The sequence below is a fragment of the Mixophyes fleayi genome, chromosome 6 (genome assembly GCF_038048845.1).
Source record: "Mixophyes fleayi isolate aMixFle1 chromosome 6, aMixFle1.hap1, whole genome shotgun sequence".
NCBI classification, from domain to species: domain Eukaryota; kingdom Metazoa; phylum Chordata; class Amphibia; order Anura; family Limnodynastidae; genus Mixophyes; species Mixophyes fleayi.
Genome location: NC_134407.1, coordinates 402,680 through 474,768, shown reverse-complemented (window position 1 = coordinate 474,768; position 72,089 = coordinate 402,680). Strand labels below are relative to the sequence as shown.

The 72,089-nt window shown below is 44.4% G+C and overlaps 2 protein-coding genes across 3 annotated transcripts in view; one reads left to right on the top strand and one right to left on the bottom strand.

The window, feature by feature from the left end:
* GRK5 (G protein-coupled receptor kinase 5) overlaps positions 1 to 6,952 on the top strand; it is a 120,974-nt gene extending 114,022 nt beyond the window's left edge. Inside the window, 1 exon segment of the mRNA XM_075215548.1 lies at positions 4,173 to 6,952. Coding sequence (XP_075071649.1) covers positions 4,173 to 4,271 — 99 coding nt within the window. The 3' untranslated portion in view covers positions 4,272 to 6,952.
* Positions 6,953 to 12,683: 5,731 nt separating this feature from the next.
* RGS10 (regulator of G protein signaling 10) lies at positions 12,684 to 54,791 on the bottom strand. Of its 2 annotated transcripts, XM_075215547.1 has the most exons (5): positions 53,544 to 54,779; positions 41,585 to 41,700; positions 35,472 to 35,558; positions 19,348 to 19,491; positions 12,684 to 14,908 (listed from the first exon to the last, which is right to left on the bottom strand). In XM_075215547.1, the coding sequence occupies exons 1-5, from the start codon at positions 53,590 to 53,592 to the stop codon at positions 14,759 to 14,761; spliced, it is 546 nt and encodes a 181-aa protein (XP_075071648.1). In that variant the 5' UTR covers positions 53,593 to 54,779; the 3' UTR covers positions 12,684 to 14,758. The 2 variants fall into 2 exon arrangements, with proteins under 2 accessions (XP_075071648.1, XP_075071647.1); XM_075215546.1 differs by lacking the exons at positions 12,684 to 14,908; positions 19,348 to 19,491 and adding an exon at positions 32,119 to 32,563 and having other exon boundaries at positions 53,544 to 54,791.
* Positions 54,792 to 72,089: the final 17,298 nt, after the last annotated feature.

Below are 72,089 nucleotides of genomic sequence, written 5' to 3'. Positions count from 1 at the left end.
ACGTTTTGCATTTTGGCCCAGTCAGACTGCAAAGGTATTAGTGACTAATTGATCCTGTCACACAACAATGTTGGTCAGGGGGTAGTTGTCTTGTGTAAAATTGTGTAACGGATGATAATAGGGTAATGTAGTGAGGGTAAGAGGTGGTTGAGGAATATTATAAGCTTGTCTGAAGAGGTGGGTTTTCAGAGAACGCTTGAAAGTTTGTAGACCAGAGGAGAGTCTTATTGTGTGAAGGAGAGAATTCCATAGAGTGGGTGCAGCCCAAAAAAAGTCCTGTAACCGGGAATGGGAGGATGTAATGAGGGTGGATGAGAGATGCAGATCTTGTGCAGAGCGGAGTTGCCGAGTTGGGAGATATTTTGAGACAAGAGAGAAGATGTATGTTGGTGCAGCTTTGTCGATGGCCTTGTAGGTTAGTAAAAGTATTTTATATTGGATTCGGTAGAAAACAGGCAACCAATGTAGAGACAGACAGAGTGATTCAGCAGAGGAATAACGATTTGCAAGGAAAATCAATCTTGCCACTGCGTGTAAAATAGATTGTAGGTGTTTGAGTCTGTTTTGGGGAAAACCAGTAAGGAGGGAATTGCAATAGACAATGCAGGAGATGATAAGTGCATGAATTAAGATTTTTGCAGTGTCTTGTGTGAGATATGTGCGAATTCTGGAAATGTTTTTTTAGATGTATGTAACATGATTTAGATATAGAGTCAATGTGGGGAAAAAAGGATAGGTGTGAGTCAAGGATTACACCTAGGCAGCAAGATTGTGGGGTGGGATTTATGGTCATGTTATCAACAGAAATAGAAATGTCAGGTGTGCTCTTGTTGGTGGGTGGGTATATAATTAACTTTGTTTTAGAAAGATTAAGTTTGAGTAGGTGAGAGGACATCCAAGATGAAATGGCAGAAAGACAGTCAGTTACACGGGACTACACGGGACAACACAGACGTCGAGAGATCATGAGAGGATAGATACGTTTGGGTATCATCCACATAGAGATGATACTGAAATCCAAAGGAACTTATTAGATTTCCAAGAGAAGTGGTGTAGATAGAGAACAGCAAAGGACCTAGGACTGAGCCTTGTGGTCTCCAACTGATAGGGGAAGCGGAGCAGAGGTGGCCCCAGAGAAATTAACAGTGAAAGAGCGATTAGAAAGGTAGGATGAGAACCAGGATAGAACAGTGTCTTGAAGACCTAGGGATTGCAGCGTTTGTATGAGAAGAGAGTGGTCAACTGTGTCAAATGCAGCCGAGAGATCCAGGAGAATTAGGAAAGAGTAATGGCATTTAGTTTTTGCAGTGATCAGATCATTGACAACCTTAGTCAACGCAGTCTCTGTGCAGAATGAAAGCCAGACTGAAGAGGATCCAACAGGTTGTTTACGAAAAGGAAGCATGTGAGGCGGGTGTAGGCAATTCTCTCTAGAAGCTTGGAGGGGCACGGGACCTGAGAGATGGGACGGTAATTTGAGAGAGAGTTTAGGTCGAATCTTGTTTTTTTAGAATAGGAGTAATCACTGCATGCTTGTATATCAATGGAAAGATACCAGTAGAGAGCAAGAGATTACATATTTTTGTTAGAGGGGAAATGAGCACAGAAGACAGGGATCTACCAATTTGCAAGGGAATAGGATCAAGAGGACAGGAGGTAGAGTAGGAAGATAAGAAGAGAGTAGAAATTTCCTCTTCATTTGTGGGGTCAAATGAAGAGAGGGTGTCAGAGGGTGGTGGGAAGGAATTGAGCTGATTGCTTGTCAAGGAAGAGGATACCATTTCTAGTCTGATCTTATCAATCTTGTCCTTGAAGTAGGAAGCAAGATCCTGAGCACTGATAGTGGACAGAGGGTTCGGGGGATTGAGAAAAGAATTAAATGTGTTAAAAAGGCATTTGGGGTTGGAAGCCTGAGCATAGATATGATATTGGAAGTATGTTTGTTTTGCAGTGTCCAGAGCATTTCGATAGGAGCGGTAAATAGAAGTATTTGTGAAGAAGTCATTAGAGGTGCGAGATTTACGCCAGTGACGTTCTGCTTTACGGGAATGTTTTTGAAGATTTTGCGTTGCTGTAGTGTGCCACGGCTGACATCAAAGTAGACGTGTAGTATGTAGAGTCGCTGGAGCCACTTGATCAAGGGCCGTTGCTAAGGTTTGGTGAAAATGAGGTACTGCCATCTAAGGGGAGGAGAAGGTAGAGATAGGGGATTTGGGGGTTCATCATTTCTCAGCTTATTCTTGTGTTTGGTGATTTACTGTTTCTTAGCCTCTTCTGGTGATTGGTGAATTCCTGATTCTCAGCCTCCTCCTGGATTTGAGGGTTCACCATTTCTCAGCCTTCTGATTTTTAAACATTTTTAATGTTGTATTTTGTGAAAAATTGAAGGTTAAACAAATGAGGGGTTTGGTCCTAAACAGGTAGGAGGTTGAAGTGATGTTTCCAGCATGTGCATTTTCCAGAGTATTCACCAATGTGTATACAAGGACCAAGAACTGTTGGTGCATCTCCAAATCTACTTAATGGATTGTTAGGGTCATGTGTGCAATATAGAAGCATTGTGTGTCAACAGATTTCCCCGATTAATGTGTCCCAGGATCTCAATGGTGTATGATCATCATCACCATTTATTTATATAGCGCCACTAATTCCGCAGCGCTGTACAGAGAACTCACATCAGTCCCTGCCCCATTGGAGCTTACAGTCTAAATTCCCTAACACACACACACAGACAAACACACAAAGACTAGGGTGAATTTGATAGCAGCCAATTAACCTACCAGTATGTTTTTGGAGGGTGGGAGGAAACCGGAGCACCCAGAGGAAACCCACGCAAACACGGGGAGAACATACAAACTCCACACAGATAAGGCCATGGTCGGGAATTGAACTCACGACCCCAAGGCAGAAGTGCTAACCACTTAGCCACCGTGCTGCCCAATTGGGAACAAACATTTATAAGACAATACTGGGTAATACATACAGACAGAGAGGTAAGAGAGCCCTGCTCACAAGCTTACAATCTATGGGACAATGGTTTGATACACAAGGGCACATGCTACATCATATTGTACATTTGACCAGCTAGTATGCAAAGGTTAAAAGTATTGTGTTGGCTGTGTGATCAGTCACACAGCAATGATAGTGAGAGGGTTGTTGTCTTGTGTTAGCTGTGTAGAGGGTGGTAATAAGGTAACCTAGGGAGATTAAGATGCTGGTTGAGGAATATTATAAGTTTGTCTGAAGAAGTGGGTGTAAAGCAACGGGCATGGTGTATGGTGTTACAACCCCTTTATCTAATCCATACCTGAACTGCACTTTTTAGCCATGTTGTTACCAGGAAGTATCAGTGATGTGACTATAACATCGCCTTAGAAAAGTACTTCAGGGGTTAAATTCCACCTCCACAGGGAACACTCAGAAGTTAAGTGAATTAAGTTACCATTGTTATTTCTGTTTGCTCCCTATTGTCCACTAGTGAGCTCTACAGACATTCAGGAGCCAGACCCAGCAGGGGTCATCTGAGGGAAGACAACCTGGGGAGGTATGGGAAGGGGCTGGATAGTGTAAGCAGCCCACCAACCAAGACCTTTTGCAACTCCCCTGGACAGGCAGATCCCAAGGTGGGATTAGGAGGTGATAAAAGAGGCAACCCTGGGAGCTGGACGTGTGTGACTAACTGTTGGCCAAGAGGTGATGCTCTGCCAAAGATTCTCTTTGGAACATATCTCACTGGGTTTATTTGAACTGATTTCCTCACTTGTTGGACCTGCTATCATTACGGGGCCGTGTTGTATTTAATCCTGTTCTGCAGAATAAATCATCCTTCTATTTTTCCCCTATTACCGTGTCTGAGTTATTTGGGAACCACAAATCTTCACAGTGGGGTTTCAAAGTTGCTTGAAGCAATATACACAACAAGAAAAATAAGAGGAATGAATCAGGGAGCACTATACAGATTGTAGAGCAAAAACCCCAATCATGGGGTGAGTTGGAATCGTTGTTATAATTAAATGTATTTATCTGATAGACTATGTAGAGAACTATGTGTTATCTATTGTTTTGCGTACAGGAAAATTAAGATACTATTAACCTGTATTTCTATACATGATGTGAATGGAGCCTATCTGACAAATATGTGTAATTGATTCATTTGTTTTTCTCTTCCCCAGCACCAAAACAACTCTAATAGCTCACTGGGCACCAAGTCCACCTTAAACCATCACATGAATGCCAACCACATTAGTTCCAACTCAACGGGGAGCAGTTAGTGAAGCCACATACCAGCGAGGGAAAGACGGTCAGCTGTGGCAACCCTGCTCCGCGACTATCAGCAAGAGAGGGCGGCCTCAGACCTCACACCGGCCCCCACCAGGGGAGCTCTGTGTATGTGTGTTAGGTGGGATTGAGGGAAGGGAACTTATTTTCTCTTCTCGCAGTGAAGCCTCACGAATAAAAAGCCTAAAATGTTCGCTCAGGTGAGGGGGTTATGTGACCCCTCTTTTACGACTGGTGTGAAATGAGAATAATGATACCTCCCATGTTCACATGACTTTGCAATAGGACATTGCTACTTGCATGTAACAGGTAATACAATAGCTTCATACACAGGAGGAGGACCGAGCGTACGTCACAAGCAGCCCCCGGGACTGGCGGATTGCCCCGGCCTCTGCGTTCACACCTCTACGCTATACCCTTTTTTCAGCAACAAAAGAAAAAAATGTTTATTTTTTTTGTAAATGATTTGTCTGTGATTCTATTTTTTAACATTTGTACCTACATTTTCCTGACTGGCGGGGAGCAGAAGAATTAAACTCTCATTTGATAGGGAAGTGCATGCCCTACTTTCTCCCTTCCTCACACCCTGATATTTCAGTGATAGACGATGGGGTAAATTTATCAAGCTGCGGGTTTGAAAAAGTGGAGATGTTGCCTATAGCAACCAATCAGATTCTAGCTGTCATTTTGTAGAATGTACTAAATAAATGATACCTAGAATCTGATTGGTTGCTATAGGCAACATCTCCACTTTTTCAAACCTGCAGCTTAATAAATTCCCCCCCTGTGTTGGCATATACATTGTATGGGTATATTTCTTGTGCATTACAAGATATCCATGTAAATGTCACCTTGGCCCTGTCACTGAGCTGGCAGAAAAAATGAGCAGAACGGTAAAATATTGACAGAAATTGTACAAATCTATCAGCGAGAAAGTGTTTATTCCACCTGGAACTCAGCTGTCAGTTACTTGTCCGCTCTACATGACAAACTTCTACCACTCGAAATATCTGACATGGAGAGTACGACAGAGATAAGATGACCTGGCCACAAGAGCTTGGTTTAATAGGTGACTTAGTCCATGCAGGATTTATACTGAAGCCTGGAAACCTCTGTTTTATGTATCCCTAATTAAATCTGTTTTTAAAGAAATAATCCATCAAAATGTTCCAACAATAATGTCTACACCAAGACAATTATTTCTCAACTTAACTTTTTATTATTTATTTATATAGCACCAACATATTCTGCAGTACTTTCCAATTGGAAAGATTATATTATACAAATACAGCTAAATACACCCCATTGACCGTCACCTTGGTGATCTGGGAGGACAGATGTTGGACCTGAGAGAGGAATGCAGGGAGGCTCCCTCTGCGTCTATGTCTTAGCGATTAGACATCTGGCCAAGGTACGGGATGCTAGTTTTGTGGAGTGTCTGTTGGCACCCAGCAGCGGGCAGCAAAGGAGGACTTTGTGGACAGAGCATGGGAGATGCAAAGACAGGAGATCCTTAACATTGTCCCAAAAGGAGGAGATCTTGGGGCTTGACCACTAGATGTGTAGAAAGTACCCGATTGTCCGCATCACAACAACAATCAGAGATAGACAGCTGATAGATAATAGCTGTTGGTCAGGGGAAATGTACCATCTAGTCAATTCTATAGAGCTGGAGCTGGTGGCCACATTTTCTCTGATTATCTCCTGGCAGTCCTTGTTGGGGTTGAGAACATGGACAAACCCCACCTTATTGTAGTGGACTATGGATGGGAGTACAACATTCAATCTATTGCCAAGGCTTTTGGTCTTTGTGGGGCTGTCAGTTTGTGCATGGTTTCCATGAGCGGTATAATTTTAGTTGAGGCCAGAGCAATGAGGTGGCCTCTTCTGGGATTTCAGTGATGCTGCCTCATAAAGGTCCTTCTCCTACTGACAGCAACAGACAGTTAATTTTGTGAAGTGCAAATAAATGAGATCTCATGACCTTCTCATAGAGTCACTGGGAGATGTCAAGGGTGTCATTTTTTTTGAAGTAATCATGATTTTGGGATCATGTAACAAGGACTTGTTAATTTTCTGGGTTGCTTTAGGCTGTTTAAGTGCCAAGTTGGAAAGATCTCCCGAAACAGGGGATTAGTCTGACCAGATTACAGAGTAAATTTGTTAGTTGGTTGATTATAATGTGAGGTTATGGCTGAGCAGGATCATCTTGAGTCTGGAATAGGTTTTATGCAGTATGGTATAATCCTTGGACCAAGGTTCAGCCACTAGTTCTATAAATTATGAAGCTATAGAAACTCCTGGAGAGCTCTAGAACTTTGAGTAACCCCTCTGAGGTCAGGTGCCTGGGGTCCGACCTATCCAGATTACATGTGAGGATGGCGCTGAAGTCGTTGCCTAAAAGTAATTCCCCTGACTGAAGATGGGCCAGTAGGGAACCTAATTTCTTGTTGGTCAGTATTTGGTACTTAGATATTGACGAGAGTATCAAGTATTTATTCCAATGGAGCTCAAGTGGGTGGAAGGTGACGGGTGAATAGTATTGCTGCCCGTATGTCTTCTGATTAACAATGTTATATATTTTTAATACACAAATCTCTTCTCTTGTCTTACATTCCTAGATATTAATAAACAATATGAAATAAACAAGCTCTGTTACCTACTCGTCACCTCAGGAGATTCTCTGAGCGCAAGTTAGTATTTTCTCCATCTCCTGTTCTGTAATGGGCACAGGAATACGGGCGGATGAGCAAGATATCTGACAGTATACAATGAAAGCTTCTAGAACAGCATAAAACCCAGTAATATTGTCAGAGTGTAGTGCACCGGCCTCGGGATCCTGTAGTATAAGAGAATATTATGGTATAACAATATAAACTGGGGCAAATTGTGTAGTATTTCCATATACTAGTTCTATATTGTTACATGCGATACAGTACACACACTCACACACACACACACACACACACACACTCACACACACTCACACACACACACACACTCACACACACACACACGGAACATGGTAGGAATCAAACTCATGACCTCAATGTTGTGACCGAGCAATTCTGATTACTGTGCTGCCATACTTGAGTATAGTGTAGAGAAAATAAGACAACTCAAACCTCAGGACAGACTACGCTATCATAGAACAGTAGACAATGTTATAAAGTGGAGAGGAGCAGATTGTGGCATTTGCTACAGGACATAATATTATTTCTCACACTGGGTGTATATAGAGGATATCCTCTCGCCCAGCTGTCCAACGTGAGGGTGACTACTGCACTGATGCCGATTCAGATTCTTGTTATATTCATTAATTATTACCGTTCTTTATTATGTCCGGTTCACTTAGAGGCCACTGAGGCAATTTATATGAAAAAAATGACACTTTGTTTTACTGAGTGTAGAATAAAACCTAAGTGGAATTTTACATTAGAAATGTGGACGTACATGGAGCCTTGAACCCACATAGTATGTTCTAATGACATATAGAGGATCTGTGTTTTTGACAATGAACGATAGGAAGAAATGAGTCCATGGATCCTATGCCACCATCGATATTACCTGATACAACAATGGGCTTTCTTTACGGATTCTCCTCTCAGCTGAGCCCCAGATTTATGTGGGTCCACTTATTACACAGTAATTAAACATTAACATATTTGTATCACAGTGCTAAAACACTGATTGTTTCTAAATGTATGTAAAGCACATAAACTGCAATGGAAATTGAGCATTAATTTATGAGAAAATGTGTAACAAAGCCTATATTGGTTACTTTAAAATGAAAACCATACGTGTAAAGATGAATATGTGCAGCGGGGTTTGAGATCTTCCTGTCTTGCAGCCACATTATCACTCAGAGACCGATACCGTCATCTCCTCACCCGCAGACTCCAACCAATGCATCTTCTGTCTGCTGCAAGAGTCACTTGTGCATTTATCACGTATTCTGCAGAGCAGCTGCAGAAATCCAGATTTCAGATTAGGGTTGGAAACAAAACATTTCATGAAATTATAAATAGAATAAAGTTAATTTCTTCACATTTCTACTAAGCAGGAAACGTTTGCCTGAGAAACAAGTGAATATAAAATGACATAACAGAGGGGTTAATAATCTGATAATTGTTTCCGCAGTTTATTTCCTTTACTCATTCACACTACACAGATGAGAAACTAATACAACATCCGCAGATGGGAAAAGATGGAGAAACAAATTGTTTTACTGACATAATGATAATATCATGTTTGATTACAATTTATTATAATGATTTTTATTTAAGTTAAGTTTTCTTAATTTCTGACAATAGATAAAAATCTGATGGATGTCAAATTCTATTTAAATGACAATAAGATGATTTACATTTAAAAATTACATAGAAACATCTTTTTAAAATATTGAGCAAAGTGTGATCCTGTTAAGAAAGTGTCCGTGTTGGTGATGATCTCTTAGATGGATCAGCCTGATGCACAGTTCTTCTAACGGTACCTGGATGTGGAAGATCTTCTCTCTTCAAACGGATGCTGACAGTGTGCAGTCCCTACCTTACTAACAGTCCCTACCTTACTAACAGTCCCTAACTTACTAACAGTCCTAACTTACTAACAGTCCCTAACTTACTAACAGTCCCTACCTTACTAACAGTCCTAACTTACTAACAGTCCCTAACTTACTAACAGTCCCTACCTTACTAACAGTCCTAACTTACTAACAGTCCCTAACTTACTAACAGTCCCTACCTTACTAACAGTCCTAACTTACTAACAGTCCCTACCTTACTAACAGTCCCTACCTTACTAACAGTCCTAACTTACTAACAGTCCCTACCTTACTAACAGTCCCTACCTTACTAACAGTCCTAACTTACTAACAGTCCCTACCTTACTAACAGTCCTAACTTACTAACAGTCCCTACCTTACTAACAGTCCCAACCTTACTAACAGTCCTAACTTACTAACAGTCCCTACCTTACTAACAGTCCTAACTTACTAACAGTCCCTACCTTACTAACAGTCCCTACCTTACTAACAGTCCTAACTTACTAACAGTCCCTACCTTACTAACAGTCCTAACTTACTAACAGTCCCTACCTTACTAACAGTCCCTAACTTACTAACAGTCCCTACCTTACTAACAGTCCCTAACTTACTAACAGTCCCTACCTTACTAACAGTTCCTAACTTACTAACAGTCCCTACCTTACTAACAGTCCTAACTTACTAACAGTCCCTACCTTACTAACAGTCCCTACCTTACTAACAGTCCTAACTTACTAACAGTCCCTACCTTACTAACAGTCCCTACCTTACTAACAGTCCCTACCTTACTAACAGTCCCTAACTTACTAACAGTCCTAACTTACTAACAGTCCCTAACTTACTAACAGTCCCTACCTTACTAACAGTCCTAACTTACTAACAGTCCCTAACTTACTAACAGTCCCTACCTTACTAACAGTCCTAACTTACTAACAGTCCCTAACTTACTAACAGTCCCTACCTTACTAACAGTCCTAACTTACTAACAGTCCCTACCTTACTAACAGTCCCTACCTTACTAACAGTCCTAACTTACTAACAGTCCCTACCTTACTAACAGTCCCTACCTTACTAACAGTCCTAACTTACTAACAGTCCCTACCTTACTAACAGTCCTAACTTACTAACAGTCCCTACCTTACTAACAGTCCCAACCTTACTAACAGTCCTAACTTACTAACAGTCCCTACCTTACTAACAGTCCTAACTTACTAACAGTCCCTACCTTACTAACAGTCCCTACCTTACTAACAGTCCTAACTTACTAACAGTCCCTACCTTACTAACAGTCCTAACTTACTAACAGTCCCTACCTTACTAACAGTCCCTAACTTACTAACAGTCCCTACCTTACTAACAGTCCCTAACTTACTAACAGTCCCTACCTTACTAACAGTTCCTAACTTACTAACAGTCCCTACCTTACTAACAGTCCTAACTTACTAACAGTCCCTACCTTACTAACAGTCCCTACCTTACTAACAGTCCTAACTTACTAACAGTCCCTACCTTACTAACAGTCCCTAACTTACTAACAGTCCCTACCTTACTAACAGTCCCTACTTTCAGGGGAGGGCTGGCAGATTTTAGTCCAGGGGGTAAAACTCCACTTAGCAGCCTATTAGGAACATTTTAAAGGAAAAAATACAGGTGGCCCAGTGACCCAGCCCAAAGTAGCCGACTATGGGACCGGCCTGGGGGGCAGATGCCCCCCTACCCACCAGCCCAACCTGCCCCTGCGACCTATTGTCTGTTACCAGCAGTTTTGCAATCCGCTACGTGAAAAACTATTTCTGTTAATTCAATTTCAAGTGTTAGGAGCCAAACGTGGACTCAGAATAGGTGTGGATGGGCTTGTTCTGCCAGGATGGGTTTATATTACCAGAATTGGATTACTCTCCCTCCCTTTACAGAAGTGGAAGTTGCTCAATCAATTTATAGGTTCATAGCAGGTGCTTGAAAGGGTGGGGTTATCCATAAAAGAACAGAGAAACATCCCCCAGCACACTGCTATAACCTGCAATGAAGCTGCTATTTCTACTTGTACATAAAAATACCGAATTCTCAGTTACACGCATTTGCAAATGTATGATCCGCCACCCGCCACTTCATGGGGCTTCTGCTAATAGGGTGGTCCTAACTCTAAACAATGAGTCCCTATTTTTTGGGCCATACATATATGTGTTTTTAAATTGAGAGCCGACTAACCAAGAGGTACCCCAAAAGCCTCCAAATGGCAACACAGCGCCAGCACCCCCCATCAGCTACTGACACCAAACATGTCTCTCAAACATACAATACAGAAGTGGAAGTTGCCCAATCAATTTATAGGTTCATAGCAGGCGCTCTCCCTCCCTGTCAGTTACTAATTAGTGGAGAGTTTCCCTGTCAGCCAGCAACCAGAACAGCCGACTCCCCCTGATGCCACTTGGCCACTCAGCGTGAGGGTCAACTGCACATCAACTGGTGACCCTACTGGACTCCTTATCCAGCAGCAGGAACTGCTTACACATCTGGGTAGTGGGCACAGCTGCTACAGCACCTCTTTGCTGGTTAGTTACTCTGAATGCTGAGATAAGATGCTGGGCTGGAGGCCAGGAGGTGCATTGTTAGGTCACAGAACAAAGCAGGATCTTAGCAGTGAAGATGTTACACACTGTCCGTGGGCTTCAGACTTCCATTGATACAGATTCAGAACTAGGCATGAGGGGATTAACCCAACCCCGGCACCATTAACCACCATTAACACTTATCTGACATGAGGATCAACCTGGATCATGCATCATTTATATCAGTGACTGAGGTGTGTGCTGACCCTCTCTCCATGTGCAACCAGAGCAAAAGGGTCCAGGGCTCAGCCCCCTCTATGCTTTGGTTCTACTAAGATTAGGCTGGAACCCTTTGAGGCTGATATAAAGCTGGACGTACATCTGTTTTCTGTACTGCAAATGTGCGACAAAGCTGCATACTTTGCGTATGATTGAATTTCATCTCCTTATATCCGGCAAAGTAGCACTGGGGGAGCACATAGAGGCCAAGTACATAATAGAGGAACATCTCTTTTGGGTGCTGGGTGCAATGATACGAAATGATGATCATGACTATTAATAGGAGAATCTGCTGCTTCTGATTGGCTGATTGTGTAATGACCTCTTCATGTGATAGTGCTTAATTAATTAACATAGTTGATATAGTAATAAAGTTGCAGCAGTCTATATGCATTACTTAGTGGACGTTTCCATTTGGAATACGGCATGAAGGGAAAATAACAGATGTTTACATTTGTGTTTGTATTTACTAATAACTGTTACATTATGTTATTGTGTTATGTATAAATAGTGTAATGTGACTTTAACATTTACTAACTGATAGATAATAGTCAGTGATATTAAAATGAAAGTATATTCAGAATTGTAACAAGTCCTAATTTTAATATTAAATATATGCTATGTATAAGTTGTAATATATTCTATATATCTTCAGGGCGATATACCAGGTGCACAGTAAGCTTAACCAAGCTGAATGGACACAAATTCCAGTTAATAACTGACCACATTTGTAAGAGGATAGATGGTTTATTGTGATGTCCAACTATTAGGGGTATATTTACTAAACTGCGGGTTTGAAAAAGTGGAGATGTTGCCTATAGCAACCAATCAGATTCTAGCTGTCATTTTGTATGATGTACTAAATAAATGATAACTAGAATCTGATTGGTTGCTATAGGCAACAGATCCACTTTTTCCGTTTAGTAAATCTCTCTTTAGTCTCCTTATTAGATTTCAAGACACTCTGTAATATCTATAAAAATTATGTGAAGGAGAAAATAATTGACAATGTTTTAAGAATTATGTAGATTGAATGTATTTGCAGAATTTGTCCTTTTATTAAGCTATATGTCATGTACATTCATGTTACCCCCCTAGGGTAGCTGAATCAGCATTCTGTGTAAGGGTCAATAATATTGGAAGGGTACAAATATAGTAAGAGAGACAAGAATAGAACAGACCAGCTTTATATTCCACTTTAAGCTTGTATTACACGTTTCTGTCACCTGTCTGGGAAGAAAAACAGGGATATCTTTGTGCTGTCCAGTCACCATGTTTGAGTGGATAAATAAGGTCCAGGTTTCCAACACTAACGCCCTCTGACCAAATCTCTCTTACAGTGGAGCGGATACTTGTTACCTCTGACACAAATGCAGATTTTTTGGCCGGAGCTGTTCTTGTTTTGCATCCGACTGAACCTGTGCATTGCGTTCTGAGCACCGATGCGTCTACGTCTAAATGAGCCCCTTTGATCTTTAAATCTACCGCCCAGAAGGACCCCCAGCTGGTGGAATTTTGGGTGTACTCACAACCCGTAACGTTAGACTCAGGTTGACTTTCCGGGACAGTTGCAGGGACCACGAAGGAGGCGCGTACCTTGAAAGACCTGACTATTTGTACACACAGGGGTCATGTTGGGTTGGATTTATTTACATCCTAAACTTATGTAGTAAAAGACGCACACAAGGAAAAGCAGATCTACGTACGTCAGACGCTGTCAAGCTGCAAAACACTAACAATTGTGCCAGATGTATGTCAGACCTACAAGTATATACTTACGCCTCACAATAGTGTAGATATGTGTCTTTACGGTTAATAATAAACATGAAAGTCACATTATCAATATAAAACATCGTAAAATACAAATCTACACATCTGGATTTGCCTTGAAAAATAAAATGAGAATATTCTTTCCTGTTCCAGTCCAAATGGAAATGTCTATTAAGTAATGTGACTGCCTATAATATAGCTGATAATGATTAATCAATACACAAGTGGCCAATCAGAAGTTCATCATCATCATCAGCACCATTTATTATTATAGTGCCACTAATTCTGCTGTACAGAGAACTCATTCACATCAGTCCCTGCCCCATTGGGTCTTACAGTCTAAATTTCCCAACACACAGATAGAGAGGGGTTGACCAGGGTCAATTTGATAGCAGCCAATTAACCTACTAGTATGTTTTTTTGGAATGTGGGAGGAAACCGGAGCACCCAGAGGAAACCCACGCAAACACGGGGAGAACATACAAACTCCACACAGATAAGGCCATGGTTGGGAATTGAACTCATGACCCCAGTGCTGTGAGGCAGAAGTGCTAACCACTGTGCCACCGTGCTGCCCAAGTTGCAGCTTATAGTCATCATATACTGCAGCAGCCTCCTGACAGGTGTCCATACCACACCTACATGACCACGCCCCTTTACACTTGTCCCGCCCCCTTCCTCCCTCTTTACACCTCCTCTGTCCTGTCTCACTACCTATTCGCTCCTCCAAGCTATGTTTGGAACTATTGAAGTACTGGTAATTTTGTTTATTGTCCTGTACTGTTTAGCCCTGTATGGGCCACTGTCTGTTTTCTGTACGGCGCTGCAGAAATCTTGTGGCGCTCTATAAATAAAGATTAATAATAAAGATTAATAATAATATTTTACAAAACACAATATTTTCTCTTTAATTTATGCGTTTGTTTACTATATAAACTATATAATAGGAGGAAATGTTTACAGCATGCAATGTCAATAGGAAAAGGCATAGGAAAACTGGTGGTTAGAAGGCCTTCTGTGCCGATGATATAAGAACAGCTCTAACCCTTCAGGTGCTGGAAGATTACTAATATTTTACAGAACAACAGCAGTAAAATTCTACTAATCACCACTATTTGTAATATGAAAAAAATTTATGAATTTCAAGTTCCTGGTTTATGAATAATGTTCTGAACGGCCGATAATACATAAAAAGCAGTAATCACTAGTGGCCATCGGCTTGTGCTTGGAGTCATAGAGCAATAGTAACAATAGCAGCCACGGAAACACATCGCGGCCCTCAGCATCCATCTCAGACACAAAGAGTCCTCTCGGGTCCACCCTTCATCTTGTGGTGCTCTCACGTGTTGTACACTATAGAAGCTCTTTTTGCCGCTGATTCACCAACGCTGCTGGAAGAGCTTTCATCCTCCTCAGAAGATCTGAGCTGGCGAAATTTCTCTGACTTTAGAAATCGACCGTAGCTGTCATATTTCATGAGGTTAAAAATCTATAAAGTGAAACAAGTAAAATGTCAGCTGACTGTAAGCAGCATTCCCAGCATAGTATTCCAGGGTTATGGAGAAATTTCAGGATCATTAATTCCACAGGGGAGGAGGCTCTCTCACACTGGGTGTAAGAACCGGGAAGAGGATGGAATGTGGGGAAGGGGCTCTCTCACACTGGGTGTAAGAACCGGGAAGAGGATGGAATGTGGGGAAGGGGCTCTCTCACACTGGGTGTAAGAACCAGGAAGAGGATGGAATGTGGGGAAGGGGCTCTCTCACACTGGGTGTAAGTACCTGGAAGAGGATGGAATGTGGGGAAGGGGCTCTCTCACACTGGGTGTAAGTACCGGGAAGAGGATGGAATGTGGGGAAGGGGCTCTCTCACACTGGGTGTAAGTACCTGGAAGAGGATGGAATGTGGGGAAGGGGCTCTCTCACACTGGGTGTAAGTACCTGGAAGAGGATGGAATGTGGGGAAGGGGATCTCTCACACTGGGTGTAAGTACCGGGAAGAGGATGGAATGTGGGGAAGGGGCTCTCTCACACTGGGTGTAAGAACCAGGAAGAGGATGGAATGTGGGGAAGGGGCTCTCTCACACTGGGTGTAAGTACCTGGAAGAGGATGGAATGTGGGGAAGGGGCTCTCTCACACTGGGTGTAAGAACCAGGAAGAGGATGGAATGTGGGGAAGGGGCTCTCTCACACTGGGTGTAAGTACCTGGAAGAGGATGGAATGTGGGGAAGGGGCTCTCTCACACTGGGTGTAAGTACCTGGAAGAGGATGGAATGTGGGGAAGGGGCTCTCTCACACTGGGTGTAAGTACCGGGAAGAGGATGGAATGTGGGGAAGGGGCTCTCTCACACTGGGTGTAAGTACCTGGAAGAGGATGGAATGTGGGGAAGGGGCTCTCTCACACTGGGTGTAAGTACCGGGAAGAGGATGGAATGTGGGGAAGGGACTCTCTCACACTGGGTGTAAGTACCTGGAAGAGGATGGAATGTGGGGAAGGGGCTCTCTCACACTGGGTGTAAGTACCTGGAAGAGGATGGAATGTGGGGAAGGGGCTCTCTCACACTGGGTGTAAGTACCGGGAAGAGGATGGAATGTGGGGAAGGGGCTCTCTCACACTGGGTCACTATGTAAGTACCGGGAAGAGGATGGAATGTGGGGAAGGGGCACTCATACAGTGGGTCACTATGTAAGTGCCTGAAAGAGGATGGAATGTTGGGAAGGGGCTCTCACACACTGGGTCTCCATGTTAGTACCAGGAATAGGATGGAATGTAGGGAAGGGGCTCTCTCACACTGGCTCATCCTGAAAGTACCGGGAAGAGGATGGAATGTGGGGAAGGGGCTCTCTCACACTGGTCTCCATGTAAGTACCAGGAATAGGATGGAATGTGGGGAAGGGGCTCTCTCACACTGGGTCTCCATGTAAGTACCGGGAATAGGATGGAATGTGGGGAAGGGGCTCTTTCACACTGGGTCTCCATGTAAGCAACAGGAAGAGGATGGAATGTGGGGAAGGGGCTCTCTCACACTGGGTCTTCTTGTAAGTACCGGGAAGAGGATGGAATGTGGGGAACGGGCTCTCTCACACTGGGTCTTCTTGTATGTACCGGGCAGAGGATGGAATGTGGGGAAGGGGTTCTCTCATACTGGGTCTCTAAGTAAGTACCAGGAATAGGATGGAATGTGGGGAAGGGGCACTCACACAGTGGGTCACTATGTAAGTACCGGGAAGAGGATGGAATGTGGGGAAGGGGCTCTCTCACACAGGATCTTCCTGTAAGTACCGGGAAGAGGATGGAATGTGGGGAAGGGGCTCTCTCACACTGAGTCTTCCTGTAAGTACCGGGAATAGGATGGAATGTGGGGAAGGGGCTCTTTCACACTGGGTCTCCATGTAAGCAACGGGAAGAGGATGGAATGTGGGGAAGGGGCTCTCTCACACTGGCTCATCCTGTAAGTACCGGGAAGAGGATGGAATGTGGGGAAGGGGCTCTCTCACACTGGGTCTTCCTGTATGTACCGGGAAGAGGATGGAATGTGGGGAAGGGGCTCTCTCATACTGGGTCACTATGTAAGTACCTGGAAGAGGATGGAATGTGGGGAAGGGGCTCTCTCACACTGGGTCTCCATGTAAGTACCGGGAAGAGGATGGAATGTGGGGAAGGGGCTCTCTCACACTGGGTCACTATGTAAGTACCGGGAAGAGGATCGAATGTGGGGAAGGGGCTCTCTCACATTGGGTCTCCATGTAAGTACCAGGAAGAGGATGGAATGTGGGGAAGGGGCTCTCTCACACTGGGTCACTATGTAAGTACCGGGAAGAGGATGGAATGTGGGGAAGGGGCTCTCTCACACTGGGTCTCCATGTAAGTACCAGGAAGAGGATGGAATGTGGGGAAGGGGCTCTCTCACACTGGGTCTCTATGTAAGTACCGGGAAGAGGATGGAATGTGTGGAAGGGGCTCTCTCACACTGGCTCATCCTGTAAGTACCGGGAAGATGATGGAATGTGGGGAAGGGGCTCTCTCACACTGGGTCTCCATGTAAGCAACGGGAAGAGGATGGAATGTGGGGAAGGGTCTCTCTCACACTGGCTCATCCTGTAAGTACCGGGAAGATGATGGAATGTGGGGAAGGGGCTCTCTCACACTGGGTCTTCTTGTAAGTAACGGGAAGAGGATGGAATGTGGGGAAGGGGCTCTCTCACACTGGGTCTTCCTGTAAGTACCGGGAAGAGGATGGAATGTGGGGAAGGGGCTCTCTCACACTGGCTCATCCTGTAAGTACCGGGAAGATGATGGAATGTGGGGAAGGGGCTCTCTCACACTGGGTCTTCTTGTAAGTAACGGGAAGAGGATGGAATGTGGGGAAGGGGCTCTCTCACACTGGGTCTTCCTGTAAGTACCGGGAAGAGGATGGAATGTGGGGAAGGGGCTCTCTCACAGTGGGTCTCTATGTAAGTACCAGGAAGAGGATGGAATGTGGGGAAGGGGCACTAACACAGTGGGTCACTATGTAAGTACCTGGAAGAGGATGGAATGTTGGGAAGGGGCTCTCTAACATTGGGTCTTCCTATAAGTACCGGGCAGAGGATGGAATGTGGGGAAGGGGCTCTCTCACACTGGCTCATCTTGTAAGTACCAGGAAGAGGATGGAATGTGGGGAAGGGGCACTAACACACTGGGTCTCCATGTAAGTACCGGGAAGAGGATGGAATGTGGGGAAGGGGCTCTCTCACACAGGGTCTTCCTGTAAGTACCGGGAAGAGGATGGAATGTGGGGAAGGGGCTCTCTCACACTGGGTCTCCATGTAAGTACCGGGAATAGGATGGAATGTGGGGAAGGGGCTCTTTCACACTGGGTCTCCATGTAAGCAATGGGAAGAGGATGGAATGTGGGGAAGGGGCTCTCTCACACTGCGTCTTCTTGTAAGTACCGGGAAGAGGATGGAATGTGGGGAAGGGGCTCTCGCACACTGGGTCTTCTTGTATGTACCGGGAAGAGGATGGAATGTGGGGAAGGGGCTCTCTCATACTGGGTCTCTAAGTAAGTACCAGGAATAGGATGGAATGTGGGGAAGGGGCACTCACACAGTGGGTCACTATGTAAGTACCTGGAAGAGGATGGAATGTTGGGAAGGGGTTCTCTAACATTGGGTCTTCCTATAAGTTCCGGGCAGAGGATGGAATGTGGGGAAAGGGCTATCTCACACTGGCTCATCCTGTAAGTACCGGGAAGAGAATGGAATGTGGGGAAGGGGCTCTCTCACACTGGGTCTCCATGTAAGTACCGGGAAGAGGATGGAATGTGGGGAAGGGGCTCTCTCACACAGGATCTTCCTGTAAGTACCGGGAAGAGGATGGAATGTGGGGAAGGGGCTTTCTCACACTGGGTCTCCATGTAAGTACCGGGAATAGGATGGAATGTGGGGAAGGGGCTCTCTCACACTGAGTCTTCCTGTAAGTACCGGGAATAGGATGGAATGTGGGGAAGGGGCTCTTTCACACTGGGTCTCCATGTAAGCAACGGGAAGAGGATGGAATGTGGGGAAGGGGCTCTCTCACACTGGCTCATCCTGTAAGTACCGGGAAGAGGATGGAATGTGGGGAAGGGGCTCTCTCACACTGGGTCTTCTTGTAAGTACCGGGAAGAGGATGGAATGTGGGGAAGGGGCTCTCTCACACAGGGTCTTCCTGTAAGTACCGGGAAGAGGATGGAATGTGGGGAAGGGGCTCTCTCACACTGGGTCTCCATGTAAGTACCGGGAATAGGATGGAATGTGGGGAAGGGGCTCTCTCACACTGAGTCTTCCTGTAAGTACCGGGAAGAGAATATAATGTGGGGAAGGGGCTCTCTCACACTACGTCTTGGTAAGTACCAGGACAAAGTGGGAGTAGGTATGAGAGACCTACCCAGGATGGAGTCTTACCTGTTCCTGCAATTTCTGAAACATCAGAGGATGAAACTGTTTCAGCATCTGCTCCCCAATTCTGGACTGACCCTCAACATTCACCTGAGATGTTGCTTTGCTAGAAAGGAACGTTGTATAGATGTTTTTGGCCTTTTTCCGCATCTAAACAGGAGAAAACCAGAGACCATTTACTCGTTATTATTATATGTTTGTGTTATTATTCTTAATAAAGCAGCTCACATAGCTGTGTGGACCTCTGCCTGAATGGATCAATACATTATCTGTAATTTACGACTTAAAGTCTTCTACAAGGCTTTAGGAATAGGGGAGGGGGCTGGGCTTCATCAGCAAGACAGAGACTGAGTTAAGGTAGGAAGCAGCTGCTGTAACTTTGCAGCCAAACATGGTTCCTGGAATCAAACTTTACTCTTATGAATTAAAAGTTTTGCAGGTGAATAAAAACAACACTTTTCATTGTTACGTAATCAAAATGTTGACAGATATGAAGACACAGCAATGTTTGTTTGTGTTGTCTCACAAAGGGGTTGCCACATATATTTGTGGATCTGGTGCAGTGCAGAGCCTAAAATTGACAATGCTTGTTTCTCGCAGTAAAGCAAAGGAATTGTTGGTCAGATCGAACCATAGGTTCAGGATCTTCATGAAAATGTTTGTCCTGAAAATCCCTATGTCATCTTCAAAGTGTAAAAAGTAGGCAAAGGGGAGCTGAGAATAGGTTGACACATTTCATCCTTATGAAAAACAAGTAAGATATTGACACAGAAGAGCCAGAAGAAGTGCGGGATGGGGAAACGGGAAGAAATACACATTTCGTTAGGAGTCCCTGAGGGCACTGCTGGAGGCCTGAGCACTTACAAGGTTATAAGATCATGAATGAATCCAACTAATATGGCAGAGTGTTGTCCACGAACAAAATTATGTATATGGGATTGAGCACAGAAGATGTCAGGGTACCCATCAGAGGGCAGTAAGAACTGGGTCTTACTTTTAGTGTATGCCATCCAAGATCTGAATTTTCAGCTTTGATTAGATATAAAACATACAAAAAAGGGGAAAGAAATGTACACCTCAGGTGTAAAGTAAAACAATTTTAATAATAATTACACAACTATTGGAATAAAAACCACTGCTGTCAATTGAAGGTGCGAGTCTTCTAAAACCAAAGGGAAAAACGGAAAGTAACTTGGCTGTGCACATAAGCAACTGAATACGAATACAAATATTTAAATAATTAATTATATTGCAGAAACCAGTATATATATATGTTCTTGGTCCTCTACTCTTCTCACTTTATACTACCTCCCTAAGTGCTCTCATTACTTAATTCAGTCTTCAGTATCACCTACACACCGATGATATTCAACTTTACATCTCTTCTCCTGATCTCACCCCTCCATTCCTCTCTCGTGTATCTGACTGCCTCTCTGCCATCTCCTCTTGAATGTCCCCACACTTTCTCAAAATCAACATTGCAAAAACCTAACTTATTGTTTTCCCTCTGTCTAAGTCCTCATCCCACCTGGATCTCTCCATCACTGTTAACATTTCCACCATCTCTTTTGTCCCCCAACTCCGCTGCGGAGGCGTCACCCTCAACTCCTCCCTCTCTTGTCACCCACATTCAATCCTTGCCCAATCCAGTCACCTCCAACTAAGCAACATCGCCCGCATCCTGCCCTTCCTACCTCTGGAAGCAACCAAAACTATTATCCATGCTTATCATTTCCCGGCTTGACTACTGTAACCTTCTCCTCACAGGCCTCCACGCTCTCAACTTGCCCCCCTTCTTTCTATACTCAATGTGGCTGCAAGGCTTATCTTCCTTTCTCGCTGTTCCTCTTCTGCCTCCCATTTCTGCCTTGCCCTACACTGGCTTCCCTTCCCCTACAGAATCCTTTTTAAACTTCTTACCCTCATCTACAAGGCTCACTGCCACTTTACTGCCCCTTATATCTCCAATCTCCTCTTCATCCACACTGCCACTCGGTCCCAGCGACCGGCCAATAACCGTCGCCTCTCCTCCACTCTGATCACCTCATCCCACTCCAGAATTCAAGACTTTTCCCGAGCTGCCCCCCTCCACTGGAATGACCTCCCACGCTCCATCCGTTTGTCCCCTAACTTGTGCTCCTTCAAACGGGCACTCAAAGCTCATCTCTTCCTCAAAGCCTACCAACCTTCCACCTAACCCTCTCTCCATGCTTGCTTTGTACATTGTATACATTGTATACTTACCTCTTATGTATGGAAGGGCAAACCACATAAACTCGCTCACTCGACTATGTCCCATTCATAAAAGACAGGAGGTCTAGCCTTACCAGATCTAGTGAAATACAAGGAAGCAGCCATTTTAGCACTGCTATGAGATAGGTCTCTTCCAAGTTCCCATAAACCTTGGGTTGACCTGGAGAGAGGCCTTAACTATACATTCCCATTGGAATTCCACTAATTCCGCAGCCCTGTACAGAGAACTCATTCACATCAGTCCCTGCCCCATTGGAGCTTACAGTCTAAATTCCCTACTATAGACACACACTCACACACAGACAGAGAGGAAGGGAGACAGACAGAGAGAGAGAGACTAGGGTCAATTTTGATTGCAGCTAATTAACCTACCGGTATGTTTTTGGAGTGTGGGAGGAAACCGGAGCACCCGGAGGAAACCCACGCAAACACAGGGAGAACATACAAACTCCACACAGATAAGGCCATGGTCGGGAATCGAACTCATGACCCTAGTGCTGTGAGGCAGAAGTGCTAACCACTAGGCCACTGTGCTACATCTAATGTGGTCACTCTTCCCACTTCTAATCTCTCCCTCCTCGCCTTAGATAAATTTATATCTAATCTAAGCCTGTCCTTGTGGTACTCTAGGGGTATTAACAATATTAAAACACTCCATTCTGACTTATCTTTATTACCCTTCTCACATTTGAGAGGAAAATTCCAAATCACTAACCAAGATTGCTATAAGTACCTATATTTCTCCAAAACTCAGACTCGGCCAGACCCTTTGAGTCTCCCTTTAAATTTAAATTTGTCACAGCAAGTTCTAGAGATTGTTCCCCATGGTATGAGCCGAATGAGTTGCAATATGTTAAGGTGTTAAGATTTGCACTTTCTGATTGTATTGATATGTACTGCCTCCTCTTTTCTTCTTCCCTCTTCCCTCTCCTCTCCCCCATATCCCTTATATTTTATTGTGTATTTTTTTGTACCCTGTAATTAAAAGCTTTAATAGAAATCAGTATTAGATAAAAAAGGTCTCCAGTCACATTCTACTGTGCTCACCCAGAAATAGGAGAGGTGGCAGTGTTTAGTGCTGAAACAGAAATTGTAAAAATAGGTCTGTCAGTGTTCTTAAAAGTGTCTAGTGACATTCTACTGTGCATAGCTCCAGAGCGAAAAGGGGGTGGGTGATAGTGCCCTCGTCACTCTCCAGTCTCCAATCACATTGTTCTTGTCACACTCCAGTCTCAGTCATGATGATACTAATCCCTCTACGTCATATGCTAAAGCCTATGTTAAAGTGCACAGTGGTTTTAAGTCAGGAAACAAAAATGTAAAAAAAGCCTTCTACCTTTACAGAGAAAAAAACACCTCTCTTATAAAGATGAAAGTTTACTGTAGAGAAACATAAAATTGCCAACATGCCTTTCCACCCAAAAAATTAACAAGTATACCAGCCTCAGCTAGCTCCCTTCTCTCAGCTAGAACTCAGCACCTGCAATCTACACTGTCATTATTCTCACCCTCATCAGTGTGTACATCATCCTCACACAATACTAATACATCCCCGCTGGAATCCACCATTACAGAAGTCTCTGTACTTTGATGTAATTGCCGGTAAAGGACTTCCCTGTGGAATTTGTAGTTCATTTTACGACAGAGCTGTTACGATTTTTTGGCAATCCTTTTAGACCAGACCAAATGTCAAAATGTTGTGCTGACTCATCTGCATAATCACTGGGTGTCTTGGGAAAGCAAAGTTTTTTCCTAGCAGCAGTTGCCAAAGAAACTGAGGGAGGATGAGTCATCGTGTTATGTACAACTTGAGCAGTTAGCTTGCTGACCAGAAGCTCGTTGCATCTCTTGAGATCTGGGTCAGCTGGAAAGAAAGAGAAGACATAGCTCTTAAACCTAGGATCATGCACAGTTGCCAAAATGTAGTGATCCGATTTCAAGATGTTCATAACGCTCAAATCCTGGTGAAGCGAATAAATTTGCTTAGTTTCATCTCCTTCAATTTTTCTAGCTGTTTTTCCAAAAGTCAAATTAGGGGAATCACTTGACTCAAGCTAACAGTGTCTGAACTCACTTCACAGGTGACTAGTTAGAGTGGTTTCAGCACCTTGTACAACACGGAAAGAATTCTCCACTGCGCTGGACTAAAGTACATTCCCCCTTAAATTCGATTCTTCTTGCAGCAGCTGCAATCTCCTACATGCTGTTGCAGAATGCCGAAAATGACCCAAATTATTTCAGGACACAAAAAGCATCTCCTGCATGTTACTGTCGTTTTATAAAAAGCTTGGTACCACCAAGTTTATTGTGTGAGCAAAACAGGGAATGTGATGGAATTCTCCCCGTTGTAATGCTCTCACAATATTGGTGGCATTATCACAAATGTCATATCCTCAGGAGAGTCCAAATGGGATAAGCCATGTTTCAAAGACATCCCTTAGGTTTTCAAACAGGTTATCAGCAGTATGCCTCTTAGTGTACCCGGTGATACACAAATGTAGGATACCATTTTATATTTGCAACAGGATGAGGGGGATATTTGTGTAGCTGACGACAGCGCTAATGAGGATGTTAATGGGATTATGTTGTTTGTGTAAATCCTGCACCAGTGGAAGCAGTTCTCGCCAGTGATAAGAAGAAGGCCATTGTCATGTCTGGGCATAAGACCAAAAAAATCCACCTCTTATGTGTGGAATTATTTTTACCCAATCCTGACAACAGTTGTCTAGCCATTTGTAGCGTTTGTAAAGCCACACTGACAACACCTTTCTCATTAATATCCTCACTAGTGATCTGAGTTAGTTCTGCATCCAAGTTACCAAGGCTAGATGACTTCTCCCTTATCCAGGATTACTCTGAAGAATTCTTGAGCGTTAGTCCCGCTGCTGCTGCTGCTGATGATGATGATGATGATGATGGGGTGATCTTCAACCCAGAAGTAGACTACTAGTAGTTTACAACAATTGACTGTTAAACAATCCATTGCAAGAGGAAGCAAGTATGAAAGCTGTCACTCAATTGCAAAGTGGATCTCAGACGTCATGGCGACTAAGCGACTATTAGATCTGCTTCCAATATCCACAATTAATGCAGCTGGTTTTAGACAGTAAATTGAGGTCTTGTGTCCTCGTTACCAAATTCCATCACAACACCATTTTACTAGAAACTGTTACAAGCCGTAGCGGCTCAGGCACCGCCGCAACTCGTTCTGGCTCCACAGACACGTCCCGGCCTTCGTCATGATGACCGGGGCGTCACTTCCGGTTTTCGCCCCGCGGTTGCCATGGCGATGGTCGAGGCGCTCCTCTCATCACCGCCGTGACCCGGCCAGCTGACCAGCCGGGCACACGCGTCAGGCTGCTAGTTACTCATTCCCAGGGTGGGGAATGATTATCATCCTTTTCCCTCCAATTTCATTGGCCCTTCCTGGTATATTAGCTTAGCCTCCCTGCCGGTTATAATTCCTGTTTCAGTGTACTTACCTGCTCCTTTCTCTGCTCCTCTGCTCTTGTTATTCTGCTGTGTATGACCCTTGGCTCGCTTACTGGACTCTGCTGGATTGCTCGTGACCCTGACCTCTGCTTGTTACCTGGATACGCTGTTTGCCCCAAGCCCTGACTTCTGCCTGGACCTCACTACCACTGCTTGCTGTACCCTTTGACCTCGGCCCATTTTTGGACTTCACTGTTTCTACCACCTGGCCCTCGTCTGCACTACGGTAAGGTTATAAACTTGTACTACTCTGAGCTGAAGACCTGGGGGCATCCGACAACCTGTGAGCACGTTCAGCTCTACGGGAAAGGCGGCTGCGATAGGTGAAGACCTCTGTTACCTGTTCTACAAGTTTATGATAGTTGCCGTCAGCCCTAACAGAAACACATTTCCTCACCTCTACCAGCAGGTTCCATAAAATGTAATTATTGGGCTACAAAATGCCATTCTACCCTCTGTACACTTTACCACAGATATGTGGACGAGCAGAACTGGGCAAAGTAAAGATTATATGACTGTGACAGCCCACTGGGTTGGTGAATTGCCTTCAACAATGCCAGATTATTTCCGAGGCAGGCTACTCTGTATCAGCGGCTCCACTAGGAGGCATACCGATGATAATCTGTTTGAAAAACTAAGGGATGTCTTTGCAACATGACTTATCCTGTTTGGACTCCTAAGGATATGTCATTTATGATAACGCTGCTAATATTGTCAGAGCATTACAGCTAGATGAAATTCCCTGTTTTGTTTACACAATCTACTTGGTGGTAAAAAGTTTGTTTTTAAAATGACAGGGACATGCAGGAGATGCTGTCTGTGGCTCGAAAAAATTTCTGCACTTTCGGCCCTCTGCAATAGCATGTTTGAAATTGCAGCAGCTGCAAGAACAATTATTTTGCGCTGCCAACAACTGAAGCAAGAGGTGGTAATAAGGTGGAATTACACACTTTTTATGCTTGTGAAGATGGCGGAACAGCGAAAAAAGCCATCCATGCTTACTCCACAAGTCATGACATTGGGAAAGAAGTGGGAATGTATTTTAGTCGCAGTGGAGAATACTTTCTGTGTTGGGCAAGATGCTGAAAAGATTCAAATTAGTCACCTGTGAACCGAGTTCAGACACTGCTAGCTTGAGCAAAGTGATTCCCTAAATTAGACTTTTGAAAAAGCACCTTGAAAAATTGAAGGAGATGAAACAAAGAAATTACGCTAAGTATGTCGGACTTAAATCGCTTCGCCAGGATCGAAGAGCTATCAACTTCTGAAAATCGTATCACTACATTTTGGCAACTATGCTTGCTCCTAGGTTTAAGAGCTATGTTTTCTCTTTGTTTCCCACTGTCCCAGATCACAATTAGATGCAATGAGCTCCTGGTGAGCAAGCTGACAGCTGAAGCGGTACCTGACACGACGGCATCCCCTCCTTCAGTTTTTCAGGCTACTGCTGCTAGAAAAAAACTAAGCTTTTCTAAGAGACCCAAGGAAATTAATTCAGATAATTCAGCAGAACATTTTGAAAAATTGCCCAAAAATCGTAACAGCTCTCTTGTAAAATGAACTACAATTTCCACAAGGAAGGCCTTTACTGGCAATAGGTCAAAGTACATAGACTTCTGTAATGGTGGATTCCAGCCAGGATTAATTAGTATTGAGTGATGATGATGTATACACTGATGAGGGTTATAATGATGACAGTGTAGATTGTAGGTGTTGGGATCTAGCTGGGAGAAGGAAGCTAGCTGATGCTGGAATGCTTATTAATATTTGGGTAAAATGATATGTTGGCAATTTTAAGTTTTTCTACAGTAAAGTTTCACCTTTATTAAAGATGTGTTTTTTTCTTTAAAAAGGTAATGTTTTTGACATTGATATTACAGAGACTTCTGTAATGGTGATTTCCTGCGGGGATGAATTAATATTGTGTTAGGATGAAGTATACACTGATGAGGGTGAGGATGAGGCTGAAGATGATGACAACGTCTTGCCACTGTAGAGTTCATTGACAGCACTGTTACCTTAGCTGCCTTAAGCCCATTGTTACCTTGTTTTGTGGGGGGCCCAAACAAACCAAGCACTTCAACCACAAAAGTGGCTCCTTGTGCTGAAGTGCTTGTTCTGTTAAAGTGTGCATGTCCTTTTTAAGATCCATTATAATGGTGGGTGGGAGGGTCCCAAGGACAATTCCATCTTGCACCACTTTTCCTTTCAGCTACCGCTGTGTGCCAGAGTTACCTACATGTGCTATATACCGCTGTGTGCCAGAGTTACCTACATGTGCTATATACCACTGTGTGCCGGTGTTACCTACATGTGCTATATACCGCTGTGTGCCCGAGTTACCTACATGTGCTATATACCGCTGTGTGCCAGAGTTACCTACATGTGCTATATACCGCTGTGTGCCGGTGTTACCTACATGTGTTATATACCGCTGTGTGCCAGAGTTACCTACATGTGTTATATACCGCTGTGTGCCAGAGTTACCTACATGTGTTATATACCGCTGTGTGCCAGAGTTACCTACATGTGTTATATACCACTGTGTGCCAGAGTTACCTACATGTGTTATATACCACTGTGTGCCGGTGTTACCTACATGTGTTATATACCACTGTGTGCCGGTGTTACCTACATGTATTATATACCACTGTGTGCCGGTGTTACCTACATGTGTTATATACCGCTGTGTGCCGGTGTTACCTACATGTGTTATATACCGCTGTGTGCCAGAGTTACCTACATGTGTTATATACCGCTGTGTGCCAGAGTTACCTACATGTGCTATATACCGCTGTGTGCCAGAGTTACCTACATGTGTTATATACCGCTGTGTGCCAGAGTTACCTACATGTGTTATATACCGCTGTGTGCCAGAGTTACCTACATGTGCTATATACCGCTGTGTGCCAGAGTTACCTACATGTGTTATATACCGCTGTGTGCCGGTGTTACCTACATGTGCTATATACCACTGTGTGCCGGTGTTACCTACATGTGTTATATACCGCTGTGTGCCAGAGTTACCTACATGTGCTATATACCGCTGTGTGCCAGAGTTACCTACATGTGTTATATACCGCTGTGTGCCAGAGTTACCTACATGTGCTATATACCACTGTGTGCCAGAGTTACCTACATGTGTTATATACCGCTGTGTGCCGGTGTTACCTACATGTGCTATATAGCACTGTGTGCCGGTGTTACCTACATGTGCTATAAATGCTGAAGTTTGTTTTCAATCATCCTTTCAGTTGCTTCTCTCTCATACCTGTGACCACATACTTTGCTTTTCACTGGGTTCACATCTCCAACTGTGTTATAGGAGTGCTCTGGGTGAGGGAGATCTCCTCGTCTTCATCTTCCAAATCTTTGTCTGCAGGGGCCGGTGAACACCCATGTGTTATCTTAGGTCTCTTAGCTGTTGTTTAAACTGGACATATTTATCAGGCCTCATAAACAGTTTATACATATATATATATATATATATATATACATACATATATACTAACCACTGTATCACCATATAACCACTGTGTCACTATATATATATATATATATATATATATATATATATATATTCTGATGAGCCACAATGTTGAAACCACTGAAAAAGTGAAGTGATTAACACCAAATATCTCATTACAATGGCACCGGCCAGGGAGGTAGGAATATATGAGGCAGCAAGTGAACAGTCAGTTCAGTTCTTATAGCTGATGTGTTGGAAGCAGGAAAAATGGGCCAGCATAAGCATTTGAGTGACTTTGTCAAGGGCCAAATTGTGATGGCTAGATGACTGGGTCAGAGAGTCTCCAAAGTGACAGGTCTTGTGGGGTGTTCCCAGTATGCAGCAGTTAGTAAAAGTGCCAAAAGTGGTCCAAGGAATGATAACGGTTAAACCAGCGACAGGGTCATGGGCACCCAAGGCTCATCAATGTGAATGGGGATCGAAGGTGCCTGTCAGGTCCAATCCCACAGCAGAGCTACTGTAGCACAAACTGCTGAAAAAGGTAATGCTGGTTATGATAGAAAGGTATCAGAACACATAGTACACTGCAGATGGCTGCGTATGGGGCTGTGCAGCCACAGACCGGTCAGAGTGCCCATGCTAACCACTGATGAAAGCACCTACAATGGGCACATGAGTGCCAGAACTAGACCATGGTGCAATGGAAGAAGGTGGCCTGGTCTTATGAATCTCATTTTCTTTTACATCATGTGGACGGCCGGGAGCATGAGCTTCATTTACCTGGTGAAGAGGTGGCACCAGGATGTACTATGGGAAGAAGGCAGCCGGCGGAGACAGTGTGATGGTCTTGGCAAAGTTATGCTTGGAAACTTTAGATCCTGACATTCATGTGGATGTTACTCTGACACGTACCACCGACCTAAACATTGTTACAGACCAAGTACAGCCCTTCATGGCAGCGGTATTCCCTGATGGCAGTGCCCTCTTTCAGCAGGATAATGCTCCCTGCCACACTGCAAAAAAAATGTTCAGGAATGGTTTGAGGAACATGATAAAGAGTTCAAGGTTTTGACTTGACCTCCAAATTCCCCAGATCACAATCCGATCGAGCATCTGTGGGATGTGCAGCAAATACAAGTCAGAGCCATGGAGGCCCCACCTGGCAACTTACTGGACTTAAAGGACCTGTTGCTAACCTCTTGGTGTCAGATACCACAGGACACCCTGAGAGGACTAGTGAAGTCCCTGCCTTGGCGGGTCAGAGCTGTTTTGGTGGCACGAGGGGATCTACACAATAGGCAAGTGGTCTTAATGTTGTTGATGATTGTTTTGTATAAGTGTATATCGTTTTGTCTATATAGTGTATATATATATATATATATACACACACTATATGGACAAAAGTATTCAAACGCTTGACCATTACACCAACAGGGACTGTAATGACATTGTATTCAAATACATATACTTTAATATGGAGTTGGTCCCCCTTTTGCAGCAATAACAGCTTCCACTGCTTGGAAGGCTCCACAAGGTGTTGGAGTGTATCTGTGGGAATTTGTGCCCATTCATTCAATAGAGCATTTATGAGGTCAGACACTGATGTTGGATGAGAAGACCTGGCTCGCGATCTCTGCTCCAGTTCATTCCAAAGGTGGTCGATGGGGTTGAGGTCAGGGCTCTGTGCGGGCCAGTCAAGTTCTTCCACATCAAACTCATCAAACCATGTCTTTGTAGTCCTTGCTTTGTGCACTGCGGCACAGTCATGTTGGAATAGAAAAGGGCCTTCCCCAAACTGTTACCACAAAGTTGGAAGCATAACAAACCCAGACTCGCCCATCTGACTGCTAAACAGAGAAGCGTGATTCATCACTCCACAGAACACGTTTCCACAGTCCAGTGTCGGTGTGCTTTACACCATTCTATCCAACGCTTGGCATTGGTCTTGGTGATGTGAGGCTGCATGCAGCTGCTCGGCTTTGGAAACCCATCCATTAAGCTCCCTCTGCACAGTTTTTGTGCTTACATTAATGCCAGTGAAAGTTCGGAACAGAGCGTTGGTGACTTTTACGCACCATGTGCCTTTGCAGTCGTTGAACCCGCTCTGTGATTTTACGTGGTCTTCTGCTTCGTGGCTGAGTTGCTGTTGTTCCTAAACACTTCCACTTTCTAATAATATCACTTACAATTGACCATGGAATATCTAGCAAGGATGAAATTTCATGAACCGTCTTATTGTAAAGGTGGCATCCTATCACAGTACCACACATCCTATCACAGTATCACACATCCTATCACAGTACCACACATCCTATCACAGTACCACACATCCTATCACAGTACCACACATCCTATCACAGTACCACACATCCTATCACAGTACCACGCTTGTAGTCACTGAGCTCTTCAGAACAGAACGACTTATTTTTTATCACAAATGTTTGAAAATGGAGACTGCATTGCTAGGTGCTAGATTTTATACACCTCTGGCAACGGGTCTGATTGAAACACCTCAATTTAATAATTAACAGGTGAGGTCAATACTTTTGTCCATATAGTGTGTACAATATATATATATATATATACTACCACTGAGTCACCCTACATATAATGCTAACTACTGTGTTGCCCTATATATAATGCTAACTATTATGTCACCCTATTATTAGTATTATTATCATTTATTTGTTAGGCGCCACAAGATTTCCGCAGCGCCGTACACAGTACAAACAGTAGACTATACAGGGTGAAACAGTACAGAACAATAAACAAAAATACCAATACTTCAGGAACTCCAGGCAGGCTGCTGCAATAAGCATGGAGCCAAAGAACAGGTGAGGAGACAGGAGGGAAGGGGCCCTGCTCATGTGAGCTTACATCCTAAAGGAGGGTAGACAGAACCAGGCACAAGGGGAACCAGAAGAGAGAAGGGAGAGCGAGTGGAGGAGGTGAGGTGGTTAAGTAGATGGTTGGTAGGCTTTGCGAAAGAGGTGAGTTTTCAGTGCACGTTTGAAGCAGCACAGAGTAGGAGAGAGGTGGATGGAGCGAGGGAGGTCGTTCCAGAGAAGGGGGGCTGCACGGGAAAAGTCTTGGATTCTGGAGTGTGAAGAAGTGATAAGAGAGGAGGAGAGGCGGCGATCATTGGCTGAGCGCAGGGAGCGGGCAGGAGTGTGTATGGAGAGGAGGTTAGAGATGTAGGGGGTAACAGGGATAATGCTATATTATATATATATAATATATATATATTATATATAATGCTATTATAATGCTAACCACTGTGTCACCCTATATATAATGATAATGTCACGGTTTGGTATTCTGGACTCTTGGATCCGCCCAACAAATGTTACCCCTAGCATGGCGCGGAGTGTAACGGGCGAATGGTTTTCACCAGCGGTCACCGCAAGGTGACTTTGATTTAGCGGCGTTCACCCGCAGGTCGCGGTCCCTACCAGGGATGTTGGGCAGGGTCCCAGGGGAGTGATAGTGACTGGTGTAACGTTGGCACACTGGTGACGTTGTAAGTTCTACACCCAGACAGCGAATAGAAAACAGATGCAGGATAAAAGTACAATCAGCGTTTTAATGATGACTGAATGATCAACAGAACAGTCTCAGTATATTGATACAAGGAACGTAGAACCAGGGTGAGCAGTGCCACCGGCAATATAGTATGAATGAATACAATTAGTTAAATAATCGGTGTATTCAAATATACCAATAGCATGAACAGTCCAGCAATAGAGTAGAGATGGTAATGCAGCAGGTATATGGAACCACAGTAAGGCAGCACAACATCGGAGGTACAAGTAACAGTCCAGGCAAAAATGTAGTCACAGGAGATGCAGCAAGAGTGAGATACCCTGTTATGCCATTATATGCATAGATGAAATAGGAACAGTTCAGCCAGCAGGAGTAGATAAGAACAAGCAGCTTAGATGATACGACCTGTAATGCCACTGAGCCACAGAGGCAAATGCGGAGTAGATGAAGCTTGAGTGATGTAGTCTGTGGAGCGGTAACACAGCGGAGACAGGTGCAGCTTGAGCAGTATAGCCCGTGGGACCGCAACACAGCGGAGACAGGTGCAGTTTGAGCAGTATAGCCCGTGGGACGGCAACACAGCGTAGACACTGACGATCCAGGTGGAGGCTCACAGAATAGGTAGGAACCTAATCGGACAGGTAACTTGATCAACAGGCCCAGAAGAATGGGAGGAGGTGCCTTTTCAAGTTTAGAGCCAGAACCAGGAACCAATAGGAATCTTGCCAGAAACAGACAGGTACTCAGTCTGCACATGTGCAGATCAACACTAAGGGTTTGAGGTCTGCTTAATGAGGCACAGGTGAGTGTCTTAGTCTTCGGTTATGGAAGCCGAATGAGCGCCGTGTGACAGATAACCACTGTATCACCCTATATATAATGCTAACTGCTGTGTTACCCTATATATAAAGATAACCACTAACCACTAAGTCACCCTATATATAATGATAATCACTGTATCACCCTATATATAATGATAATCACTAAGTCACCCTATATATAATGATAATCACAGTGTCACCATCTCGGCCATGATTTTCCTTCCTCCAGATCAGCATGGATTTAATTTAAGGGTGTGCACCGGGCACTTTTAGGGTTTTGGGTTCTGATTTATAATTAAAAAAGCATAAAAAGCACTAAAATCCAGTTTTTTCGTTTTTTCCACTCCTACACTATTATTAACCCCAATAACATTCAATAACATTCATTTCCACTAATTTCCAGTCTATTCTGAACACCTCACAATATTGTTTTTAGTCCAAAAGGTTGCACCGAGGTAGCTGGATGTCTAAGCTAAGCGACACAAGTGGGCGGCACAAACACGTGGCCCATCTAGGAGTGGCGCTGCAGTGGCAGACAGGATGGCAGTTTGCAAGAGTTTGCTAGAGGTGCAAGATGGAATTGTCCTTGGGCCCTCCCACCCACCCTGATGTTGTTGAAATAGGACATGCGCACTTTAACAAACCAATCAGGAACAGTGAATGTAGTTTAATCTCTGGTACTAATATTTCTGGACTACAGGACTATCTCTGATCGAGATCGTGGAGGAAATTGACGAGGAGGGTGTTGGTGGTATGTATCCAACAGGACCAAGGGATTTAGGTGTCCCTGGACTGCTGACGGTCCTAGCCACAGGTCCTGAACTAAACACTGAATTATGAAGGTTCTTCAGGTGACGTATAAGTGAGGATGTCCCTAGGTGGCCAAGATCCTTACCCCTGCTTATTTGAGCTTTACATAAGGTACATATGGTCATACATTTGTTGTCCGGATTCGGATAAAAATAACTCCAGACAGAAGAGGTGGATTTTTTGGTCTTCTGACCAGGCATGACGATGGGCTTTTTCATCCCATGGACAACAACTGTTTCCCCCCCTGGTGGCTCATTTATGATAACCACATCAGCATCCTCCTCGTCAAGTTCCTCCTCAGCGCCAGCTACATCAATATCCTCCTCCCGGTGTACAACATTCACACCTTCATTAGCCACATTTGTAACTGGACTGTGGGTGATCCTTCCAGCATATGCAGAGGGCGTGCTGCAAATGGTGGAAGGAGCCACCTCTTCCCGTACAGAGATGGGAAGGTCAGGCTTCACAACCACCAACACCCTTGGACTCGCCTTGGGGATTAGTGATGTCATCTGTTTAGAAGGCAGAGTTGTTTGCTGTGTTATTGATGACAGCTTAAGTCTCTTAAATTTTTTAGAGGGGGGGGAGGAGGAGGGGGGCTCAGATCCTTGGGTGAAGCTGAACCACTAGACCTGAACACGGGCCAGGGCCTAAGCCGTTCCTTGCCACTGCGTGTCGTAAATGGCATATTGGCAAGTTTTCGTTTCTCCTCAGATGTTTTTAATTTTCTTTTTTTGGTAATTTTAGTCAACTTTGGGTTTTTGGATTTTACATGCCCTCTACTAGGAGATTGGGCATCGGCCTTGGCAGACGACGTTGATGGCATTTCATCATCTATGTCATGACTAGTGGCAGCAGCTTCAGCATTAGGAGGAAGTAGGTCTTGCTCTTTCCCTACTTTATCCCCCAAATTTTTGTACTCCATTATATGCAGAACTAATGAGTGTACCCCTAAACCACACACACTTTGGAAATGCTTAAAAATTGAACGTAGTAAATGTAATATAGATTGCAGTTCCTATTTTTTGGACTGCTGAAACAGTGAACGTAGTAATATAGATTGCAGTTCCTATTTTTTGGACTGCAGAAACAGTGAATGTAGGTATTGCAGTACTAATATTTCAGGACTGCAATAATATATTGCTCTAGAATTTTTTTATACTTTTTAAATAATTTTTTTTTACTTTTTTTTGTATAATTTTTTTTGAGTTTTTAATAATTAGACAATTACTATGGACTTAGCACAAAAATGCACAGGACTAAAGCACCACTGGACTCAGCAGGACAGACATTGGCCAAAGCACCACTGGACTCAGCAGGACAGAGCACAGGACACAAGCATAAAGCACCACTGGACTCAGCAAGGACAGAGCACTGGACACAAGCATAAAGCGCAACTGGACTGATCACGCAGGAGTACCACTACCCTACAACCTCCCTCTACCCTGATCACAGCCCAAATGAAAATGGCGGCCGCTAGCGGGGAATTTATGCAATCCGAGTCTCGCGAGATCCGACGCGAGACTTGGACGTCAGAGCCTCAGTTTCATTTTTTTTGGGAGCCAGAAATACCCGAACAGTGCTCGGATCCCGTCGGATCCGCACTGTTCGGGTGGGCTCGGATTAGCGGAATCCGAGCCCGCTCATCCTTAATTTAATTTAGTATAAGTTGCCTTTGATATATTTTACAAGCTATTTGTGAGTCTCTATAACAGCTAAGGGGACAATGTGTGAAATGTTACCTGTTCCTGGTCTTCTGTTTTCTTGAAGTCCTCACACGCCAACCAAAACAGCAAATTCTCCTCACTGAATTCTTTCTTCAAGAAGTCCTAAAATACAACAATTAATGAGATATGACATTGTGCACTTCTGTATGAGAATAGGAAGCATGGAAGTATATAAATGACTACACTACATTTATAGTGTATTCTATAAAAGCACATGATTTCACTGTTATTTGTGTGATATAATAATGCCACCTATTGGACAAATTATCATGAAAAATGGTTGAAAGTAACACTCAGAACCAGGCAAACTGTTATTTGTCACATACTCATTTTCATTTTTGGTTAAATACTGTTGTAAGAAACTTAGAACCTCTGAGTTTTATAGCAGGTTTGCAGTGTTGATCCCTGAATGTGGATAATAAAGGAGCGTCAGTGAAGTCACATTATTTTATATATAGAGATAAAGTAGCACAATAATCACCCTGTATGAAGCATTAATATAACTGCAGACTCAGGACATGGACAAGGCTGAGGCTGGAAGAAATAGTTACATAATAACATCAACACTGGTTTTATGGGAAGGAGCAGTCGGGCTCTGGAGATGGAAGAACATTATTCTCTTCCTCCGTCATTACTGCGTCTCCCATTCCTACATGGATCTAGTCATAGAGGAGAGCTCTGTGGCTCGATGGAGCCGGAGGACGGGTGACGGTACAGGGTGTAACAGGACAGGTTCATCATATTTATATGTAGGGACCACTCGGAATCCTGACTAGTATAGACCTTCTCAGGGAAAGTAAACAAGGGTTAGTTATGGGGGTAGGTTATGAGGTACGTTATATGAGGTAAATTATTGGGTAGGTTATATGGTGATAAGTTATGAGGTAGGTTATGGTGCAAGTTATGGGGGTAGGTTATATGGTAAATTATGAGGTAGGTTATGGAGTAAGTTATGTCAATAAGTTATGGGGGTAAATTTTGGGATAAGTTATGAGGCTAAGATATGTGGTTAGGTTATGGGGTAAATTATGGGGGTAGGTTATAGGAAAAAGTTATGGAGGTAGGTTATGGGGTAGATTATGGGGTAAATGATGGTGTTAGGTTATGGGGTAGGTTATGGGAATACGTTTTTGGGCTAGGTTATGGGGTAGATTATGGGCATAGATTATGAAGTAAATGATGGTGTTAGGTTATGGGGTAGGTTATGGGGTAATTTATGAGGGTAAGTTATGCTGAACACAGAGAAACTGTTGTCTCAATATTTGTGTTTAATAGCTTTAGTGACAGCTGCTACTTACTCTGTAGGCATCACATGATGCTGATGAGGTTGAACAATGTAAGAGGATAGCATCTCTCATACAAGGGACATATCTAATCAACATCAATTCTACAAAACATTTTTCCTATTTTGTATAATGCATCTTTATAAGAATGCCCCCATTGCATTATACAGACTCATTCTGCAATCTACAATTTACTGAATGTTATTCATGGGGGTCACAAAATTTCTTAAACTCAACATTGTCAAAACTGAACTCATTGTCATCCCTCCGTCTAGAACCTCCTTCCCCTCCAACCTCTCTATTACTGTTAACAATACCACTATCTCATCTGTCCCCCAACTCCGCTGCCTGGGTGTCATCCTTGACTCTTCTCTCTATGTTGCCCCTTACATTCAATCTCTTGCCAGATCCTGCCACTTCCAGTTGCGCAAAATTGCTCACTACCAGCCCTTCCTCTCCCAGGATGCCACCAAATCTCTTATTCACTCAGTAGTCATCTCTTGTCTGGACTACTGCCACCTTCTCCTTACTGGCCTCCCACGCTCCCATCTCGCTCCTCTTTGATCTATACTCAATGCCTCTGCTGGACTTATCTTCCTTTTTCGCCGCTCCATATCTGTCTACCCCTCTACCGAGCCTTACACTGGCTCCGCTTCCCTTACAGAATACATTTCAAGCTCCTCACTCTCACATACAAGGCCCTCACCAACTCCACTGCTCCCGACATCTCCAATCTCATTTCTATTCACACTCCGTCCGCTGCAATCAACCAATGATCGTCGCCTCTCCTCCCCTCTGATAACCTCATCTCACTCACGTATCCAAGACTTCTCCCATGCTGCCCCCCTCCATTGGAATCACCTCCCCCATTCTATCAGAACATCCCCCAATCTGTGCAACTTCAAATGGTCATTAAAAACCTTTCAGTCATCTGCTTAACTGTCGGCTACCTCTCCCTCTCATCCCTTCTACCCCCTTCCTCCTTCTTACTCTGTGCGACCCTGTCCCAATTTCACCCATTGTGTCTTCAGTTTGTCCGCCCTTTCCTTTAGAGTGTAAGCTCCTTGAACAAGGCCCTCTCTCCTCTTGTTTTCTCCAGCTTCTCTGCCCACCTCCTTCTGGGCTTTCTGCCCTCTGACTCCTCTCTCGCTTTTCTCTGCACCTTGTTAGTAGTTCCTAACCTGTCAGCCGTGACCACACTCTTGGGCCCAGGTTTCCAGCTTGTGCTGAATATTCCTCGCTCACCCTTTCTTATTAGCTGTTACCAAAGTTATAGTGTTACTTGTTTATTGTACTGTTCTACCTTGTACTGTCCTATTGTTTGTACTCTGTAGGGCGCTGCGGACCTTTTGTGGCGCCTTATAAATAAAAATTGATGATAACAATAATAATAATAATAATAATAATATTAGTGGTTTACTCTCCTGAAATGTCCAGGAGACCCCTAATCAGAATGACCCCCAACAAAGCCAGCAATTCTCCTAGAAAGAGCTTACCTACTGGACGGTGGGCGGGCACATTCCAGTCAACAAGCCACGCCCACACGCAATCACGTCACAGCCACTAAGCGGTTACTGCGGTGGGTGGAGCTTTAAGATGTGATTAAACCGCCCACCTGATGGCACGAATCATGTCATTAATCCCCAACAACATCCTCTTTTCCCACCTCATCCCAGCAGCTCCCTGAACCGATGTAGGAAAAGTAGGAAAGTAACAAACTTTTAATGTAAGATGAATCCCTGCTTTACTGTGGCTCCACATCAGAAAGGGTAAAATGTTCAATTATTTCAGATGAAAGTACATGAATGTTTAAAGATAAATATTTTCAAGCAGTGCTTATTAGTAACATCAACCAACACATCGGACATCTTCATAATATTTACAGAACAACTAAATGGATGAATTTTCTGTTATTTTAACTGGAATCTGGGATGATGTGACTTCAACATTCCGACAACCAATGGTGCACGTTTAATATTGATTGCATAGAATGGCAAAGGCGCACAAACACACACACACACACAAATACAGACACACACACCAACACACATAATAAGACACACACACACACACACACACACACACACAAACACAGACATACACACCAACACACATTATAAGACACACACAAACACACACACCAACAAACATAATAAGACACACACACCAACAAACATAATAAGACACACACACACACACACACACACACACACACAAACACAGACACACACCAACACACTTAATAAGACACAGACACACACCAACACACTTAATAAGACACACACACACAAACACAGAGACACACACCAACACACTTAATAAGACACACACACACACAAACACAGACACACACACCAACACACAAACACAGACACACACACCAACACATATAAGACACACACACACACACACAAACACAGACACACACACACACAAACACAGACACACACCAACACACATAATAAGACACACACACAAACACAGAGACACACACCAACACACTTAATAAGACACACACACACAAACACAGACACACACACCAACACACAAACACAGACACACACACCAACACATATAAGACACACACAAACACAGACACACACACACAAACACAGACACACACCAACACACATAATAAGACACACACACACACACAAACACAGAGACACACACCAACACACATAATCAGACACACACACACACAAACACAGACATACACACCAACACACATTATAAGACACACACAAACACACACACACCAACAAACATAATAAGACACACACACACAAACACAGACACAGACACACACACACACCAACACACATAATAAGACACACACACACACAAACACAGACATACACACCAACACACATTATAAGACACACACAAACACACACACCAACAAACATAATAAGTCACACACACACAAACACAGACACACACACCAACACACATAATAAGACACACACACAAACACAGACACACACACCAACACACATAATAAGACAGACACACACACACACACAAACACAGACACACACACCAACACACATAATAAGACACACACAAACACACCAACACACATAATAAGACACACACACACACACACACAAACACAGACACACACCAACACACATAATCAGACAAACACATGCACACACAAACATACACTGACACACACACTCAGCTCTGTGGTAATAAACAGAAGATCTGCTATACTGCCTCTCTTCCACAGCGTTCCATTCAGACCACACCAGGGAAGCGCCGGGTGGAGGCTCTGGCACGGTTGGGTATTACTCAAACCCTTGTGGTCTAGATTTGCATATTGTGGCGTTAAATCTGGAGTTAACATTAATCACTCTCAGTTTCAACATTACTTTTATTTTGACTGTAAGGGGGGAATTCAATTCCCCCCAGATTAACGCCACTCTAAGCCTATTACCGTTAATACGTGCACTATTACCGTAATATCCCCCCTATCTATCTTAAACAGACTTTTGACGTTTCTTCATTTGTAAGAATATGTAAGGCAGGGTACAGCTTCATCCAGACACAAATCTTAGAAGCCTATTTAATAAACTCCAAAAAGACTATTTTTGACTTCCGATACCAACCAGTCCAATGTCGGCGACAATCCCACCTGCGGTAGGTATCACCGACTCTGGCCAGCGAACGCTTCCCCTTATTATCTCGTAGGACTTTTACCAAAATGAAACAAAATATATATTTTTTTATTGAGTTAGTCTTTTGAAAATGAGCAGGGGGGCAGGGGCGGGCTGGCCCAGGGAGCAGGGGGGGCAGGGGTGGGCTGACCCGGGGAGCAGGGGGGGCAGGGGCGGGCTGGCCCGGGGAGCAGGGGGGGCAGGGGCGGGCTGGCCCGGGGAGCAGGGGGGGCAGGGGCGGGCTGGCCCGGGGAGCAGGGGGGGCAGGGGCGGGCTGGCCCGGGGAGCAGGGGGGGCAGGGGCGGGCTGGCCCGGAGAGCAGGGGGGGCAGGGGCGGGCTGACCCGGGGAGCAGGGGGGGCAGGGGCGGGCTGGCCCGGGGAGCAGGGGGGGCAGGGGCGGGCTGGCCCGGGGAGCAGGGGGGGCAGGGGCGGGCTGGCCCGGGGAGCAGGGGGGGGGGGGGCAGGGGCGGGCTGGCCCGGGGAGCAGGGGGGGGGGGGGTGCTGGATATATAACACTATATAGTTGTAGCAGTGGAAGTGAAAGGTCAGATATTTTCTGTTGCGTATGTACACACAGACATCTGCCCAGACAGAGACATACCACTCAGGCCACTATCGCTGGGCAACTGTGGGTGATATCTTTTGTTATTACAAATATAGTTGAAAGCTAATTCAAGTTGAATAATAAATAATAATTTTGTCCATTTATATTGCATACAAGGAATGCGTAAGTATTATTGTATTTATGATTAATGATAATGTCCATTAAGAACATTTCAGCTAGAAGATGCGGTCGGCTTCCTATGCCCACACTCACTGATGTTACCCACATTGCCAGCGCTTGTAAAACGCATGGAACTGTTGGTTGTGTTTGGTGTCACTGTACACACTAGCACTGTACTGGCGTTTGTTACAGCTGCAGCAATGTCCCAGATCACAGAATACATCCTGCTGTAGATACCTGTGTGTGCATTAGGTGGGTCCAAGTGAGTTCTAAACATCCGTCACACACAACGGCAGTGATGCCGACCTCTGGTGAGTTCACAATCATCAGAGTACAAATTGTTTGAGGCGGATCTGTTGCTTGAGATGTAATTATATAGATTTATAGCCTATTATTATGATCTAGTGTCAGGTCTGGTCACATGAGCAGTAATCTCCAATAGGAAATGTCTGACTTACCGTAAACTCTGCGACTCCTTCTGGATCTTCTAATAGGTTGTCCAGAGAGGTTGCCCATTTTTGAGTTCCTTTAAGGTTTTGGTCTTGGATATTTAACCCATCATTGCCATGATATTCTGAAAAAAAAATTGTATTAAACTAACAGAATGCAATAGAGCAAATGTTATTGTTCTACAATATAACGTGTAAGGTTTGAGCCTTTAAAGAACAAGCTCCAATATTCGAGCACACACATATATATATATATATATATATATATATACATATATATATATATGACATTCTGCACCTACGTTTGTGCTGGTTTCTGAGGTCATTTGGGACTTGACAAACCAATGTGATGATTTACCTGTGAGCCACATGGGGTAATCAATAAAGTAGTGGGGTGTCCGGCGATCTGCATCACCGCTATTTACTATGCAGGGGTTACTCAGGGAAACCCCCGCTATATAAAATGTCTTCACCGGCAGCCTAACACCAAATCCCAGCTCTGAACTGTGCATGTGCAGCTAAAGGACCCGGCGGGGGAACGGCTTCAGTGGATCCCATAGAGACAGGTAAGATCATTCTATTCTGTGATGCATACACTTAGCTGTAGTCAGGTCACTCATGTACCCTACTTTGTGTATCACCAACAAATTCTAGACCCAAGACAACCGCCTCTGCTGCCTAGTGGATAAACCAGCCCTACCATGCTACAACAATATGTTCTAATTACATTTATGTACTGCAGTAACGTGGAGCTACAATCACAGCAGCATATACATTTATTCTGCAATATCCTTATGAGACTGTAGCCATGCAGCACTGCCTGGTGCAGGTTGTCGCGCTGGTGGAACTTTATTTGGAAATCCGCTGGGCAGAGGAAGCCGTGTTTGCAGTGCACACACACTGGGCGTGATTAATCATCAATTTGCCTGTTATATCTTGCGTGAAATTGATCTGCACATGCACCACAATGGGGCTTACACCAGTGAATGTAATTACATGCAATCCATGTCCGCACACAACTGACACTACTGCCTACAACGTGAAGGGAAGACCGGGGGAGGGGTATGCACACAGGCCGTGTGCAGTAAGAGCGTGACGGGGTTGAGTGCACACACGTGTCCGATTCAAGTTCAGGGCATCTCTTCTTAGGTACGTGTTTTTTAGCCATATCAGTTGCATATTTATTTTATTAAATATTTTTTGTGCATGCGTTCTGATGGGACTTTATGTGCATGTGTGGATCCTGCAGAGTGTTGTGTCTCTGTCTGTTAACATACGGCAAGTAAAGTATAGCCAGAGCCAAACTGAACTACAAACATTTCTTGAGATCCGCTTGCATGTGAATATGTGCACACCTGTGTGCACGTTCCATGCGTGTTTTGTAAACAAGCAAGAATATTACGTTCAATGCACTGTTAACATTCTGAAGTATCTGGCAAGTTCCACTGCCTGAAGCTGTCAGCAAAAATAATATTTCAAACAAGAGCATTGTTGCAGCAAAGGATTTAATCTCTAAAATGAAGGTTATTCAAAAACAATGGGTGAAAAAATGGGAAAATAACTTTTCTAAAAAAAACGTGCAATATTTTAATATAATTTTAACAACCTGTAAACTAAAATGTATATTTATGACCAAAAATGAGCATGGTTAACATTAATGCAGTGCTTGTAACCTTACGGGGGGGGGAATTATTTTATGAATAAATTAGTGGGACAAATTTCATTAATGATTATATGTAAGGGATTTTTTGTTGTATTTTATTATATTTTAGTGACTTACTATTTCATTACACTTTAGCATTACAATGATAGTGTCAAAACGTCAGGACTACGATTTGTAGCGATTTTGGGAATGGCGGTTTTGAAAAACACACTTTACTAGTGAATTTCTATCAACTCGCACGTTAATACATCAGCGTGTTTAAACTCTCCCGAGAGAATCACTGAAAATGCCAAATCACAGCTTTGCAGTGTTGACCCTTCTTTTTGAAGACCTCTGCAATTCGCCCTGGCAGCTGTCAATCAACTTCTGGGCCACATACTGACTGAAGGTCGCCCATTCTTGTCTAATCAATGCTTGGAGTTTGTCAGAATTTGTGAGCTTCTGTTTGTCCACCCGCCTCATGAGGATACACCACAAGTTCTCAATGGAATTAAGGTCTGGGGAGATTCTTGGCCATGGACCCAAAATTTCGATGTATTGATCCCCAAGCAAATTAGTTATCACTTTTGCCTTATGGCAAGGTGTCCATCATGCTGGAAAAGGCATTGTTCATCACCAAACTGTTCTTGGATGGTTGGGAGAAGTTGCTCTTGGAGGATGTTTTGGTTCCATTCTTTATTCATGGCTGTGTTCTTAGGCAAAATTGTGAGTGAGCCCACTCCCTTAGCTGAGAAGCAGCCCCACACATGAATGGTCTCAGGATGCTTTATTGTTGGCATGACACAGGACTGATGGTAACGCTCACCTTTCCTTCTCCGGACAAGCGTTTTTCCAGATGACCCAAACAATCTGAAAGGGGATTCATCAGAGAAAATGACTTTACCCCAGTCCTCAGCAGTCCAATCCCTGTAGCAGTTGCAGAATATCAGTCTGTCTTTAAAGTTTTTTCTAGAGAGAAGTGGCCTCTTTGCTGGCCTTCTTGACATCAGGCCATCCTCCAAAAGTCTTTGCCTCACTGTGCGTGCAGATTCCTGAGAAAGCTCTGCACTGGTGGTGCCCCGATCCAGCAGCTGAATCAACTTTAGATCCTGACGCTTACTGGATGTTCTTGGGCGCCCTGAAGCCTTCTTCTCAACTATTGAAGTTCTTGATGATCCGATAAATGGTTGATTTAGATGCAATCTTACTAGCAGCAATATCCTTGCCTGTGAAGCCCTTTTTGTGCAAAGCAGTGATGACTGTACGTGTTTTCTTGCAGCTAACCATGGTTAACAGAGGAAGAACAATGATTTCAAGCACCACCCTCCTTTTAAAGCTTCCAGTCTGTTATTCTAACTCAATCAGCATGACACAGTGATCTCCAGCATTGTCCTCGTCAACACTCTCACCTGTGTTAACGAGAGAATCACTGGCCTGATGTCAGCTGGTCCTTTTGTGTCAGAGCTGAAATGCAGTGGACATGTTGTTTTTGGGATAAAGTTCACTGTCATGGCAAAGAGGGACTTTGAAATTAATTGCAATTCATCTGATCACTCTTCATGACATTCTGGAGTATATGCAAATTGAATCATAAAAACTGAAGCAGCAGACTTTGTGCAAAATAATATTTGTGTCATTCTAAAAACTTTTGGCCATGACTGTACGTTCTTGGTGCATCCAATTGTAAATGAGACCTGCAGGTATTTAATGCCAGGATTCAGAATAGGGCAGTTCTTGTCATGTGAGTTTTTATTTTATTCCCTGTGGATTATCAGAAAGAAGAATTTCCACTGGACTATATAGAGAAAGAAATGTTCATTTATAATAAAGTGGTTAACGAGCAAACATTAAATTTTGTGTGTGTACTATATTAGTATACTGGGGACTTGGGGAAAACTCTGGAGCTGTACAGAGCAGGGATGGTAGTGTCTGTGGGGGGTGTTGCATTTTTACAGCCGGCCCTCCATAGAGGCACTAACTCTGCACGGATCAGCCAAGGGCCGATTTCACTACGACCGGGGTGGAAACCAGACTAGATGTCTTCCGCTTAACATAGCTGATCACTTGGGAGGGAGCACGTTGCTACATCTATCTGCTTTTTTCCTCGCCGGACTTTGAACTTTTTGCATGACCAGTTACATTGAATCAAATCTGAGTGCAAGTTTGGAATTTCATGTGAAACAACACTGATTGCTCCAAATTTATTTGGTCCTTTTAGAGCTAAAGATCTCAGTTGTTTCTAACCGTCACCGGCTATGGTATCTTTAACACGTCTTTCAGCACATAACTGCAGGTTTATGAGGGTTTACAGGAGCAGCCAGAATTACTGCTGGGATCCTTCTTAACGGCTACTGTACACAAAAACACACTTGTCTTCTTTTTCCATTGACTAATTTGTTTACTTTCACCCATCCCCCGGTGTCTCCAAATAGATATTGCAATGTGGATTAAGATATGATTTGGAGGTTGACATTTGAGGTAACATCCTGTTTGACTTTGTGTACAGACATTTAGATGTTACATACAGAGAGATACTAAAATGCACCACAGCACTTTCTGTGCTACCATTTCTGTTCGTGTAGCTGAGCCTGTAACATTGTTAAATATAGCAGCATGCAGTGAGCAACACTCTAATGATTTCACAATTTGTGATCCAGAGGTGACACAACTATCGTGGGTGCAGGGGGTGCATCGGTTTCAAGGTCCAGAGGTGTGGTGGAAGCAATGCCAGGTCACTGCCGTCTCCGAGGCCCCCGCTTTCCCTGGCACTTCAAAAGAGTAAAGGCCTCTTCTGATAAAGTACCTGTCTGGCCTCTACACACTGGGTGCATGTGGCCAGTGCATGCTCAGAAGAGCCACCTCCCTGCTCTAATGACAGCGGAGCGGGGGGCCGGGGTGCGAGGATGGCATGCTATGGGGCCCAGCCATGCACTGTTCTATCTCTGCCTGTAAGGTGTCACATACAACCTACCACCGGTGGGATGAGCAGTAGTAGTAGAACACTAATAGTACCACAGAAAATTCTGGTGGTACAAAAAGGGTACTGCAAATAAAAAAAAGCTGCGCTTCCGGGTATCGGCGGTCACATGACCGCAACTCTGGGCGGGGAATTCAAACTTACCTGGCTATTTAATTTTCCCTCTGACATTCGGTGAGTGTCAGAGCAACTTGTATTATTTCTGGCTCCTGATTTCCCGTGGATCTCTGTTCCAGACTTGATTTCTGTACACCGGTCCTGCTTATGTGACCATTTTGATTCTCCTGCCTTTAGTGTACCGACCCGGCTTGTTGACTCTCATCCATTGTTATCTTGTGCTCCTGACCCGGCTTATTTGACGTGGCTTCTGTCTCCTGTCTTGTACCTCTGCCGCCTGTCTGTGTACCGAACCTGGAAATTCCTCACGCTGAGACTGCCTACTGATTCATAGTTGATAAGGTTGAAAAAAGACACCAGTCCATCAAGTTCAACCTATTCTGGATCTTCTGCGATCCTGCACTCATATTTTGAAATTGATCCAGATTAAGCAACCGCCAATCTGTTTCAATTGTGAAAATTCCCCCAGACCCAATTGCAAAGTCCTATTTTTTCCTTATATCCACTACTATCCTTCATATTAATTAATGGTCGTATCCCTGGATACACTTTTCCGCTAAAAAACTGTCTAACCCTTTCTTAAACTTATCTATTGAATCTGCCATCACAACCTTCCCTGGCAGTGAATTCCATATCTTGACTGCCCTTACTGTAAAGAACCCCTTCCTTTGCTGGTTGTGAAATTTTCTGTCCTCTAACCTTAGGGGTAGGGGGTGATGCGAGTCCTGTGTATGGTCCTTGGTGTAAAAAGTTCCCATGAAAGTTCTCTGTATTGACCCTTAATGTTTTTGTACATAGTTATCATATCTCCTCTTAGACACCTATTTTCTAAAGTAAACATGCCTAAACTGGCTAACCTTTCCTCATAACTTAATACTCCATACCCTTTATCAATTTTGTCGCCCTTCTCTGAACTCTTTCTAGTTCCAAATTATCTTTTTTATAGCGTGGTGCCCAGAACTATACTCCCTATTCAAGATGAGGTCTTACCAACGATTTATACAGTGGCAAAATTACACTGTCTTCCCTTGCATCTATGCCCCTATTTATGCATGCCAATACTTTATTTGCCCTTGCAGCTGCTGCTTGACATTGAGCACTATTGCTAAGTCTGCTGTCTACGAGCACTCCCAAATTCTTTTCCATTATAGATTCTCCTAAATTAATTTAATTTAATTTATAGATTACATTCTTGTTTTTAGCTAGCGGTCTGGCTATTTCTGAGTTTAGCTTCATAAGGACTCCTGGGTTTTTGCCATCTGGACCTGGAGCTTTATTTATCTTAATATTCTTCAGTCGCCTTTGGACTTCTGACAACCAAGTATTAATTAATGGTACGGTTTCATTTCCATTTTTATGCATTGTTCCTACCATTTGTTCCTCTCTAGTAAATACTTAAAAAACTGTTTAGGGTCTGTCTTACTTTCTTTTGCAACTTGTTTTTCATTTTCTAATTTAGCCAAACTAATTTTATGGAAGGACTCCTCAGACTTAAACAATTTAAATGCACGCTTCTTCCTTTGCATTTCTTCCCTTACCTTTTTATTTAGCCCCATTGGTTTAGACTTAATTCTTTTACATTTTTTTTCCATAGGAATGAACTTATACGTGTATGTTTCCAACAACATTTTAAAGACAGCCCATTTTTCTTCAGTATTTTTTCCTTCAAACACTGCGTCCCAGTCTATGCTCTTTATAGACTTCTTTAGCATATTAAAATTTGCCTTTCTAAAGCTTAAAGTCCTAGTTGATCCCTTATACCGTTGTTTCTGGAAACTAATTTCAAATGAGACCATATTATGATCACTGTTTCCTTTACTTGAATATTTGATATTATGTCTACATTGTTTGTTATTACTAGGTCCAGTATAGTCCGGTTCCTAGTTGGTTCCTCTACTAATTGGGACATGTAGTGGTCTTTTAGCGTGCTCAGAAACCTATTTCCCCTAGCTGTACCGCAGGTCTCAGTACTCCAATCTGTACTGTGTTTGCCCCGATTTTGTACCAGTCCAGGCTGTCCGACTCTGTTTCCTACCTGCTCACCCTCTCCGCTAATACTACATGTTGAAGGATTGTGCGAGCACTTTACATGTGAAAGTAAGGAGTCTGAACTGGACTCGGTAGCGTAAAGCGAGCAAGTGTATAGTGACTGGCTTAGAGGGGAGGTAGATGCAGAATGTCAGGAAAGGAAAATAAGGTAGACTGCTGCGCTGAGGATGGATTGGAGTTGGTGGAGGCAAGAAGGCCAGCGAGCAGGAGGTAACAATAGTCCAGATGAGAGATAACAGGAGAGTGGATGAAGGTCTTGGTTGACTCCAGGGTGAGAAAGGGTGTGACCCTAGGGATGTTTTGAAGGTGAAAGCAGCTTGTTCGGGAGAAGGACTCACTGTGGAGAAAGAGAGGGAGGAGTCCAAGATAACTTCTAGGCAGGAAACTTGTGGGACTGAGGGAAGGGTATTGTCGATGGGTTCAGGGGAAGGGACACTGGAGGGCGAGAAGATGTTCAGTTTTAGACAAATAAAGTTTGAGAAAGCACTGGGACAATCAAAAGGAAATAGCAGAAAGACAGCTGGAGATGCGAGAGAGAGGGGGTGGAGGTCAGGGAAGAATATGTAGATAGGAGTGTCCCCAGAATATATATTATAGTGTAGGCCAGAAGAGCTGATGAGATCACAGAGGGGAGAAGTATAAGGGAGAAAAGGAGGGGGGCAAAGAATAACTTTGAGGGATGTGACGGGTACAGTAAATGGGGGTAGGTGTAGTGAAAGGTAGAGATAGTGAAGGAATGTTTGAAAAAGTATGAGGATAGCCAGGAGAGGACAGGGTCATACAGACCAAAGAAGTGATGGATTTGCTGAAGAAGAGGGTGATCTACAGGTCAAAGGCAGAGCAGAGGTCCAAAAGAATGAGTAATAGAAATTATCCTAGGAGCCTGGAGGGAGGTGATGTCCTGGCTTAAGGATTTGATTTTGGATGTGAAATGGGTGGCATTATAGGCCCGAGAGAAAGGAGAGGAGGGCAAGAGGAAGGGGCAAAGGATGGAATTTATAGTAGCGAATATGCGTAGGGATATATATCATCCAAAAGGATGATATTCTGCCTTCTACACCAGTCCCTAGTTATCAGGACTGTGGTCAGCTCTCTGCATTGTCCACCAGGATTGTGGTCTGCTCTCTGTATTATCCACCAGGATTGTGGTCTGCTCTCTGTATTATCCACCAGGACAGTGGTCTGCTCTGTGTATTATCCACCAGGACAGTGGTCTGCTCTCTGTATTATCCACCAGGATTTTGGTCTGCTCTGTGTATTATCCACCAGGATTGTGGTCTGCTCTCTGTATTATCCACAAGGATTGTGGTCTGCTCTCTGCATTATCCACCAGGACTGTGGTCTGCTCTCTGTATTATCCACCAGGATTGTGGTCTGCTCTCTGTATTATCCACCAGGATTGTGGTCTGCTCTCTGTATTATCCACCAGGATTGTGGTCTGCTCTCTGTATTATCCACCAGGACAGTGGTCTGCTCTCTGTATTATCCACCAGGATTTTGGTCTGCTCTGTGTATTATCCACCAGGATTGTGGTCTGCTCTCTGTATTATCCACAAGGATTGTGGTCTGCTCTCTGCATTATCCACCAGGACTGTGGTCTGCTCTCTGTATTATCCACCAGGATTGTGGTCTGCTCTCTGTATTATCCACAAGGATTGTGGTCTGCTCTCTGCATTATCCACCAGGACTGTGGTCTGCTCTCTGCATTATCCACCAGGATTGTGGTTTTCTCTCTGTATTATCCACCAGGATTGTGGTCTGCTCTCTGTATTATCCACCAGGATTGTGGTCTGCTCTCTATATTATCCATAAGGATTGTGGTCTGCTCTCTATATTATCCACAAGGATTGTGATCTGCTCTCTATATTATCCACAAGGATTGTGGTCTGCTCTGTGTATTATCCACAAGGATTGTGGTCTGCTCTGTGTATTATCCACAAGGATTGTGGTCTGCTCTCTGTATTATCCACAAGGATTGTGGTCTGCTCTCTGTATTATCCACAAGGATTGTGGTCTGCTCTGTGCATTATCCACAAGGACTAACGTCTCCTTTCTGCATTATCCACCAGGACTGCAAATTGCTTTCTACACTAGTCACAAGGACTGTAGTCTACTTTGCCACAAGTATTTCAGTCTGATTTTTTTATTCATAGAATAAAGTATTTTGAATGATTTTGATCTGTTATCACCTCCCTGGGATGGTAATAACAGAACAGGTAAAATAGGTTCCCCCACACTCCGTGGGAAGTTATTGCCACCAATAGTAGTGTTATCACTGGCGTTAACCCTTTCAGCAAGCACTATCAGTGGGGAAAACCCCAATTCTCATCAGTAACATGGCCCATTAATGAGGGTAACATTCTTGTATTAAGCATTTCCATCTCTACAAAACAGGAAGTTACAGTGTTAGTCTGCACATGTAGCCATGCAGGAAGGTGGTGAGGGGGGTCATTCAAATTCTGCCCACCCCAATATGTGGGTCACTTTATACAAGAATTCATAGAACCTATATGGCGAGGACAATGGTCTGTCTATGACCTTATCCTGACATGGCTGTAACACAAGCCTATAAGTCCTTCTACGTTCTGTGTCATTCCTATACACAGACTTTCCAAATGATCCATGGTTGAGTCACTAGCAGTCTGGCTGTAATATACGAAGCTAAACATGTCTATTCCTGCCCTCATGGCAGAGGAATGGGTGTAAATATACCTCCATCGTCACAGAGCACAGTCTGCAAGTCACAGCTGGATGTTATCTGCATAAAAGTAGAAAATGTGATGAGGATGAATCTTGCAAACACTTCCAGACAAAAGTGAAATACTTCCTCTCAGAAATCATACTTCCTCTTATATGGCAGCTGTGGTATGCTCCCCTCGAGCAAGACACAATCATCCGTATTGTGACATGTCCCTCAATCTGTATTGTGACATGCTCCCAAATAGCGAGACAATCATCCATATTGTCATGTGTTCCTTCATCTATATCATGACATGCACGGCAGCACGTTGGCTCAGTGGTTAGCACGTCTGCCTCACAGCGCTGGGGTCATGAGTTCAATTCCTGACCATGGCCTTATCTGTGTGGAGTTTGTATGTTCTCCCCGTGTTTGCGTGGGTTTCCTCCGGGTGCTCCGGTTTCCTCCCACACTCCAAAAACATACTAGTAGATTAATTGGCTGCTAGCAAAAATTGACCCAAGTCTCTCTCTCTCTCTCTGTCTGTGTGTGTATATGTTAGATAATTTAGACTGTAAGCCCCAATGGGGCAGGGACTGATGTGAGTGAGTTCTCTGTACAGCGCTGCGGAATCAGTGGCGCTATATAAATAAATGGTGGTGATGATGATGATGATGCTCCCCTATAGTGAGACACAATCATCCATATTATGATGTCCCTTCATCTGTTCGTGACAAGCTCCCCTATAGTGAGACACAATCATCCATATTGTGATGTCCTTCCATCTGTATCGTGACAAGCTCCCCTATAGTGAGACACAATCATTCGTATTGTGACACGCTCCCCTATAGTAAGACACCATCCCCTGTATAGGACACGCTCCCCTCTTATAGTAAGAAACCATCCCCTGTATCGTGACATGCTCCCCTATAGCAAGACACCATCCCCTGTATCGTGACATGTTCCCCTATAGTGAGACACTATCATCCGTTTTGGGGACATGCTCCCCTATAGTAAGACACCATCCCCTGTATTGTGACATGTTCCCCTACAGCAAGACACCATCCCCTGTATCGTGACGTGCTCCCTATAGTAAGACACCATCCCCTGTATCGTGATGCTCTGCCCCTATAGTAAGACACCATCCCCTGTATCGTGGCGCGCTCCCCTATAGTGAGACACCATCATCCGTATTGTGACACGCTCCTCTATAGTAAGACACCATCCCCTGTATCGTGACACACTCCCCTATAGCAAGACACCATCCCCTGTTTCGTGATATGTTCCCCTACAGTAAGACACCATCCCCTGTTTCGTGATATGTTCCCCTACAGTAAGACACCATCCCCTGTTTCGTGATATGTTCCCCTACAGTAAGACACCATCCCCTGTTTCGTGATATGTTCCCCTACAGTAAGACACCATCCCCTGTTTCGTGATATGTTCCCCTACAGTAAGACACCATCCCCTGTATCGTGACACACTCCCCTATAGCAAGACACCATCCCCTGTTTCGTGATATGTTCCCCTACAGTAAGACACCATCCCCTGTTTCGTGATATGTTCCCCTACAAGTAAGACACCATCCCCTGTTTCGTGATATGTTCCCCTACAGTAAGACACCATCCCCTGTTTCGTGATATGTTCCCCTACAGTAAGACACCATCCCCTGTTTCGTGATATGTTCCCCTACAGTAAGACACCATCCCCTGTTTCGTGATATGTTCCCCTACAGTAAGACACCATCCCCTGTTTCGTGATATGTTCCCCTACAGTAAGACACCATCCCCTGTTTCGTGATATGTTCCCCTACAGTAAGACACCATCATTTGCAGTTTCTTTATAAAACCAATACTAGTAAGAATAACAAATATACAAAGTTGTTAGGTTGCTTCATGGGGGAAGCTTTCTTTCATGAACACTACACAGTATGGGAACTGAAGGAAGTAGCATAGGGTCTCTCTAACGATTATAAAGAACAGTATCAGTTTGCTACATAACAATGGAAATAAAACCTGCAGTATGTTAAGTTCTGTTGCGGTTCAGGAACTTTGACATATGTATATATAAATGTTACAACATGTTTTTCCTATTTCATTAGACTTCTATTATAGGTTCCAGTCTTCTTTAATTATTACCAATAACGTCTAATGTCAGTGAAATTGGGAAAGCACTACTGGGGTCTGACCATCCAGGACTATCCCTGACTGTGCTATAGAACGCAGTTTATAACTCTATATACACAACTACTTTATGCACCTGGAAAATCCATAACTGGCAGATGCAGAATACAAGCAGCGCTACATGTAGATTACATGCAGTGTAACACAAAGCCCCATCACATTACATCCTACATACAGAAAGAGGAATTGTGCTGGATCATATGGAACAATAATGACATTTCTAGAGAATACTTTAGATGTAGTTGTCAGTATGACAGAGAGCACAGCACAGAGTACAGAACAAGGAAGGAGGTATAAGCTGGATACATAGAGTATGTTACTACCTGATGGGGGTCTCTTCCTGCTCAGCCTGCTGACCGCCCGGGTGAACATCTTCTACACTAAAACTAGTGGCTTCTCCCTCCTGTCAGCTCTGCGGCTGGGTGGCCCAAGGCGGAGGCTCCCCCTCCTGACAGCTAGTTCCCTCTCTCAGCCTGTCTCACCACCCACTCTCTCTATAAGCTACATCTCTCCCTCTCTCAGCCTGTCTCACCACCCACTCTCTCTATAAGCTACATCTCTCCCTCTCTCAGCCTGTCTCACCACCCACTCTCTCTATAAGCTACATCTCTCCCTCTCTCAGCCTGTCTCACCACCCACTCTCTCTATAAGCTACATCTCTCCCTCTCTCAGCCTGTCTCACCACCCACTCTCTCTATAAGCTACATCTCTCCCTCTCTCAGCCTGTCTCACCACCCACTCTCTCTATAAGCTACATCTCTCCCTCTCTCAGCCTGTCTCACCACCCACTCTCTCTATAAGCTACATCTCTCCCTCTCTCAGCCTGTCTCACCACCCACTCTCTCTATAAGCTACATCTCTCCCTCTCTCAGCCTGTCTCACCACCCACTCTCTCTATAAGCTACATCTCTCCCTCTCTCAGCCTGTCTCACCACCCACTCTCTCTATAAGCTACATCTCTCCCTCTCTCAGCCTGTCTCACCACCCACTCTCTCTATAAGCTACATCTCTCCCTCTCTCAGCCTGTCTCACCACCCACTCTCTCTATAAGCTACATCTCTCCCTCTCTCAGCCTGTCTCACCACCCACTCTCTCTATAAGCTACATCTCTCCCTCTCTCAGCCTGTCTCACCACCCACTCTCTCTATAAGCTACATCTCTCCCTCTCTCAGCCTGTCTCACCACCCACTCTCTCTATAAGCTACATCTCTCCCTCTCTCAGCCTGTCTCACCACCCACTCTCTCTATAAGCTACATCTCTCCCTCTCTCAGCCTGTCTCACCACCCACTCTCTCTATAAGCTACATCTCTCCCTCTCTCAGCCTGTCTCACCACCCACTCTCTCTATAAGCTACATCTCTCCCTCTCTCAGCCTGTCTCACCACCCACTCTCTCTATAAGCTACATCTCTCCCTCTCTCAGCCTGTCTCACCACCCACTCTCTCTATAAGCTACATCTCTCCCTCTCTCAGCCTGTCTCACCACCCACTCTCTCTATAAGCTACATCTCTCCCTCTCTCAGCCTGTCTAACCACCCACTCTCTCTATAAGCACTGTCTCCCTCTCTCAGCCTGTCTTTCTCTCCGACTCTCAGCCTTTCTAACCAGCCACTCTCTCTATAAGCACTGTGTCTCCTTTTCTCAGCCTGTCTCACCAGCCACTCTCTCTATAAGCTACATCTCTCCCTCTCTCAGCCTGTCTAACCAGCCACTCTCTCTCTATAAGCACTGTGTCTCCCTCTTTCAGCCTGTCTAACCAGCCACTCTCTCTATAAGCACTGTCTCTCCCACTCTCACCAGTCACTCTCTCTATAACTACTCTGTCTCTCAGTCACTAATTCTGTCTCATACCATCATAATATGTATATATGAAATGTACAAAATCCTACATATTTAGGACATACGTATTGGACACAGTAGAGAATACATGTTGTACCCTTTGTACAGCATGTGTACTTGAAATGGTCATGTGCCTTTTTTTTAAAATGATTATATTACGATGACAAATAACTATATCTGGATGCTGTATAGCTTTGATTATTGAGATCTTTATTGTGAGCAGTTGATATACATTTACCTTGTTATGTATCAATCAATAAATGCTGTTTCTTGAGAAGTTTGAAAGATAGTTTCTAAAAATACTTTGATGGAAAATAAAAGCATTTGCCATTTCTTGATAAGCCTACAATACAGGCCTACACCGCTGTCTCCCTTCATATCCCCTGTCAGATTCTGGTTTCCCCCCTCTGCAGGGCCATCTTAACAACATTATGGGCCCCCGGGCAAAGCAGTGCACCGGGGCCCCTAAATACATATATATATATATATATATATATATATATATATATATATATATAGAGAGAGAGAGAGAGAGAGAGAGAGAGAGAGAGAGAGAGAGAGAGAGAGAGAGAGAGAGAGATGTATAGAGATAGATAGATGTACTTGCTCAGTGACCCTTGAAGGTTTTTTTTGCAGGTTTTTTCTTTTGCAGGATTATTTATTCTAATTAAGAGCCCTGCCTATGGGGCCCCCGGGCACCTGCCCGTCATGCCCAATGGAAAAGATGGCCCTGCCCTTCTGCTCCAATCCCAGGTCACAAAGCTTACACCCTCAGAGCTGTAGGCACCAATACAGGTGCTTCAGCCCCCTCCCATGATCTCAGTGCCTGTATACTCTCCCCCCCCCCCCTTCCTCTGACATCACGGCTCTCCTGCACTCCTTCCCTAAGCCGATCTCATCACCGGTTTACCCACAACTCCCACCCAGCTACCTGGAAGCAGCGAGACCAATAAACACTGTGGTGTAATGTAGGTTTTGTAAACATTACCACTATCAGGTTGGTGTAGTTTATATTGTACGCTACATACTTGCCTACTCTCCTGGAATTTCCGGGAGGCTCCTGAATTTCGGGGAGTCCTCCCGGACTCCCGGAAGAGTAAGCAACCCTCCCGGGTCCTAAAAAATACTGTATTCATTGAATATTAGGAATGGGGCTTAATCGTGTCATTGAGTCCCGCCCCTCCCTATTTAATGCGGTGAGGACAGAGTCACAAAGTTGGCAACTATGAGCTACATTAGTGCATATGTTATAGTTTTAATCATTTCACTACTATTGTTTAATTGGTAGCCTCCAAAATATCTAACAATACATCCTACGTTAGTATTGTATAAATTCCATAAAATGATAAGTATGTTGTAACATTTTATTCTATATCCTTAAGATGTATCTTCCCTACTAAATGTTATTAAGTTCTCTTTCTACAGACTTACCCCCTAAGGGGCCCACTGTGATCCCTGACTAGCTTATGGTCTATACTCACTCCTGTTGTATACATCCTCACATCTGGAGCCCCACAATCTAAGGGGTATATTTGCTAAGCTGCTGTTTCGACAAAACGTTTCCCTCATTTTGTTAAAGCACCAATTTTTTTAAAACTACTGCTTAGTAAATATACCACTAAGAGTTTCTCTAGACCCGTAATACACCCCATTTCTTGCACTCAGCTATTAAGTCAGAGACCTTTCTCCAACAATTTACAGGCGCTTAGGTTAGGGTTCACGTCTCCTATTCCATCTGGCTCTATGTAACTTTGATAAGTGTTTAAATTTACCATTCCATTCCTCATTGTGTCGCTCTGATTAGGGTTCACTTTTACTAATCTATTTCTCACTAAATCATTTCAATTGGGTGACGAATTATTCAATCCCTCACTAGATCAGGTGAGAAAGACAGTAAATTTTCTTGTTTTTGCATAGCTTGCCTAAACTGTGGGTCAGTTGTCAGCACCCGTCCCGTGACCGGTTGACAGCATCCGTCCCGTGGCCAGTTGACAGCGCCCCGTCCCATGGACAGTTGTCAGCGCCCCGTCCCGTGGACAGTTGACAGCACCCAGTCCCGTGGACAGTTGTCAGCGCCCCGTCCTGTGGACAGTTGACAGCACCCAGTCCCGTGGACAGTTGACAGCATCCGTCCTGTGGACAGTTGACAGCGCCCCGTCCCGTGGACAGTTGACAGCACCCAGTCCCGTGGACAGTTGTCAGCGCCCCGTCCTGTGGACAGTTGCCAGCGCCCCGTCCCGTGGACAGTTGACAGCTCCCCGTGGCCAGTTGTCACAATCCCTGCACCCACATTGAACAGAGGCCTGCAGAGCTGCTGATATACAGTTTCTCTAAGTCTGTCAGTTCTGTTTTACTTCTTTATCTGCAGCAATCATCTTAGTTATTTTAGAGGCTCATTGATTTCACTTTAGTTCTGTGAACGTTTTATTCTTTCATTAGGAGGGCTGTACATCTGTCTTCCCTCTGCTCTGCTCTTTGAACTAGATTTCTCTATTTGCTGCTGTTTCAACTTCCTCTCTTACATTTGTACCTAACTAGAGCAGCAGCCACAATATGTGTCCCATAGAGGTTTCCAACCTCTCACTGCTCCCCATAGATATGGGGGTGGCGTATCTATAGAGCTACAGGTAGGGAGCTCATAGTGTACCCCCACCTGGCTCCACTTTTACTTCCTAAACATGCGCAAATGTATCTGATAAAAAGATAAGAAATAAAAATCATAAAAACAGGAAACAGAACACAGTCACTTCTCTTGGTATGGTTATACTTGTCATCCAGTCATTGCCTTTTCTGACAATGCCATTTATTTTATGTTATTGCAAAGGTTCTTGGCAGTGGGACAGAGAGTTACACACACTCAAACAAATATCGACACATTCTTACAGAATCTGTCACTAGTCAAATTACGGAGGTTGAGAAAACAAGAAAATAATCGTTACTTAACTTGTTTCTGCTTATCTTACGCAGAGCTGGGCAGGTGCAGACAGTGTCGGACTGGGGCATGAAGGGCCCACTGGGGAAACCAATGACTGGGGCCCACCTAATACCATGTAGCGCTGCAAAGGGGGTGTTGGGTAGTCTGGTGCACTTAAGACAGGGGGTTACCATTTTAGATAAATGTTAGACAAATACACAGGCAATAGTGTGAGCACTACTGTTAGGTGCTCGCAGCTCTGCCTTCACCAGCAGTACAGTGTGAAGCGGGACATACCTCCCAACTGTCCTTGTAGTCAGACCAAATCCTGCCTAAGTGAGACAGTCAACCAGATGCGGGACTGCCCCACCAGATGCGGGACTGCCCCACCAGATGCGGGACTGCCTCACCAGATGCGGGACTGCCCCACCAGATGCGGGACTGCCCCACCAGATGCGGGACTGCCCCACCAGATGCGGGACTGCCCCACCAGATGCGAGACTGCCCCACCAGATGCGGGACTGCCTCACCAGATGCGGGACTGCCTCACCAGATGCGGGACTGCCCCACCAGATGCGAGACTGCCCCATCAGATGCGGGACTGCCCCACCAGAAGCGGGACTGCCCCACCAGATGCGGGACTGCCCCACCAGATGCGGGACTGCCTCACCAGATGCGGGACTGCCTCACCAGATGCGGGACTGCCTCACCAGATGCGGGACTGCCCCACCAGATGCGGGACTGCCCCACCAGATGCGGGACTGCCCCACCAGATGCGGGACTGCCCCACCAGATGCGGGACTGCCTCACCAGATGCGGGACTGCCCCACCAGATGCGGGACTGCCTCACCAGATGCGGGACTGCCCCACCAGATGCGGGACTGCCTCACCAGATGCGGGACTGCCCCACCAGATGCGGGACTGCCCCACCAGATGCGGGACTGCCCCACCAGATGCGGGACTGCCTCACCAGATGCGGGACTGCCCCACCAGATGCAATTTAGAAAACTCCAACCATTCCCAGCATTAAATCAGCAGCACCCACATTTAATAATTAGGCCTCTCTCCGGCCCCAACATTAAAGTAATAGTACTCACATTTAATAAATCCCTCCTTTCAAACAGCCCCAGCAATAAATTGGTAGCATTTATGTTTAATACAACCATTTCCCACGACCATTCCTGGCATTAAATAATTAATATTCAAATCTAATAAATAGCCCTCCTCCCCAAACTCAGCCCCACATACAATTATAGACCCAAACCACCCCATCTTAATTTAATAGGCCCCACCAATAAATTAAATTGCCCCATTATCACCAAATAAAATAGCAACCATTAAATAATTAGCCCACACTTAATCTCCACCATTAAATTAATAGCCTACCTTCCACCCATGTACTATTAAGACTGCCCCCCCTCCCCATTCCCTCACACATTATAGCAGGCCTCCCCCATAGTTTAGTATAGTCAGCCCCCCTATGGTTTAGTATAGACTCCTCCTTCCCTCTAGTTTAGCATAGGCAGCCGCCCCTGTAGTTTAATATTGTCAGCCCCTCCACTATGGTTTAGTATAGCCCCCCTCCCTCCCTATAGTTTAGGGTGAAGGTACCAGGTTTTCTGGCCCAATTCTACCCACTTCACTCTGGCTGGCCACCCACGGGTGCCTTCCTATGCCAGGGAAGCCTACCCAATACCTTCTAAGGTTCTTATTAGTCCCTCAGGGAAATGCAGTTAGAAAAGTACAACAGTAATTTTATTGTAATAAAAATAACACTAGAATAGCATGCACACAGTATATATATGCCAGGCAGGTTTACCACTTCATCTGTCCCTTACCCCACTAGTTTAACGGGTTACAGTCCCCTGTAACTCAACCCGTGGATCTGCCAATATATTACACTGGTAGAGAACGGCAGCTCTAAAACCAGCCACCCTGCAGCTTCCAGTCTCAGAATGAATATCTCCTTTCCCCCCTGGAGTGGCTCCTTATATCTAGGGTCTAATTTTCACAGTGTTTTCCCCTCCCTGGGTATATTCCTCTTAACCATTGGTGGATGCTGTATCAGGGGTTTGGAGGGGGAGTGGAGATGAGCTGTACTTCCACAGAAGGTCCCCTGCTGGGCTCTGTAAAAAATGTCTGAACTAGCCACGTTGAGAGCAATGGATACTAATTGGCCTTCCCCCTCACCTGTATCCTGCAACCTGATCCCTATCCATAACCCCCCTGGATTCATTTTAAGGACAATGACTAACAACTTTCATGCAATATCAACAAGATACAATAAACAATATACATATTTATGTGATCAATAAAATACAACAAGGCGCATAGGGCAAGACAATATGACCAAATGATTCTTTGATCTTCTAACACAAAAAATAATAATGAAAAAGTATTCTGTATAACTTTCTATCTCTTTTGTTCTCCAAAACGGGATAATAAAATCCTGTGGTACTCCAAATAAACTTGGCATAAAAAACTATTAAACCAAATAAATAGTCCACAATGTCCATAAATAAGAGAAATCAATCCTTTCAGAAGAAAATGGAGTATTCTTAATAGGTGTTTTTTCAAATGAATGTCAAGCAGTAAGATCCTCTCTTCTTTTGTGGTGTCTCCAAATGATTGGACGGAATAGAACAGAAGTAAAAGGACACCTAGTTAGTAATTGTACTTATACATAAAACCTGTGTCTCAATTCCACGTCCAGAAGTATATATGTATATATGTAAACCAATGCAAAATGTGTGCTGACTATTAAGTATTCTAATCACCACCACACGTGTTGCTCATAACAAAAGAGACTGAATCACTTACATGACACACAAATAAGGGATCCCCGTATAGATCTGATTTCCAAAATCAAGTCCTCTTAGTAAATCATTACCCGATCATGTCATTTAGAAAGGGAAAGATATAGAGGGAGAATCTGACATATTATCTTCAGGATTTATTTCGTAAAAACGCACAACATAAAAGCATTAGAACATCAAAAAACATCTAAAAATCTCTTTCCATATGAGATCCAAGCTTAAAACAAATGATGGACTCGTACCAGATAGGAATGAGAAGTCAGCGTGTAGTTAGAATAGTCCCGGGTAATCACCGCTGTACAAATCACTCTCCTCCGGCTTGTGCACCACCACTGTCAAATGGGCGGATCTCTGTTAGACCGACGCGTTTCGACCCCGCCTCTGGGGTCTTTTTCAAGGTGACTTCTCATTCCTATCTGGTACGAGTCCAGTCCTCTATATCTTTCCCTTTCTATATGACATGATCGGGTAATGATTTACTAAGAGGACTTGATTTTGGAAATCAGATCTATACGGGGATCCCTTATTTGTGTGTCATGTAAGTGATTCAGTCTCTTTTGTTATGAGCAACACGTGTGGTGGTGATTAGAATACTTAATAGTCAGCACACATTTTGCATTGGTTTACATATATACATATATACTTCTGGATGTGGAATTGAGACACAGGTTTTATGTATAAGTACAATTACTAACTAGGTGTCCTTTTACTTCTGTTCTATTCCGTCCATTCAATCATTTGGAGACACCACAAAAGAAGAGAGGATCTTACTGCTTGACATTCATTTGAAAAAACACCTATTAAGAATACTCCATTTTCTTCTGAAAGGATTGATTTCTCTTATTTATGGACATTGTGGACTATTTATTTGGTTTAATAGTTTTTTATGCCAAGTTTATTTGGAGTACCACAGGATTTTATTATCCCGTTTTGGAGAACAAAAGAGATAGAAAGTTATACAGAATACTTTTTCATTATTATTTTTTGTGTTAGAAGATCAAAGAATCATTTGGTCATATTGTCTTGCCCTATGCGCTGTCACGGGCACTAGTAGGCTTTACCCAGTATCACCCGCTGATGGTCTTATCAGAGCAGTAGAGTTGGTATATGATACTCTGATGGCAGGGGGATAATGGAACTGGAAACAGCAGATGGTTAGAGAATGCTCAGAAAGTCTATGACTAGCAGCACTGGTAAACAATAGGTAACTGAACACGAGGATCTGGATGGACAAGGCACGTGAGGGTAGTCAGTGGTCTGCGCACGGCAAGTTGTACCACTGCTATAGTGAGAAGAATGTCCAGGAGTAATAAGGAGGTGGAAGTCAGCGGTCTGCGTATAGCAAGTTGTACCGCTGTCTGTAGTGAAGGAATGGAATCCAGGTGAAGGTAACGGGGAAGTCAGTGGTTTGCGTGTGGCAGGTTGTACCACTGCTTATGTGAGAGGATATATGCAACTGGTGACACAGGGAAACAGGAATCAGTGGTCTGCCTCTAGCAAGTTGTACCACTGAATATATATGTGAGGAAGGACACGAGGAGATAAATGCTAAGCAGAGTCTACACGGGTACACTGAACTTGAACCCACGTTGAACTGCACACAATGATAATAATGAATGAACAGCACTGCACAGATAAACAAAGTCACTCAAATAGTCCAGCAAAAGGAAACACAGTCAATAATAGCAATAGTCTCAGAGGATGGAAACTCCGGAGGAGAACAACTCAGTCCAGATGGATATGCAATACACCAGCACAGTCAATGAGAAGTATGCATACCGTGGTTCAGATGAGCAGGCTGTTAGAGATAGCTGCAGGGATACCTGAGCGGCCGGGAACAGACGAGATGCGAAGTCCTTGCAGAATGGAAGTGGCAGGTAGGTGCAGCGCACTTGTAGGTAGGCCAGCAAGGATGACAAATACTCAGGAAGCAGTAGTATATTGAATAGAACAGCAGGAGACCACGGGAGAGTTGAAGCGATGTAGCAAAGCTGGAAGCCGAGGAGCGTAGACTCGATGCAACAGGCGAGTTGACACAAATAGACACACTGTAGAAGCAGTAGGCAGCGGGTCAGCTGACGGCAGGTAGAATGCAGACTGGAGCGCTGAGACGAGCAGACTCTGTAGACACGCTGAAGTGGCGAACAGGAATCAGCTGGAACAGTAGCGATGTAACACAGGAGAGTTTGCAGTAACCTGTAACTGTAGATACACGGAGGCAGCGGATAGGAATCAGCTGCTGGAGTCACGATGAAACACAGGAGAGTTTGCAGTAATCTGTAGCTGTAGATACACGGAGGCAGCGGATAGGAATCAGCTGCTGGAGTCACGATGAAACACAGGAGAGTTTGCAGTAATCTGTAGCTGTAGATACACGGAGGCAGCGGATAGGAATCAGCTGCTGGAGTGACGATGAAACACAGGAGAGTTTGCAGTAATCTGTAGCTGTAGATACACGGAGGCAGCGGATAGGAATCAGCTGCTGGAGTCACGAAGAAACACAGGAGAGTTTGCAGTAATCTGTAGCTGTAGATACACGGAGGCAGCGGATAGGAATCAGCTGCTGGAGTCACTAGGAACACGAGGAATAGAAGTGGTCTGGAAACCACAAACGGCAAACAGGAATCAGCATCAGCTGAACACACGAGCAGGCACTGGAACACCTTCAGAGACTCATGAGGAATGAGACTCCAAGATCAGGCCACGTGGTATTGACCACAGGTGCTTAATATAGGGAGTGTTGCCTGATCAGCCAATTAAGTTAAAGGAACAGAACTGAAGGTTAAAAGGGACTGCACATGCGCAGTACCTCATTATAATGGACGGACATGGTTCCTAGCTACCTAGAAGTAGCACTCACCGTCCGGTGAGTGACAGTACCCCCCCTTTTAAAGGTGGGCACAGAACACCTGGAACCGGGTTTGTCCGGAAATTTGGTATAGAACTTTTTCAAGAGAGCTGGAGCGTTGAGATCTTCAGCTTTGATCCATGACCGCTCCTCAGGACCAAAGCCTTTCCAATGCACGAGGAAACGAAGAACTCCTCGCGAAATTTTAGCATCCAAAACCTGAGTAATCTCAAAGTCTTCCTCCTGATGAACTTGAAGTGGCCGTGGTGCTGAAGGAGGGACAGAGAAACGGTTGATGATGAGAGGTTTGAGCAAGGAAACATGGAAGGCGTTGGAAATACGAAGGCTCTTGGGAAGTAAAAGTTTAAAGCAAACTGGATTAATAACTTGAATGATCCTATATGGACCAATAAAACGGGGAGCAAATTTCATGGATGGAACCTTCAAACGAATATTCTTAGTAGATAGCCACACCCGGTCTCCGACTTTCAATGGTGGAATAGCCCGTCTCTTTTTGTCCGCAAAAGACTTATATCTGGCAGATGTCTTCTTTAAACAGGTTTTTACCTGAGCCCAAATATTTTTGAAGGTTTGACACAAAGTCTCAACAGCAGGAACTTGGGTGGGCGGGAGGGCAGGAAATTCCGGGAAAGACGGATGGTGACCGTAAACCACAAAGAATGGAGTTTTAGATGATGACTCGTGGTACATGTTGTTATGAGCAAATTCAGCCCAAGGAAGTAATTCTACCCAGTTGTCTTGATTGGCTGACGAGAACATCCTTAAGAAAGTCTCAAGATCTTGGTTGACTCTTTCAGTTTGTCCGTTCAATTGGGGATGGTAGGAAGATGAGAGTGCCAACCGTATGCCCAAGGTCTTGCAAAGGGCCCTCCAGAATCTGGAAACTAATTGTACTCCTCTATCTGACACGATCTCGGACGGACATCCATGGATACGGAAAATTTCTCTAATGAAATGTTCAGCCAGGGTAGAAGAAGAAGGTAAGCCAGACAAGGGAACGAAATGCGCCATCTTCGAAAATCTATCCACCACTACCCAAATGGTGTTGCAATTCTTACTAGGAGGAAGCTCAGTAACAAAGTTCATACTAATATGGGTCCAAGGTTTAGATGGAATGGGTAGTGGCTGAAGCAACCCCGCTGGAGTTCTGCGGGGGGTTTTGAACTGGGAGCATAAATCGCATGCTGCGATAAACTCTTTGACATCTCTCCTCATAGAAGGCCACCAATAACTTCGAGAGAGGATTTCAAAGGTCTTGCGTTCACCAGCGTGTCCAGAGAAACGAGAAGAGTGAAACCATGAAAGGATTTTTTTCCTAAGAGCAGGAGGCACGAGGGTCTTCCCAAATGGTAGCACTTTAGTGGAAGAAGCAGCCAGAGAAACACATTTGGGGTCTAATATAAAGTGGTTAGGATTCTCTTCAACGTCTGAGGACGCCACGAAGGCTCGAGATAGAGCGTCTGCTTTTTTATTCTTTGCAGCTGGTTTGAAGGTTATGATTAGATCAAAACGGGAAAAGAAAAGAGACCATCTTGCCTGACGAGGATTTAAACATTGAGCAGACTGTAGGTATGACAAATTTTTATGATCCGTAAAAATTGTCACCGGATGACGAGCTCCCTCTAACAAATATCTCCACTCCTCCAATGCTACTTTAATAGCCAGCAACTCCTTGTCCCCGATGGTGTAATTCTTCTCCGCAGGCAGAAGACCCCGAGAGTAAAAGGCACAAGGATGGAACTTTTGTTGCTCCGATTTCTGGGAGAGAATGGCTCCTAAACCAACATTAGAGGCGTCTACTTCTAGGAAGAAGGGAAGCATCACATCAGGCTGTCGAAGGATGGGAGCAGAGGAGAAGGACTCTTTAAGAAATTGAAAGGCTTGGAGAGCCTCAGATGACCATTGCTTAGTATTGGCCCCTTTGCGAGTTAGAGCCACAATGGGAGATGCAATTGAAGAGAAGTCTTGAATGAAGCGTCTATAGTAGTTGGCGAAACCTAAAAAACGCTGAATGGCCCGAAGAGTAGTTGGCTGAGGCCAAAGTAACACAGCATTCACCTTTTCTGGATCCATTTGTAGACCAACTCCGGAAACAATATAACCCAAAAATGGAATCTGGGGCAACTCAAATTAACATTTTTCTAATTTACAGAATAATGAATTTTTCCGGAGTCTGGAAAGAACTTCGGCCACGTGTTGGTGATGTGAAGGCAGGTCTTGGGAAAAGATGAGTATGTCGTCCAGATATACTACGACACATGCATATAACAAGTCCCGAAAGATCTCATTAATGAAGCCCTGGAAAACAGCAGGGGCATTACATAACCCGAAGGGCATTACTAAATATTCATAATGCCCATCTCTGGTGTTAAAAGCTGTTTTCCATTCGTCACCGGACCTGATTCTAATCAAATTGTAGGCACCACGAAGATCCAACTAAGTAAAAATCCGGGCTCCCTTGATCCGATCAAACAACTCAGTAATCAGAGGAATGGGGTACCGATTTTTGATAGTGATAGCATTAAGTCCACGAAAATCTATGCAGGGGCGTAATGATCCATCTTTCTTCTTCACGAAAAAGAATCCAGCTCCAGCGGGAGAAGTAGAAGGTCGAATAAATCCTCGCTGGAGATTCTCTTGGATGTATTCAGCAGTAGCCTGAGTCTCAGGTAATGAAAGTGGATAAACACGACCCCTAGGTGGAATCTTGCCAGGTAACAGGTCAATCGGACAATCCCATGAACGATGAGGGGGAAGACGTTCAGACTGAGCTTTATCAAAGACGTCGGCAAATGAAGCATACTGAGGAGGAAGTCCCGGTGAGGAAGGTGAAATGGAGGTTTGCTGTATTCTACGAGGAACAACACGAGAAAGACAATGTTGGTGACATTCAGGTCCCCAAGACATAACTTGAGGAGTGCGCCAGTCAATCTGGGGAGAATGACATTGAAGCCATGGAAGGCCTAAAACAATCGGACTTGTAGTAACAGGAAGGATTAAAAATGAAATTTCTTCTCGGTGTAGAACACCAATCTGAAGGGTCACTGAAGACGTACTTTGGGTGATGAGACCGTTGATAATACGTGATCCATCGATAGCAGTCACCGTAACAGGAGTCTTCAGGGTAATCACTGGTAGGGACCATTGATTTACAAGGGATTCAGAAATGAAATTTCCCGCAGCTCCTGAATCAATTAGAGCTTGGGACTCAAAAGACTTAGTAGCAAATGAAATGGTAACGTCAAATGCACAGATTTTTGATCTCGTAGAAGATGGAGAGGACTCCAGGGACCTTAACTTCACCTCTCCAGAACTAGTTAGGGCCTGGCATTTCCCGATTTTTTGGGGCATGCCTGGAGCATATGTGTGGCATCAGCACAATAGATACAAAGTCTATTCTTAATTCTTCGATTCCTCTCTGCAGAGGTTAGTTTGGAACGTCCAATTTCCATCGGTATTACCGGAGTTGAAGCAGGACGAATTTGAGAAGTGGGACGAAGAGATGTTTTAGCGGAAGTAGTTCTTTCAGAGTCCCTCTCACGAAATCTGAGATCCACACGATGACAAAGAGAAATCAAATCTTCTAAAGACGTAGGGAGTTCTTGAGTAGTCAGTGCGTCTTTAATTTTGTCCGAGAGCCCCTGCCAGAAGGCGGCAATTAACGCTTCAGTGTTCCACTGAAGCTCAGAGGCTAAGATCCTAAATTGAAAGACGTACTGTCCTACTGTACGTGAACCCTGTCGTAAACGTAGAATGCTGGAGGCAGCGGAAATAACACGACCTGGTTCATCGAATACATTACGAAACATGGAAATAAATTTGGCACTATCCTGTAACAACGGATCATTTCTTTCCCACAGAGGGGAAGCCCATGCGAGAGCTTGTCCGGAGAATAATGAGATGAGATAGGCCACTCTGGAACGATGAGTCGAAAAGTTTTGAGGTTGGAGCTCAAAATGTACTGAGCATTGGTTGAGGAAACCTCTACATGTTTTGGGATCTCCATCATACTTTGACGGAGTTGGCAGGTGAAGCGTGGAAGCCGTAGACACCTGGGATGGCACTGGGGAAACGGAGGAAAGCACAGGAGCATCAACAGAAGGTGTAATATTCTGCCCAGACGTTCTTTGGGAGACTAACGTCTGGTAACATTGTAGTAATAGTTGTTGACGAACATCCTGTTGTTCCACACGGGTGACCAGATGCTGCAGCATCTCTTTAGCTGTGGGTTCCGAATCTGGGTCTGTCAGGGCCTGATCTTACTGTCACGGGCACTAGGAGGCTTTACCCAGTATCACCCGCTGATGGTCTTATCAGAGCAGTAGAGTTGGTATATGATACTCTGATGGCAGGGGGATAATGGAACTGGAAACAGCAGATGGTTAGAGAATGCTCAGAAAGTCTATGACTAGCAGCACTGGTAAACAATAGGTAACTGAACACGAGGATCTGGATGGACAAGGGCACGTGAGGGTAGTCAGTGGTCTGCGCACGGCAAGTTGTACCACTGCTATAGTGAGAAGAATGTCCAGGAGTAATAAGGAGGTGGAAGTCAGCGGTCTGCGTATAGCAAGTTGTACCGCTGTCTGTAGTGAAGGAATGGAATCCAGGTGAAGGTAACGGTGAAGTCAGTGGTCTGCGAGTAGCAAGTTGTACCACTGCTTATGTGAGAGGATATATGCAACTGGTGACACAGGGAAACAGGAATCAGTGGTCTGCCTCTAGCAAGTTGTACCACTGAATATATATGTGAGGAAGGACACGAGGAGATAAATGCTAAGCAGAGTCTACACGGGTACACTGAACTTGAACCCACGTTGAACTGCACACAATGATAATAATGAATGAACAGCACTGCACAGATAAACAAAGTCACTCAAATAGTCCAGCAAAAGGAAACACAGTCAATAATAGCAATAGTCTCAGAGGATGGAAACTCCGGAGGAGAACAACTCAGTCCAGATGGATATGCAATACACCAGCACAGTCAATGAGAAGTATGCATACCGTGGTTCAGATGAGCAGGCTGTTAGAGATAGCTGCAGGGATACCTGAGCGGCCGGGAACAGACGAGATGAGAAGTCCTTGCAGAATGGAAGCGGCAAGTAGGTGCAGCGCACTGTAGGTAGGCCAGCAAGGATGACAAATACTCAGGAAGCAGTAGTATATTGAATAGAACAGCAGGAGACCACGGGAGAGTTGAAGCGATGTAGCAAAGCTGGAAGCCGAGGAGCGTAGACTCGATGCAACAGGCGAGTTGACACAAATGGACACACTGTAGAAGCAGTAGGCAGCGGGTCAGCTGACGGCAGGTAGAATGCAGACTGGAGCGCTGAGACGAGCAGACTCTGTAGACACGCTGAAGTGGCGAACAGGAATCAGCTGGAACAGTAGCGATGTAACACAGGAGAGTTTGCAGTAATCTGTAACTGTAGATACACGGAGGCAGCGGATAGGAATCAGCTGCTGGAGTCACGATGAAACACAGGAGAGTTTGCAGTAATCTGTAGCTGTAGATACACGGAGGCAGCGGATAGGAATCAGCTGCTGGAGTCACGAAGAAACACAGGAGAGTTTGCAGTAATCTGTAACTGTAGATACACGGAGGCAGCGGATAGGAATCAGCTGCTGGAGTCACGATGAAACACAGGAGAGTTTGCAGTAACCTGTAACTGTAGATATACGGAGGCAGCGGATAGGAATCAGCTGCTGGAGTCACGAAGAAACACAGGAGAGTTTGCAGTAATCTGTAACTGTAGATACACGGAGGCAGCGGATAGGAATCAGCTGCTGGAGTTACGATGAAACACAGGAGAGTTTGCAGTAATCTGTAACTGTAGATACACGGAGGCAGCGGATAGGAATCAGCTGCTGGAGTCACGAAGAAACACAGGAGAGTTTGCAGTAATCTGTAACTGTAGATACACGGAGGCAGCGGATAGGAATCAGCTGCTGGAGTCACGATGAAACACAGGAGAGTTTGCAGTAATCTGTAGCTGTAGATACACGGAGGCAGCGGATAGGAATCAGCTGCTGGAGTCACGATGAAACACAGGAGAGTTTGCAGTAATCTGTAGCTGTAGATACACGGAGGCAGCGGATAGGAATCAGCTGCTGGAGTCACGATGAAACACAGGAGAGTTTGCAGTAATCTGTAGCTGTAGATACACGGAGGCAGCGGATAGGAATCAGCTGCTGGAGTCACGATGAAACACAGGAGAGTTTGCAGTAATCTGTAGCTGTAGATACACGGAGGCAGCGGATAGGAATCAGCTGCTGGAGTCACGATGAAACACAGGAGAGTTTGCAGTAATCTGTAGCTGTAGATATACGGAGGCAGCGGATAGGAATCAGCTGCTGGAGTCACTAGGAACACAAGGAATAGAAGTGGTCTGGAAACCACAAACGGCAAACAGGAATCAGCATCAGCTGAACACACGAGGAGGCACTGGAACACCTTCAGAGACTCATGAGGAATGAGACTCCAAGATCAGGCCACGTGGTATTGACCACAGGTGCTTAATATAGGGAGTGTTGCCTGATCAGCCAATTAAGTTAAAGGAACAGAACTGAAGGTTAAAAGGGACTGCACATGCGCAGTACCTCATAATAATGGACGGACACGGTTCCTAGCTACCTAGAAGTAGCACTCACAGTCCGGTGAGTGACATGCGCCTTGTTGTATTTTATTGATCAAATTTATTTTTAATGTAGTGGCATTTATTATATACTTAGGCTGCAAACAGGAGGGAGCGCTGATTTTGGGATAACATTATTTAAAAAATATACATATTTACAATGAGCTACAATGTCCCCTTATCCACATTTAATTAGACACTGCAGTGGTATTCTGTTGAGCTGGGGAACAAAAACAAGGGCTATCAAAAGTACATGCTATAATCCACATTTTGTGAGAAACGAGTATAAGCTGGTTACGGTAATATTAATATGTTTCACCACATTTAGTATAAGCAGTCTACCCCCCCCTATAGTTTAGAATAGACAGCCCCCCCTATAGTTAAGTATATTCACACCCCCTCTAGTTTAGTAAATGCAGCCTCGCTATAGTTTATTATCCTTCCCCATAGCTTAGTATAGGCAGTCTACCCCTCCTATAGCTTAGTATAGGCAGCCCCCTCACTTATTGTTGAGCTGCCCGGTGTTGCTCCTCAGATCAGGCAGACAGGAAGTGAAGTGAGACTTCCTGTCTGCTACACAGCACTGTGGAACCCCAGGCAGCCTGGCGATTGGCTGCCTGTTGCTGTCCACTGACCACCAATGTTTTTTAAGCACTCCCAACCCCCCCCCCCCGTGATATCGCTCCCCCCTCTGCGACCGCCCCCTGCCCCGTCAAAAAGCAAGAAAACAAAACCAGCCGCTCACTGCTCCGCCCCACCAACAAGGGGAACAGGGCTCTCAAGCATCGGGGCCCACCGGGGAATATCCAGACAGCCCAGTGGGCCACACCGACAATGGATGAACAGCCCCCATAATCTGTTTCTTGACTCCTGAGGATGCAATGGATAATGACATTCTAGGCAATGTCTTGTCCAGGATGAAACTTGACAGGGGCAAAATTTTAGGTTGGTCTTCAAAGTTTAAGTTTGCAGCTTGCACAACACTTAATTTAAAGAATTTAAAATAATCTATAAAATGGTGTGTATTTGAGCTTCAATATCCGTATTTTATAGTATTTACAAAAGAAAAACAATTAGATCAGCAAATGTTACCGTGTTCAAATTCAAAGTTTGACATTGCAGTGCACATATGAAATCCTTTAATATACTGCACATTGCAGATATATATTCGACATATAAGCTGAAACTAGGTTGAACCAGCCCCAACATGGAGCCTTGAACTCAGTGCAGGGCGTTAAAGTCATTAGGTTTGGGGAATAAAATACAAATTGCTATTAAACCTGCAGCTTTCTAAGATTATTTCTGAGGGAAGATATCTTCTTGTTTAACATTATAATATTAGCACACAAATACGTTTACTCGTGTTTACCTGCTTTTTACAATCCAACACTATTGGGGGTATTCAATTGACGGCGTGATAGCCAAAAATCGAGCGCTCGAAAAATATTACTGTTAATACGGTAATTACTCGCTGAATTTCAGTTCGCAGCTCACGCCGTCAATTGAAAACTGTTCGCTTTGCTCAAAGTTAACTACACTACATCACCAGGTACCACAGAGCACAACACTACATCACCAGGTACCACAGAGCAGAACACTACATCACCAGGCACCACAGAGCAGAACACTACATCACCAGGCACCACAGAGCAGAACACTACATCACCAGGCACCACAGAGCAGAACACTACATCACCAGGCACCACAGAGCAGAACACTACATCACCAGGCACCACAGAGCACAACACTACATCACCAGGCACCACAGAGCAGAACACTACATCACCAGGCACC

Bases quoted from the DNA above. Each gene is read 5' to 3' on its own strand.
- RGS10 (XM_075215546.1), bottom strand. From the start codon at position 53,592: ATGTTCACCCGGGCGGTCAGCAGGCTGAGCAGGAAGAGACCCCCATCA. The intron at 41,701-53,543 runs GTAGTAACATAC...TTTTTTTTTCAG, and splicing joins CAGGAAGAGACCCCCATCAG to AATATCATGGCAATGATGGG. The intron at 32,564-35,471 runs GTAACATTTCAC...ACCGCTCCACAG, and splicing joins AAACAGAAGACCAGGAACAG to ACTACATCACTCAAGCTTCA.